The 59359-nt window shown below is 35.1% G+C and overlaps 5 protein-coding genes, 1 long non-coding RNA gene and 2 other non-coding genes across 10 annotated transcripts; 2 read left to right on the plus strand and 6 right to left on the minus strand.

Moving 5' to 3' along the window:
• Positions 1–5523: 5523 nt before the first annotated feature.
• On the minus strand, positions 5524–6464 carry LOC117237559. The gene is made up of 3 exons (XR_004494028.1): positions 6334–6464; positions 5941–6190; positions 5524–5786 (listed from the first exon to the last, which is right to left on the minus strand). It is a non-coding gene; the product is annotated as an uncharacterized LOC117237559 (long non-coding RNA).
• A 5249-nt stretch (positions 6465–11713) lies between these two features.
• LOC117237568 lies at positions 11714–13381 on the minus strand. The gene is made up of 2 exons (XM_033501665.1): positions 12106–13381; positions 11714–12000 (listed from the first exon to the last, which is right to left on the minus strand). Exons 1-2 carry the CDS (start codon positions 13126–13128, stop codon positions 11737–11739), a joined length of 1287 nt encoding a protein of 428 aa, XP_033357556.1. The 5' UTR covers positions 13129–13381; the 3' UTR covers positions 11714–11736.
• A 16223-nt stretch (positions 13382–29604) lies between these two features.
• LOC117237551 (mediator of RNA polymerase II transcription subunit 15-like) lies at positions 29605–38581 on the minus strand. Its single transcript, XM_033501623.1, has 12 exons — positions 38420–38581; positions 38140–38227; positions 37957–38008; positions 37679–37873; positions 31463–31722; positions 31222–31380; positions 31038–31156; positions 30872–30954; positions 30623–30784; positions 30251–30536; positions 30071–30173; positions 29605–30000 (listed from the first exon to the last, which is right to left on the minus strand). Exons 1-12 carry the CDS (start codon positions 38479–38481, stop codon positions 29671–29673), a joined length of 1899 nt encoding a protein of 632 aa, XP_033357514.1. The 5' UTR covers positions 38482–38581; the 3' UTR covers positions 29605–29670.
• A 330-nt stretch (positions 38582–38911) lies between these two features.
• LOC117237527 (deubiquitinase OTUD6B) lies at positions 38912–40943 on the plus strand. Its single transcript, XM_033501577.1, has 4 exons — positions 38912–39115; positions 39321–39735; positions 39830–40049; positions 40121–40943. Exons 1-4 carry the CDS (start codon positions 39046–39048, stop codon positions 40304–40306), a joined length of 891 nt encoding a protein of 296 aa, XP_033357468.1. The 5' UTR covers positions 38912–39045; the 3' UTR covers positions 40307–40943.
• LOC117237526 (lysine--tRNA ligase) lies at positions 40598–43808 on the minus strand. Of its 3 annotated transcripts, XM_033501575.1 has the most exons (9): positions 43708–43792; positions 43311–43395; positions 43085–43229; positions 42538–42987; positions 42215–42460; positions 41709–42131; positions 41449–41642; positions 41202–41364; positions 40598–41124 (listed from the first exon to the last, which is right to left on the minus strand). In XM_033501575.1, exons 1-9 carry the CDS (start codon positions 43727–43729, stop codon positions 41017–41019), a joined length of 1836 nt encoding a protein of 611 aa, XP_033357466.1. In that variant the 5' UTR covers positions 43730–43792; the 3' UTR covers positions 40598–41016. The 3 variants fall into 3 exon arrangements, with proteins under 3 accessions (XP_033357466.1, XP_033357467.1, XP_033357465.1); XM_033501576.1 differs by lacking the exon at positions 43311–43395 and having other exon boundaries at positions 43708–43808; XM_033501574.1 differs by lacking the exon at positions 43708–43792 and having other exon boundaries at positions 43311–43598.
• Positions 43809–43955: 147 nt separating this feature from the next.
• On the plus strand, positions 43956–47149 carry LOC117237528 (protein PIH1D3). Its single transcript, XM_033501578.1, has 4 exons — positions 43956–44216; positions 44705–44907; positions 45969–46096; positions 46236–47149. Exons 1-4 carry the CDS (start codon positions 44102–44104, stop codon positions 46363–46365), a joined length of 576 nt encoding a protein of 191 aa, XP_033357469.1. The 5' UTR covers positions 43956–44101; the 3' UTR covers positions 46366–47149.
• A 7183-nt stretch (positions 47150–54332) lies between these two features.
• Positions 54333–54405, minus strand: Trnat-ugu. Its single transcript has one exon. It is a non-coding gene; the product is annotated as a tRNA-Thr (tRNA).
• Positions 54406–59082: 4677 nt separating this feature from the next.
• Trnat-ugu lies at positions 59083–59155 on the minus strand. The gene has a single exon. It is a non-coding gene; the product is annotated as a tRNA-Thr (tRNA).
• Between the last annotated feature and the right edge of the window lie 204 nt (positions 59156–59359).

Raw genomic sequence — 59359 nt, forward strand, 5'->3', positions numbered from 1 at the left:
ACACGTGAAACATTTTGAAGTTACGTCGACGCGAGAGTAATTGGTTCCCTTAAATTACTCAATTTCCATTTCTTTCGCCATGTATATTCGAGTATTGCATTTGAATTGCAGAGCAGTCGAAAGTAGAGGAGCACCTCGCCGATATATCGACAGGAACATGAATTTTTTTTCATAGGGCGAATATTTTTTCCATTGAATTATTAAACCGAGTCAAATTTTCAAACTCAACCACTTAATTTAATCGTTTTACATAAAACATTTCAATCTGTTTTCTTCTAAATACTTTACCTATATTTCATCTGGCATTTCTTGTATTTTTATGAGGAATTTAGCCTTTTTACACCACGAGAGCCTCAACGTTTTCATTTTAAACGCTCGTTAAACACGTTCTAATGAGACCATGTGCTGACATTGCGAGTTTTATTATTTTCGCACAATAATTTATCATTTTAGATTTCAAATATTACATTCATACATTTTTCGTTGTAAATTTCTTTCTCTATTTAAACAATTTACCATTGTTGCTACAATAAATCAATTAATTAAATTAATTGATCAGTTTAAACTTAAAATATCATTTCATAAGTTTTCGTCACTTGAATCTAAAAACAACAGAAAACGGTATACCCGCATCATACATAGAAAGGAGATTAAAACGCTAGAGTGATCATATTCAACGATCACAAAACGATAATAGGACATTGTGTTTCTTCTGAAGGGCATGAAATTGTCAGGAGATTATGCCATAAATGAAATTGGAAGCTGGCTGGTCAAAGGGATTAAACTCGGTTAAACTCAATTGTGCTATATTGCACAAAGACTTGAGAACTGCTACCAAATATCTACTAGCTTAAAGGTGTGCTGATTACACCTTACAAATTGTAATTATATTTCAAATACAATCTCCCAAGTAATAAGTAAATTAAATTAATACTTTACCTAGAATCTGTGATACATTAATATAACAAAAATACATTTCTTAAATTATTCATTAATTTGCAATGTAATTAGAATATTATCTTTATTTTCTGGTGTCTTTATTATTCTTAAAAGATACGCTGCTTGTTTGCAAATTTAACACTACGTATGCTATTAATAAATCATTTTATATTTAATTTTGCAACCTTCAATCATTGTTAAAATTGATTGATAATACCGTTGGTTAATAGAAATTTGAAAATGCTCTCGTTTCCACTCGATTAAAAGGTAATTGCACAAACTGTCACAGTGTTGACTACAAATCACGTGTGTCGTTCTATTAAATTTATACACAATAGTATTTATTCTCGTTTTAATTTAAAATGAAATATGTTATTGTATGAATAGCAGAATGTTCAAATAATTGAAACAACTTTTTGTCCTCTAATTAATGATTCTCATTTAAAAAAATTTAAGAATTTTAATCAAGAAGATTTTGAAGTCTCGATCTAAAATGACCAAGGATTGAAACAGAGAATATTTTGATGCCGACAAATACATATTCTTCAGATATGAAACAAATGTGATAATAAAAATCGGTGTACATGAATGAATGTTGAAATATTGGAAAATTGTATAATTATATCCATTCTCTGTTGCGTTTAGATGTTTCAATTAATGTTTCATCAGAATTTTTATCGAATATTTTAGAGGTACTGGCTGTAAGGATTTTTTTTAAATTAAAATTAAAATTAAATGTAAGAACAGATTCAAAGTATAACATTTAAAAATTTGTGGTTATAAAATTTACTTGTATGTCATAATTATGTAAGTGAATTAATCTCATAATTAATTAAATGAATTTATTCTATGTGAGTAAATTATATTTATCTATAATAAGTCTTAACTTATTATTATCAGCTAACACTGCATAATACTAAGTAAAGTAACTGAAAATTCTCGACGTGAGAATTAATTATAATTTCAACAAGAAAATAAAAAAGAAAAGAAAAGAAAAGAAAAGAAAAAAAAATTCTATGTAAGTGATTGTTCTATGTAAGTAATTCTATGTAAGTAATTCTATGTAAGTGATTTGGGGCTCGGCCAGTACCTTGCCCTTCTTTGGGATATTCCGAATAATCTGTCCTCTCCGAGCTGCAAATCTGATATCTCAGATGTTAGGGAAACCCCCTGGCCGGTAAGGCACGATAGACAGATGAGACTAAACGGCTGGTGGAGAGGGCAATCATCAACAGAGGGTCACACCGTGCGGATACAATACTGGGGTCTCAATAAAATCTTACAACCGTGGTGTTCAGAACATCAAACTCTGTTTGCATACACCCGGTGCACATAAAGTGTCAAATTACACTAACACTGGATTTATTGAACCTCTTTCACCTTGACCAGTGGCTCTTTAGTTTATGATTTGCAACAGAATCCCTGCATCAACGCAGGTTCACGAAACATACAACTTCACGCACCAAATATCGATTACAGTCAATCGACACTAACAATCAATAATTTGTCTGCGAGATGCTCCTCTGGAAGTTTTAACTATATATATTCCGGTTTTAACTATATATATTTAACTATATATATTAACTATATATTTCCCTAGGAACAGTAAGATTTTAACGATACAACTTTATCAAGAGATCTTAATGTCATAAACGGTATCGAAACTTCGTAATTAATATTGTTAAGGAAGAAAATATTGGTAATCTCCTCTAACGACGAGCGCTTGATATTCACAACTAGAACTCGATATCTTAGCTTCTTATAATATCCTAATAAAATGTTATTTATCGATTACAATTGTCCTGTCGTATTTTATTGTATTTGCTTTATAAATGTGAACTTTATTCAAAAAGAGTTCATCGATATAACGGTATTGAAGAGAACTACTCGAGAAACTATATCTAGTCCTTGGATGGAGGGATTGCTTGGTTCTTACAATCGAATAATTGGAGTGTAACTAGAAACACGAACGGTAGTTTAGCAATGGAGAAGAACTTTAGAACGACAGCAATTTTCTTCTTGTTTCTTTGAGAAAGGCACCGTTCATTTTATGTTTGACGAGAATGGGGTTGTTGGACGAATTTGATTAAAAAGGAAAGATCTTTAACAAATATTCTTCCCATTGATACATTCCTATATTTTTGATTTAATTATTTGAAAATGCAATTTTGCATATACCTATGTGCAATTATATACTATAATCGCAGGCGTTTCTTTAAAATGATGTACTATTGAAACAAGGCAAAATATCGTCAAATTCTTCGAGATTCAATTTCTCAAAAGAATGGCTCTATTGATTAACCAAACATAGTTCCCATAAGCATATACGTACTTCTCAGAAAAGATAGTTATATCTAGATCAATATTACTCCCCACAGTGACCTATATGTCAAAGAAAAAAAAGACACATCAAGTATTAAATCATACTACTATTACGTCCACTATCTCTACAAATCCTCCACTCTTGGAAAAATCTATCTTATTCAAACGTAACGTAACTCAAATTAAATCTTTTCCATCATCATAAATACGAAACATTTATAAAATTATCATCTTCGATTATTTACTCAACATCTAGCTAACAAAATCTTCTCCATCGCCGTACCCCTTAATCCTGACCGCGTACAATTAACGTATGAATAGTTAATTTATTGAAATTTAAACGACCATTTTACGCTACTTGTACTCGAATGATTTTAGGATCTTGCTGTATCTCTTGCACAGTGTTATACTGACAGGCGAGAAACATAGAAACGTAACTTCCGATCCACTGATTTACCCTAAACACACGATGATAGGTTATACGGTGGACGCAATACAGAAGCGTTTCCGATGCAATTCGAAGGTGCGTTGTTACAATGGAGTTCATCGATCCATAGTGACTATTTCCCCGCCAACTACAGCCTGTAATAACGGAATAGCCAATAAAGTATATCCTGTCGATTTAATCGTTACCCCCACGGTGCACCGCGCGCACGGAGATCGGATCGGTGATTTTCACGTGATGTTTCGCAAATCGTGAGGCGCTCGCGTGATTCGCGCGTTTTAAGCGTTCCCGCTCTTCCCGTCCGATAGAAAGAGAAAGGGAACAGGGGGTGGAAGGAAGAGGGAAGATACGTGATGCGGGTTCAACCTGCCGCGGGAACCTTTAAAGAAGGTCGGTGCAACGGGAGAGATGTAATTTTAATAAATTGGAGAACAAGTCATTGTAAAAGATTGATATTCAGATGTTGGAGATGCAGCAGATTTACAACTCGCTGGAATTAAGTTAGTTAAGGTGTTGAAAACCTAACGTCTTTTCAAAGGCGTTTGCCGCGTTTCTTTTCAAATCAAAATACATACATACGATACGTACAATGTATGCGCCTAAAGTTTTAAAGTTAATTTCTATTCAAGGAATGGACTGTTTTATTATAGGTTTAGGAAATTGAAAAGAAGCAATTGCTTGTTTCTAAGAAAGAATCGCAAGAAGTACAGTTAGAAACTGTATTGTGAATCACTTTTCCTGGTTTCCGTAACGAGGAAGTGAAAAAAAAACGCAGACAAGTCAGCGTTTACCGCAGCTAAATGGAAGATACGCAGGTACGAGTCGTTACAGTTTTGTCGTTGCAACGATTCCCGCTGCGTAATTTGATAATGAACAGTTGAAAAATAGCAGCGTTGTGTCCGTACTCTTTAATATCCCATTATATGGAAGTTAACGACCGGAAAATACACCGCTCGACTACTTGAAGGAAGTAGCTCATGAGCAAGTCTTTTGTATCCTCACAATGGTATAATTCCTGTAACGTCTCGTTCTCGGAGGATTTATTTCGTTGATTTGTACTTGTTTATTGCTTTTATGTTTTCATGAATGGAGCATGTCGCATGCGAATCGTAATATGGTTTTAATGGCGTTTCGACTTCAATGATATCAGCGGCTGATTGCGCTTCCCGTAAGAAGCTTCCAATCATTATGTATTTTAGGAACAACAAATAAGGATATTTAGAGAACGAATTAATTATTCAATTGTTCGCGCAAGAAATACTCAGTACCTGTCTCTTTTTCGAAAGTTATAAATGCTGTTTTCAAAGAGTTCCTTAGCTCACCATAAACCAGATAAGAATCTTTGGTTCCATCTAGAAAAAGAAACCTTCAGATCAAACCGAAAGGGGTTCGGATTATATTTTCTAATCGTATTTGTATATTTCTTTTTACGGTCAGCTTGTCATCCACGTACAATCGAACAGAGAGTCCATTAATTATTTCCCTTCGACTTGTTTCAGGGGGAGCATCTCGGAAGCCATGCCGGCTGACGAGTTCGCTGGAAATCGAAACAGAAGCAAACCAAGACTGCAACCACCTTAACGAACCGCTATTATCACTGGCAAGGTCATCGGGCAGACCGGATCTAATCATGCTCACGCCGACCATGCTTCCTGTGCACTCGTTCCTCTTTCTTAACGACGTCAACCAGAAGATCGGGTGCCAAAAAATTCGAAATCGAGTTGATTGAAAATCTTAAGGAATATTAAAAAAAAAAATACGGATAAACAATTTGATATAGAAATCATCCATTTTGGGCAAAGAAAAGAAACAATCAGAAAAAGGAATAACCACAGAAGTTCTGAATTTCATTGCTTCCTAATGGTACTTCCTTGGATATTTTTACATTCTGGAGGCGTGAACGAACTCTGAAAAACAGAAACGACTTCTATCGGATGATCGAAAGAACTACGTGGACACTGAGTATAATTATTCACACGTGCGGATGCCATTCCCGGCATGTTTCTCCATGAAGAAGGTCAGCTTCAGTTTTTGCCACTTGTAGATAGAAGTTGAAGTGGCGGACGTCTTAACGAGGTTGCTAGAATGTCAAAGAAATAGATGAGGGAAATATTATGAAGATATATTTATGAATATCTAATTGAGCATTTAATTAAGAACTTAATCGAAAGACCAAAATAAGTTGGTTCTTGAGACCAAGTACCTATCTAAGTATAATAGTCTTTTGTACTTACGGTTTAGTAAGAGGACTCGAGTAAAACGATTACTCGTTAAAAGGAACAATAGAATAATCATGCCTCCGCAGACGGTGGTCTCTGCTTTCATGCCTCATCGCGGAGAATCTCAGCGAAAAAAGTGTCCCGAAGCGTGAGCTGAAAGGTGGCTATGTAGGCTGTCTAGTGAATGCCGTCGCCATGGTGGAGCTGGCGTGTAGCAACTCCCTAAGTCCAGGAACCTAATCCCGCGTCAGAAAGACAAAATTCGCTACGGAGAAAAGTAAACAAAAATATATATATAGGAAAGAAGAGACAAAGATTAAAGGTCGTTAAGAATTAAAGGTAATTTAATGATGAAAGGGAGAAAGAATTGTGTAAAAATTCTACTGGGAAAGAAAAGAAAGAAGAAACCTCCAACGAGAAAGACGTGCTCAGAAGCGAGTCCCGCGTAGCGCCATGTAGAGGAGCAGGAAGAAGCGCAGTCTTCCTCAGGCATTCCAGCGTCGAGTAATGCTGAAGCATATTCTGACGGGGCAACCGTCGTCAGCAGGCACCAGCACAATGACTACCAGGCGAGCTCGGGCTCGTTGCACGGCGGCCACCACCACCACCATCATTCTGGTCACCAACAGGATCAACAGCAACACCATCATTACAACCAAAACAGCAACGTTCGTGGAACGACAGAGGGGAGCCAAGGACGGAGAGTCGACGTTTACGACTCGGTGGTCCATCAAAGAGCCAACGTGCATCAGGCTGCCACCACGCCATCTTCCACTCACAGACACCCTTTGAATCACTCTCAGTTGAGCGTGAACAATCTTTCTCAACGATTGAATCACTCGCACGCTCTTAATCTGTCCACGTCGAAGCATTCTGTGAACAGCGTCAGTCCTGTTGCCGGTGGGAATAACAATAACAATAATAATAATCTGTCGACTACGTTGGGGGTGATATCCCCGGCGCCGCTGCACCAGGACAACAGACCTAAAGCGAATGGAGGCTTTGATATCTCGAGACTGTCCAGATTACCCAGTCAGGCGACACCTTCGCCTGCACCTGCTCTTCAGGGTACGACTACCGGGGGACAGTTAACCGGTCCCGGTTCCACGGCGTACCCCTTGAACGCTTCCTGGTCGTCGTCCCTGTCAAGGAATCACAAGGACCACGAGGTTGGCGCGAAAGAGACGTTGACCAGTTTGGGTTTATCGTGTCTAGTGTCGTTGTTACTGGCGCTACTCTCGTTGATCTTCTTGCTGAAGATCTCACCGTTAACGGTGACGCCGAGTAGCCTGATCAGCCCGGAAGAGTATACGATTGTCTACGAGGTGACGTTAGCGCTGTGCGCACTCGCCCTCTCCCTAAACCTCTGCTGTCTCCTCGTGTGCGCTATACAGTTCCTCTTCACTGTGAAACTCGTCAAGACTTCGTATCAAGGACATTGGTGAGTAGAGTTTTCGTTTTATGCCACGTTGGGTAAATCTGTGATTTATAACGCTTTAAATACCTTTGTACATAATCCGTACTTTACTCAACCCGAAGGTCGAACAAGGTGTGAAAAATATGTACGTTTAAAGTTTGTATCCTTAAGATACTGTTATCTTTGAAAATCCGGAAGTCAAACAAAATACACAAAGAGAAACTTCTAAAAGTGCAAATAAACATTGAGATACAAATATTCTTTAATCCGAACTATACATATGATGGAAAGAGGACTCTCATAGTCATCGACATTTTCCCTCTTAAATGTCAACAGCATCCATATTTACATTGTTGCTGTTGTACATGTAACTTTTCAAACTTACTTAGGTATTGATAAAGAAAAGAAAAACAAGCATTTTCCTGGTAGCTGGGAATTCGCGGGATTCGCGGTCGAACGATGATTACCATTAATTTCTATAATCTGGCGACGCTATTGTCACGTAAAATAACAAAATAAAAAAAGGAATTTGAGGTAAAAAATAAAAAAAGAAAACTTTATTTTTTTCTAACATCAATACACTTTACAATCTACTTCCGAACTCTAGGCGTGACTTTCTAAGACTGACTCTTATGATTTTACTTTCGATCGGATCCGATTACTTTCTTTTGTCATCCCTCAACATCCCCACCGTCCATGCATTTGCTAGGCGTCCGCGATCGTTGCCACGTGCTCTTTCTTCTAGAACCTTCGGTGGAAGGACCGTTGGGATGTTGATGTTTCATTAGGCACTTCAGCGATATACATTGTCGCCGAGTGCCGCCACATCTTTATCTCTATCGTCAGTCCGTCGGATTTGAAGTATGCCGGTCGTGACATACCCCCCTGGTTAGATTGATCTTGGTCTTCTAAGATCGTAGTAGAATGGAATTATTTAAATGTAGATCAAAGGATATGTTTACGCTTTTTTTTTCAGGGATCGCTATGAATTGATTTTCTGCATGTGATGGTACAAAAGTTATTTCGTTAATCTTAAATATAGCAATTTTACAATATTTGTTAGTGTTCGAGAAGCTAATAATTTCAGAGGCGTAATCATGTTGTAGTTTTCGATCGTGAATTGGTTGGGTTTGTATACAAAGCGTAATTCCTATCCCGTGAATTTAAGGCAACTAATTAAGGGTATTGTTACTAGTGCTAGGGTCAGCATTATCCTGAAAAAAGTACGCTTTCAATCGGTTACCATGTATCTTTTTCTTAGCATTGTCGATAGAAATAATGTAATAAGGAGTTTTCACATCGTTAATCCTGTAAGGTCCTAACCATTCAATGTCCAACTTATCTTTTTTATGGTCGTTGTGAATTAAAACAAAGTCTCCTTTCCTAAACACAGTCTGAGTTTTAACAGTCTTTCTTTCTTGGTCTCGCTTGTATCGTTGCTTATTCTGAATAAGTGTTTTGTGAGCTGTTTCCCAATATTTATTCAACTGTTTTTGCCAAAGTGAGTACATATCATCATAGGTAAGTGTGGTAAATTTGGATATTGCGGAAGGTAAGTTAGCTTTTCGCCCAAAGGTCAATTCAAAGGGAGAGAATCCTGTTCCTTCATGTTTCGCGGTGTTGTACCCTAAACAAATGAAATTAAGTACTTCATCCCATTCTTTGTCATTGTCGTGTAATGCAGTACGAATTAAATCTTTAACTGAGGCATGCGTTCTATCGAGGGATCCGTTACTTTGTGGGTGAAATGAAGTTGTTTTGATGTGTTTGATTTTAAAAGCTTCTTCAAATTTCGTCATTAAATCACTAACAAAATTTTGTCCCTGATCTGTTAGGATCGTTTTTGGTGCCGAAAATATGTAAATATAGTGTTCAATGAGCGCGTTAATTATGGATTCAGTTCGTTGCGTTTTAAGGGGAACTAGTATCAGATATTTCGTAAGTTCATCGTGTATTGAAAGTATGTATTGGTTTCCGCGTTTGGTTTTCGTCATCGGTCCTATGATGTCCATAGCGATTTTGTCGTTAGAGTTAAGTGGCGTGTCTGAGATTTGTGGGGATTCTTTGGGTCTGATACGTGTTAGTTTCTCCTTTCGACACGTGTCGCATGTTTTCACAAAGTTTTCTACTCTTTCTAAAAGTCCGGAAATTTTGAATTTATCCTTGATCCGTTGATACGTTTTCTGTATCCCTAAATGTCCTACGGTGTCGTTATGGTTTTCCTTTATTGCTTGTATTATTTCGTTTTCGTCTAGTTTTAAGATGGGATTAGGTGCATAAGTAATTTTCTTGTACGTGTCGTTAAAATATATTAGCATGAGTTTAATCTGTGTTTTCTCTAATTCAGTGAAGTCGTTACTTCCTATGCCGATTTTTGTTGTATCTTTAAGAATTTTGTAAAGTCTTCTGATCCAAAGTGTCTCGTCGTATTCTCCTAAGTCGTTTCGAGTTAATTGGTAAAATGTTTGGTCATTTGGTTTCATTTCTAAGAGTTTCGGATTCTCGTTGTTGTCTTTCCATGCGTTGAATGAATTAGTGTGATCAATTACTAGGTCGAGGTTAACTACTTCGTCGCGAGTTACTGCGTGAACTCTAGATAAAGCGTCTGCAGCTGTGTTATCTTTACCCTTTGTATATTCGATTTCATAGTCATATTCTTCGAGTCTAAGTCTCCAACGAATCAGTCTGCTAGAAGGGTCTTTGCAATTGCGTAGCCACTTAAGAGCTTGGTGGTCGGTTCGAATAATGAAGCGTCGTCCTAACAAATATTGTCTTAATCTTTTCACGGCCCATACGATGGCTAAGAGTTCCTTTTCTGTCGTGGTATATTTTCGTTCGGGTGGATTCAGTGTTCTTGAAATGTAACAACAAGGATGACCGTCTTGCGACAGTATTGCTCCTAGTCCTTCGTTACTTGCGTCGGTAGTTAAGGTAAAGGTTTTGTTAAAGTCTGGATAAGCTAATATTGGGAAATTACAGAGTTTGTCTTTTAAAGTATCAAAGCTAATCTGGCGTTTGTCAGTCCAATGGAATGGTGTGTCCTTTTTTGTTAAGTCTGTAAGGCTTTTCGCGATTTTGGAAAAGTTTCGAATAAATTTGCGATAATAACCTGCTAAACCTAAGAATGATTTCACGTCCATGGCATTGCGGGGTAATCGAAAGTTTTTACAGCGTCTAATTTCTTGGGGTTTGGTTTGACTCCTTCGGATGGCCTAAGTATTCTAATTCCGGTTTTACGAATTCACATTTGTCCGGTTACAATTTAAGTCCTAATTCTCTGAGTCTCTGAAATATTATCGCGAGGTTTTCGTTATGTTCTTGAATCGTTTTTCCGAATATCACTATGTCATCCAAATAAACAAAGCAGTATTTTCCTACAAGTCCAGCTAAGGCTCTGTCCATTAATCTTTGAAAGGTAGCGGGTGCGTTTTTAAGTCCGAATGGCATTCGATTGAAATGAAAATGCCCTTGCGGTGTCGAAAAAGCGGTATATTTTTTAGATTTCTCGTTCATTGGAATTTGATGGAATCCTGAGGATAAATCAAGCGCCGAAAAGAATTTTGCGTTTCCTAGTTGTGTTAAAATGTCGTCTATATCAGGTAAAGGGTAAGCGTCTTGTTCTGTGAGTTCATTTAGTTTCCTGAAATCGATAACTATCCTCCATTTCTGTTTTCCTGAGACGTCTAATTTTTTCGGAACTACCCATACCGGAGAGTTATAAGGGGATTCGGATTCTTCTATAATATTTTTCTTCAACATGTCTCCTATTTGTCGCGAAATCTCGTCACGGTGACATTCCGGTGGTCTATACGATCGTGTGTTAATAATTTTGTCTTTGGTTAACGAAATTGTGTGCTGAGTTAAATTAGTACAGGGTAAAAGATCGGTTTCTAAATTAAAGATGTCAATATAATGAAGGATAATCTTTTCGATGGATTCACGGATTGGTTTTTCAATGTGATCTGTTCTCACTAGGCTTTTTAGTTTTGATACGTTGGAAAAGTCATGAGAATTTTGAATATTGCTAGAAATTTCAACGTTTTGCTCACCAGTGTTGATAAAACATACTTTAGTTGGTTTGCCTTCCAAATAGATTGTTTGAACTCTGTTTTCTCCAGGAGTCAAATGTATTGGTTTCTGAAATAAAATGGTTTTGTCGTTTAATCGGATTTTGTCATTGGATATTGAATAGTTATACTTCTCTAAACATGGTAGCCCAATGATTCCGTCTTCGATAATAGGGAAATTGTTCGGTACTATGTGAAAAATGTGATTTTGTCCAAAAATTCGTTTCGTTACGTATTCGTTAGTTTCGTATTTGTCTCGTCCCATAGAAAATTTTTGTTTAGGCCCTATTTGTATCGCGTTGACAGTTTTGTTACGTTTCACCAGGTTTATCCCTGCTCCTGTGTCGACCAGAAATACTCGCTCTTCGGTTCGGGTTGACAAAGGTATTGCGAGTAATCTTCCCGTGGCGATGTTGACTCGTATGTCTCGTACGGTTCGTCCATCTCCTGGTTCGATGTTGTTTCTTGTATTTCGTCCCATTCCTGGACTGCCTGAATCCTTGCGGGTGGTCGATCGCGCTGGCTCGGTGGTAGAAAATTTTGACACTTGTTGGCAATGTGTCCCAGCTTTCCGCACTTGAAGCACTTCATCTGCGCGCGTTTAGCAGGTGATCTATTTTCTACTTGGTTAAATGTAGCAGGTTTCTGAGCTACTGGCGTGTTAGGCGATCTTGATGGTACATTAGATCGTCTTACCTGCATATGCTGGTTGTCGGGGCGATTACTAACCGAAGGTAAGCGATTACATGACCAATTAGGTTGTCGCTCTTCTCGCAAGTAGCGTTCTACATCGGCTGCCTTTTTTTCAGCTTCCGGAAGATTCAAGGGTTCACTGCTTAATAGTATTCGCCCTATGTCGCGTCTGAGTCCCTTTAGGTACACACGAACAGTCTTCTTCGTGATTTCTTCAGTCATAATTTTACGTGTTAGTGGTTGTGGGTACTCATTGGTTACTGCGTACAGCAAACGGTTGAGTATTCTTCTAAACCGAATATTAAAACTTTGCACTGATTCTTCGCGTCCCTGTCTCAACTCTCGTAATTGTTCTTGGTACTCATCCGAAGTCACTTGTGCTGCTAAGTTATTTCTCAGTGCGTCGTACAGATCACCGTAACACTCAATAGGAATGTTGCGAACACTTTGGGCTGCTTTCCCCACGATTTTTTCCACTTTTATTGCTTTTAGCAATAGATCTTGCTCCATACAGCGATCCTTCATACTTCTCACTTCTTTGATGAAGTCTTCAACTCCTACATCATCATCTCCGTTGAGCGTTGGGATGTAGCGTATTGCATCCTTAGCTCGTAGAGTGGGAGGAGCGGGCGGAAAATAACCTCTTTCTTCCACCTCGGGTTGTTCGATGTCGAGGTGGACAGGTGGGGTGTCTGGAGCTGCTAACCCTGACAATTTGCGTGCTTTTGCCATATTCACGGTGCGATTGATTGCTGTCGACGCACTTTCATTGTCTTCGGTGATAATGGAAGCAAATTCATCGGTCGCAGGGGATCCGAACCCAGTCCGTAGCGCTGCGACGGTTTTCCCGAGATTCTCGATTTCTGCTGCCCTGTGTCTGTTCTCTTCGTCATTTTGCATAGACAAACGTAACATTTCCTCTCGTAAAAGGGCAATGTTCTCGTTCTGTTTTTGAATACTGTCCCATATTGCTCGCAACATTGGGTCAGTTGAGGTTGAAGTTTGAGATTCGTTTGCCTTAGACATTATTGCGCTGATTTATAATTTTCAGACGAAGACGAGTCTTGGCTACTGAAGCTAAATTTTCTTTCACGGTAACGTACAAAGGAATTCAGTTTACCTTTTATTGTTACTTCACTTGGTTCGTGATAGTTACTTTGTTGTTGCGGATGACCGTAGTCCCAAATAATTCGATCTTCCGTAGATGATGAATGTCTTTTGGTTTCCGAACAAACACTTTTCACTATCCTGGCAGGATCGCCAAAATGTCACGTAAAATAACAAAATAAAAAAAGGAATTTGAGGTAAAAAATAAAAAAAGAAAACTTTATTTTTTTCTAACATCAATACACTTTACAATCTACTTCCGAACTCTAGGCGTGACTTTCTAAGACTGACTCTTATGATTTTACTTTCGATCGGATCCGATTACTTTCTTTTGTCATCCCTCAACATCCCCACCGTCCATGCATTTGCTAGGCGTCCGCGATCGTTGCCACGTGCTCTTTCTTCTAGAACCTTCGGTGGAAGGACCGTTGGGATGTTGATGGTTCATTAGGCACTTCAGCGATATACATTGTCGCCGAGTGCCGCCACATCTTTATCTCTATCGTCAGTCCGTCGGATTTGAAGTATGCCGGTCGTGACACTATCCTCAATCAATGTTGATTGATTGTTGAAGGATAATGTTATCCTTGTGCCGGAATATAAGTTCTCATTCGTCCATGCGTGGCCTATCTGTGCGCGTCTGGAACAATGGCAGTGTCCCGTATCCCGTGCGATATATCAGAGGCCTGTCTAGTGTTTCTTCTCACGCGGCCTGGAGGACGAAACGCAAAAATTCACGTCCTGTACTTGACGTGCAAGCGTTCACCGACCGCGTGTCCCGTTTTTACCGATCAAACACGTGTCTGCAATCACAATACGATACTGTATGTTGAGATGTATCCGCAAATGCGTATGTTTCGTGACGCGAACCTTGAAAATGAAAATTACACTTTCGTTTATTCCTCGAGCGTCGTGCACGCAGGAAATCGTATAATAATTTTATTAGTAAGATTTTTTTTATATAGACTACTGTTACGCCACGAGGCTTACCACGGGCTGTATTTTCTAACCGTCGCTCGCGGTCCTACAACGTCGCAGACGGATCGTCGCGGCTGCCCGGCAAACAAACATTGTAGTGGCAAGCGCGTGGTTCATTAAGCAGGGCGACTTCCAGAAACGTCGACTCGTGGCCCGTATTTTACCTCGCGTAAAAGAATGTGGCGTGATCCGAACGTAGTGGGGGTCGCCTTCCAGAAAAAACGAAAAAAATCGAAAGGCGTTCAGAACTTTTCGAGAAGTCAAACCGTCAACACATCTGATACGTCGCGCATTACTTATCAATCAAAACGCAGTTACATTTTTTTTGTTCCTTTTATATCTTTCTAGTTAATAAGTTGTTGAAATAAACATTAATTTATTTGTGTTAATTCTGTGGAATTTCATTGAACTACCCTTATTATCATAATCGAAATAAGGGGATCGATCAGTTCGTGGCGTCGATTATTTAATCGTAACGGGAACTTACAACTTTCGTTGACGTGCTATCTCGCGATCGCGTCTCTCCGCGAACGGTCGAAACGCCTATTTTTTAATGAACGACGTCTCCCACTAGAGACTTTCTCTCGAGAGCGGCTAGCATCCTTTTCTAACCACCGATATACAAATTGACCAATTAGCAGCAATGCCAATTTCCCTTACTTTCTGAACGAAGGTTGTCCTCGACGAATCCGATTTTTCCTCTGCAATATTTTTAAAGCTACACATTTCGAATTTTCCAATTATGCCGAAACAATTGCGTGAACCACTCTATATATTCCATACAATAAACTATTTTTTGCGTTTTAAAGTAGTTGAATATTTTATTAAAATACTCTGAGCAATTCTCAGGTTTCTGTGAAAACAAGATAACCCAAATGTAGTTGTGTTTCCTTCAGAATTATGCAGATTTTATTTGAAATATGTGAGGTGTAAGTGACCCCGACGTGATCGAGCTAATGAGATTTCAATTATCGTGATTCCGGGTGCGCCTACGATATGTCAAACAAGAATAAAACAGTTACGACCAGTGAAGAAGATAGTGCTATGGTTCTCCTTACTAGAGAGATAGCTCGCGGCGGCGAGCATCGCGGGCGATGAAGAAAAATCTACCGCTCTCCAAGGGTGTCTAGAACCTGAGTACTTAGAGCGAATCGAGGACATAGCGTTGAATCCCCCGGCCACCACAATATGATAAACTCAAGGACGAAACACTTCTCTCTCCTTTTCCTTTATTTGTCGGCTCTACATCCATCCCCCTTGCTTACTCAAGTTGTTGTTTGTCTATATACGATTCAGCAGCTATGGAACCACATATGGGCAAGATGGATTGACAGAAAGGAAGCGGAGGATTTTCGCGACGGAGGATGTAATTGAAGGATGAGCGTTGTAATGAATTGGTTTTGGTTTATAAATATATTTGTTATGATCTTGCAGCACTTCTTCTTTGCATTCTCAAGTCCCTTGGACGGCCTTTAGGAGAGAACAAAGACACAAATGATAATTGTAGCTGCTGGCTGTAGATGTCGCTGCTAGGGTACTGCTGTATTTTCTTTTCATTTAAGAATCGTGGAAGAAAAATCGGACTACGGTCGCCGGGATTTAAGAACCCAGATCCCGAACGTTCGTAACTTGAGGCGCTAACCACTGCGCTGCCGTTGTCTGGTATTAGTTAGTGTCGAGTTGTCGTATTTGTGCTGTCGAGTGCCGCCACATATGTATGCATTTATGAAATGAGTGGTTTACAAGTAATTACAATCGATATACATTACAAGTAATTACAATTTATTACAAATGACTCGCTGTGCATATTACTATAACAGTCAGTACTAATTCTATAGATCAGCAGCATTATAACTTTCCAATAAACAACCGAAAATCACGTCGTTGAATAATAAATGCATTCACTGTAGAATGAAATTATTATTACGAATATAAGAGAAACGATTTAAAAACCATGTATTTTTTCAATTAAATTATTTGCATTTGCAAAGGGAGATACAAAATTTTAACAACGTTGCAAATTACAAAGACACAAATTACAGTTTCGTGTTTAAGTTATTGTTCAGAGTTTGTTGGAATACAACGATATTAATCGCATACAGATGAGGTGATTGATCGAACGGATTCTTTCCTTCGTTGTTCAGCGATATCCTCATTAGCGTGCGTTCGTGAGATGTACCACGGCGGCTAGCACGTGCATGCTCTTTCGAGAATTCGGCGGAAGAAGCGTAGGAATATGGATGGAACATTCCCGATGGGCACGTCGAGAAGCTACTAGAAGGTTCTGCGGCACATGTGACGCCACACAGACACCCACACAGGTCACACTCATTACTGCATAGAGAGTGGGGTTCAAAACCTTTTCAAGGGCCATGGGTCACTAAGCCAGTCAGTCTGTGTCTGTGTCTGTGCCAGTCAGTCAACTGTCTACATTCCAGAACACACACACTTATAATTTCTGTAACAATTGTTTAATAAATATCACATTATATTGTTTCAACACAAACATTGTGTCTTCCACAGATTATTAATCTTAATTCCAAGATTAAATTCTAACAGAGCTTCCTAATAATTATGGTACAATTGGTAAAATGATGATTTTACATGAAAAAAGTAAAAAATATATTAGATAATTGAAATAACGCGATATAAATATAATTGAAATAACATCAGTAAGAACGGATGTTTTAAGCTTTCGATTTTGAGAAAACAGGGTATGAATATGTTTAGTTAAAAAGCAATCCGTGTTTATTCGAGCATTCGCGGAGAGACGCGATCGCGAGAAAGCACGTCAACGGGAGTAGTAAATTCCCGTTGCAATTAGATAACCGACGCCACGAACTGATCGATCCCCTGATTTCTGTTACGATAATAGGGGTGGTTCAATGAATTTAACACTGTATTAACAGGTTAATATAGCTTGTATATTTAAAAATAATGAATGTAATAATAAAAACGTCACAAATTATTTAGCGATAAATACAGTTGATATGTTATAGGAATTCGACCCGACTTTGCGATATCTCTCAATGAATTCGTTAGACTAAGCAGTTTATAACGTTTGACTCTTCAGAAGGGACCGATTACTCTTCGATCCTTTTCGTTGTCTTCTCTGGAAGACGACCCCCACTACGCTCGGATCACGCCACCGTTCGCGCCTATGATCACGTATACCAGCTTCTTTATGCGGATAAAATAACGCACCGAAGGCGAATAAATGTTTCTGGAACTCGCTGCTTGACGACAACTATGCGTTTATCGCTACTTTGTGTATATCTCGACGGTCATGTAAGACGATCTGTTTGCGACGGTTAGGAACATGGCCTATAATAAGCCTTGGGGCGTAATAAACGGAGAGAATAGAATAATCTACAGAATTATCAACGGTGAAGTATATAAATATACTAACGACTCAGAAAACATAATTGAAGTGAGTTGCTTAGATATGAAATTATTGTTAATAACTAAAAGAATAATAGTACAAGTTAGATTAGCAGAGAGACAAACGTGATTGTGCAGTGAGTCTAGGAAACAGGATAAAATATAAAACAAATAAAAATGGAATATGCAATACGTCCTATCCAAGAAGATTGGATACCAACTAATGCATAATAAAAGAATGTCCGCAATATTTGGAATTAAGAACAAAATTCTTAAAATAAACAACCACCATCTTTATGAACAGAGAAAATTGATTATTGAGACTAAAGAATTTTATTAAGAAACAACATGACGCTCAGAGCATAATAACTGAAGTTATAATAACCTGAGCACAACTCAAAAACTTAGCTATGACCCTTTTGTAATAACTAACAAACAAACATTTCAAACTTAATTAATTATAAACAAGCTACAGATAATTTGAAGTTAGATATGAACAAGCTTAATAACAAAATTACATAAATAGAATTTTTCTTATTTAAATGCGACAGTTCGTAGTACAAAACAAATTTTGTTCAGGAATAAGGTTTTCTGAAAATTTCCAGCGAAAATTTTTGCAAAAATTTCCTAAAGGAATTATAATCTATGAGATAAATGAAATAAAAATACAAAAACCAACTGATATTAAAAGAAGAATGATTATTTTACAAGATAATATGAAACTGTGTAAGGGATTACATATGTAACATATTGTCCCGATGTACACATATTTGCGAAGCGACTTACTACCCTGTATATTCCAGAAACTTCTTAGTTTGCCCCAGCCTTAGCAATTTGAAACTATTTTATTAAAATTAAGAATTTTCCACATTAGATCGAACGCACTTCTAATAGGTACCAAACAGTATATATATATAGCAAGATTTCACATATCTCTAAATTATTCACAGAAAATTAATACGGCACATAAATTAGACTTCGGATTGTAAATATTAAGAATAAATAACCGATATAGTCTCACAAAAATAGAAGGGTAAAGATAGAGATAAGGGATCAAAAACAACAGTTATTTTTCAAATTTGTATGAAAAGCTCTTAAGAAAATAAGTTCCTCCTTAAATTGAAAACAGTTATATGTATAGAAATCAAACTTGCGATAAAAGTAAAAAAGATAGAAAATAAGAAAATTGTATTTGTTTTTATGACTCACTTTTACATGTAGTATAATTTCCACCGCTATTTTAGCATAGAACGCTATTTTCAAACACGAACTGTTCCAACTCGATAGTCCCTTGCTTTATTGTAAACGGAAAATTCTTTCGTGTTCTCAACCAAATTTATCAAATTCCAGCAATGACACATGCTATGTGATTGTCAGTAGAACATGGAGAAATGTTTCCAGTAAAGTTTCGAGCGACTTATCGCCGATTTTCAGGAGACACTGCGACGATATCGCGTGTACAGTGCTTCTATCGGTGTTGATGCGCTTTAATACATAGTGCAAGAGAACACTAATAAGATTTCCCAGTGGGCCTGTAAATCCTTATAGATCACTCAAAAATATATCATATTGTTTGTTTCAACTACTAGCAATTTAAAACGTCGTCTACATATATTTAGAAAGTTAGCAAAGACATATATTTGTTCCTGAGCATGATTTCTATCAGTTGAGCGTTGTAGCAAAATGTCCGATACAATTTAATGTTGAATTTGTCTTTTTTTTAGGCTAGCTTGATTGGATTACAGGTAGATTTAAACGATCCGTGTGTTGCATCTCCAAGGCATCTTCGACTCATCGATACGCAGTGATACCCGGCAAACTTCTAGTGGACAAGCGACGTTGCTTGCAGGCAGTTTATATACATGTTTTGGCATGTGTTGTCGGCAGGCAATGTCTACAGACGCCTGTAGTCTGCCCGTACGCGCCTTAAGTTTCACTGACAGACATTGTCCGCCGATTACTACGACATCTGTCTGTGGACAATAGGCCGTCAGTGTGGAGTTATCTTTACCCGAATAATTTAAGAAATATAAAATAAACTTCAACGAAAAGTTGCTAGCTTCGATATCTTACTAATACAATGTTATCGAAATTGAATAAACCTCGTTACTGTATTTAAAAGGAAATTGCATTTATATTTCGAGTTTATAGAGACAACAACAACAACCAAACAAAGAATCGCAACGAAGAAATAAACGGATACAACAAACAGAACACTGGATCGAAGATAGAACAATAAACAAGATAGAACCAAGAAAACAACAGTAACGAAGAACCGGGGCGCAGAAAAAAGCACGAAGCGTGCGAGCTGGAGAGGAATCCTGTGACCGTCGGTGCAAGCGGTAAGCATACAAAATGGTTGTCGAGCAGAAATAATCGGCTGGAGAGCCAACCTGCTGGGACCGAGCTATATGGTGGCAGGTATCGCGTGGCGCCAGCTAAGCGAGCTGCCGCCCGAAAGGGTAGGTTTAACTTGTCCAATGATCCGCAAGGAGAGGGCAAGTCGCGCGCCGACCATCTATGCGCGCCATTCCCAAGTCGAACGCGAACATCTAAATGCGAAGCCAGTATGCGTTTTTACTGCAGGTATGGCGCGGTCGACCAAAAGGTCGGGCCCTCAAACGCACACATTACTTGTACAATTCGAGTGCTGCAGATACGGAAAAGCAATTTATAATTTATCGTAATTTATCGTAATGCGAATTTTGGCGCGTCGTCATAAATAGATTTTTATTTAAAACGAAATTGTTAAATATCCTTTTGTATCAATTCACATAACGTTAATAAATCAATATTAGACATATTACTCATAAATTGTACATATCTTTGTGCATATACGCATAGTTTTCGTGCATATATCAATATTTGTATATTTTATGTGTATAACTTTCATATGCTTTTCGCAAATTTTACATTCATAAACATCTGCAATCTACACGTTACGTTTTTCGTTGTATTTACAAGTACGGACATTAGATATTCTATTACATTCTTTTATTATAATCTTTTGATATATTTCCCATATATTTGAATATATTTGATATATATCCCATAAGTTCGTGCCGTTTTTCGAGAGGTTATATATGTTAAGATCGTTTACATACCTTTCAGTTTCATGAAAAAATGTAATCCCCCTCTCGTTGTACAACTTCTTCCCATTTTTCTGGTAGGTTCCGTCTCGATAAAAGTTCTCTTGTTTTCTTTAAAATAATTTTCTATGCTATTTTTGAGAGTGTCAATATTTTCAAATTTTTTAGCTACTAAAAAGTGTTGTAATGCTCTGAACAGGTGGTAATCAGATGAGGCAATGTCTGGGGAATATGGGGGATGTGGTAAAATTTTTCAATTAAATTCAGACAATTTTTTGTAACGCTTTTCGCGACATGCGGTTTAGCATTGTCGTGATGGAAGATAACGTTGTTCCTATTCACTAAACCTGGCCGTTTTTCAGCTAGTGCTTCCCTTAATTTTTCCAACTGAGCGCAATATTTGTCTGAATTAATGGTATCACCACTAGATAAAAGTTCAAAATAGAGTATTCCTTTATAATCCCACCATACACACAAAAGAACTTTACGTGGATGTAACCCTGGTTTTGCACAGCGTTCAGGTGGCTGATTTCGTTGGGATCAGCTACGTTTCCGTTCAGGGTTTTCGAAAAGTATCCACTTTTCATCACCAGTTACCAGGGGCGTTTAAGGAATGGTTCACGTTTATTACGTGCAATTAATGACATGCACGCTGTCATTCGTTCAAGACGGTTCCGTTCCGTAAGTTCATGGGGCACCCAAACGTTCAACTTTGACACCATCCCCATTTTTTTAAACACCTATGAATCGTTGTCTTAGGTATTTTCAGGACATTTGACATCTCTTGAACTGTCAAACTTGGTGATTTTTCAACAAGATCCCGAATTTTATCTCCGTCTGTCTGAGGAGGACGCCCGGAGCGTACCTCCTCTTCTAAACAGAAATTCCCAGCTCTAAAACGTTGGAACCACTTCCTACAGGTGCGAGATGAAAGCGCATTTTCTCCGTAAACAGCACATATGTTTTTCCTGGCAATTGTTACCGAACTTTCTTTCCGAAATTCATATAACATGAGATGTCGAAAATGGATACGCATTTCACTCGTGATTTTTTACTGTTAGAAGTCACTGTGTTCACTATATTACGATCTTATGCCCACGAAGATCTACTCTAGCCTGTTCTCGATCAGCTAAGCTCAAGTGCATTGGTCCCTTATCGCCGTATGTTTAGAAATCGACACATGAAATATATACACAAAAGTGTATAAATATATGCACAAAAACTTATGAGATCACCTAATATGTAAACGATTTTGAACTATTTAATTTAATAAAGACCTTAGATCGACGGATTTTAATTGCTGTCACATAATCGTTAATTCATTACTTTTCCTCCAACTGTCACGAATTTTCACAAAGTGTGTATTTCGGATCGTTAATCTCATACGGATGTAAACTTCATTTTCTTAATAATCTTGGTCAATCATGTATCACATTTTCTATAAAATCTATAAGATCAGCAAGTGCTCTAATACTTGTGAATAATCATATATCTTAACTCGTGCCTTTTGTATTAATACAGAAGCTTCATGCGAGAAAGAATTTTCGATATAAATGTTCTCAATGTTGTAAATCGAGTTCTGCCAGAGCAACCGAGCTAAACGGACGTGTAAAACAGTGCTTCAGAAAAAGTGCGGCAAGTGGGGAAGAGAAAGTTACGAACGGCAACGCCCATAGCTAAATGGTGGAAACTCGTGTCTTCTACTAAGAAGACTACAAACAAAACTAAAATGAAAAAGCACATCCCACCGATAAAAATAATTAACAAAGACGAACAATACTACATAAATAAAACAACAAACATATCAAAACCAAGCCAACCAATAAACGAAGAACAGGAATGCTCAGCTACAAACGAAGCTGATATGGAAACAATACCAAACAATGAAGAGAATATTACCAATAACGAATTAACCCAACAGGATGAAAGCTGGAAGGTGGCAAGTTATAACAAGAAACGAAAAATAACAGGAAATTCAGATACAGAAAAGCAGCGATGGCTGCAAGAATTACCATTAAGAAACTCCTTCAGCTCACTTACGGAAGAAATAGACGACCCAACAACCAAAAACACAACTAAATCAACGCAAACTACAAAACCACCACCAATATTTGTCGACGCCCAGATAATAGACCCGCTTATTGATCGACTAAACGATATAGTTGGGAAGGAAAACTACACAATAAAACAAACAAAATTAGAACAAGTAAAAATTCAAATAAACACCCCAGAAAATTATAGGAAAGTGATAAAGGAATTAAAAGAAAAAACGCTGTGTACCACACATACCAGCTGAAAACGGAAAGGAGCTACGAAATAGTTATAAGAGGACTACATTCAAAAACTAACACAAAAAAATTAAGTGACGAATTAGCAAAAATTGGTCACCAAACAAGAGCAATAAACAATATGACAAGATACGATACGAAGCATTTAACAACACACTGTCCATACGTAGGGAAAATAAATGAAGTAAATGTTAAGGAAATTCGAGGATTTGGGAATACAAATTATTGACTATATTTCCCACACAACAGTTATACATCTATATTACTCTCTGAAAACGTCTTGCACGCACGCTGGTCGCTAACCGACTATCCTAGATTCTTCTAACATCTGGCAACAGTCTTTTGTCTCCACTAAGACCTTGACGCCCTCTAACCCTTACACACACACTCTCATGTACAGTGTAAATGTATCACTTCCCTAACACGCCTCCTTACATTTATACTGTACACTTAATTTTATTTACATACTTGTCGAATTAACAAAATATTTAACATTTATCGCTTTATTTACATTTCTCTTATTTTACATTCATCCATGACCTAAACCTTTCAAATTTCTCTCTACACAGTGCCTTCGTAAAAATATCCGCAGTGTTTTCTTCTGTACTTACTTTTATTATGTTTATCTTATTTTCCTTTACGTACTCGTGAACGTAGTGGTAATGAACTTCGATGTGTTTAGAATTTTTTGTAAAAGTTCCGTATTTTGCTATACTCATTACTCCAGAGTTATCCTCATAGATTTTTACCGGGTTATCGTCTACATTTACATCGAAGATTTTCATTAGTTCTCTGATAGTCATTACTTCGCTCACCGCTTCCGATAGAGCAACATACTCTGCATACGTCGAGGCTTTTGTCACACACCTTTGTTTTTTAGACTTTCATCCAATTACATTTCCATACCATCTAATTACATACCCAGAAGTCGATTTCCTATCTATATGATCTCCTGCCCAATCAGCGTCCACATAACAATCTATCGTTTCACACTTTTCATTCCTTTTCTAATGTAACCTTAAATCTTTAATATTAGATATTTCAATATTTCGGTACAAATATTTCAATATTCGCAAAGCATATTTAAAATGTGTCTCGCTACAACAATCTTGAAATCTACTTAAGATAATTCACACTATAACTTATATTGGGTCTGGTATTTGTACTAATATACAGCATGTTTTGTTACCTTTTTTTGTTTTTACTACAGATTAACAAATCGTCTACATATATCAGCAAATAAACAACATTTTCCCCCTTTCCATGAGTATATAGGCACAACTCTATGTTATTCTTCTTAAAACCCAATCTCGTCACATACCTATCAAAACACTCATACCAGTTCCTCGGACTTTCTTTTAACCCATAAGGCGCTTTCGATAATTTACAAACTCTATTCGTTCCGTCTGCATATCCCTTTGGTTGATTTACATATACCTCCGAACTTATTTCACCATTTAAAAAGGCAGTTTTTACATCCATTTGCTCAATGATTAATGCATTTTGACAACAATATGATAGCAATATTTTAAAGGTCTGATTACTCGCTACTGGAGAATATATGTCATCGGCTACGTTTCTTTGTTGAAATCCCCTTACCACTAATCTAGCCTTATACCTGTCCTCTAATTTTTTCGTGTAAACCCATTTTACATCTAATACTTCTTTGCCTTTTACCCTTTCTACCAATTTCCAAGTTTTATTCTTATAGAGACATTCTATTTCCTTATCCATAGCCTGTTTCCAAACTTCATTATTTTCACAACAAATCGCCTCCTCAAATGTACGAGGGATATCTACTTTACAATAATTTGCATGCATCTCGCAAATATTTTCCTTTTCTGGATACCTTACTGGAGTTTTCTTAATACGTGTAGATCTCCTAGGAGTGTTTGAGCTTTCAATACTACTATTATTTTCATCTTTCCTACCTTCTAACTCTTCCTTATCCATACCAACCAATGAATAGTTATCTTCGCTATCATTTCTATCTGCCTCTGATGAATTTTCCTCAAAACCGATACATTTAGTGTCTGTCTCTATGACCTCTACATGTCTAGCTATTGTTATTTTCCCACCTAATAAGACTCTGTATCCTACTTCACTATATCCTAATAGAATTCCCATATCTGCCTTCTTGTCCCATTTAGAACTCTTTTTTGTTCTGGCCTTCTTACAAAAACTTTACTTCCATATAGATGTAGATTTTTAACACTTGGTTTTTTCCCGAAGAATATTTCAAAAGGTGTCTTTCTTTCTATAGTATTCGCTAATATTCGATTTTTCAAGTATGCCGCTGTACAAACTATTTCCGGCCAGTACCTTTTATGTGCTTTCGCTTCCGCTAACAAGCAACGCGCCATGTCCATCACTGTTCTATTATACCTTTCCGCTGTCCCGTTTAATTCATGTACGTATGTTGGGCAATTATTTATTCTTATACCTTTATCCCTAGCAAATTTATAAATTCGATTATTTAAATATTCTTTACCATTATCGCATCTTAATATTTTTAACCTCTTGCCCGTTAAATTTTCGGCTTCATTTACGAACTGTACGAAAGAATCAAAGACCTCATCTTTTGATTTTATACAATAGATCCTAGCTATTTTACTATAATCATCGATAAATGAAATGAAATATTTTTCTCCATTGAATCCGGTAGTCTTAAAGGGACCACATACGTCCGTATGAATAATTTCCATTATTTCCCTAGCCTTAGTTCGATTATTTTTGAAAGGTAAGTTATGCATTTTGCTTTCTATACACACCCTACATTTCAAAAGTTCCTTTTCAAATTCATTCGGTATGCCAGTCACTAGCTGCTCTTTACCCAAAATCTCTAAATATTTAAAATTTACGTGTCCTAGCATCCTATGCCATCTTTCCTTTTTACTCATACCACTACGTTCGGCGCTGTTTACTAAGTGCTTCTTCCCTTTCAATATACTTTTTATTCTATATGTCCCATTCTCTTTGAACGCTACAGCTGTAAGTTTATTATCCTCATCTATTACTTTCGCAATATTTCCTTTGGAAATAACCGTATTCTTATTGTCTGTTAGTTTACCTAAACTAATCAAATTTGCGGACATTTCTTTCGCGTAAAATACTTTCCTCATATTTATTTCATTTTGTTTTCCGAATGCTTCAAAATAACTTATAACATTCCCAACTTTTGTCGCTTTTATCGGTCTATTATCGCCTAAATATATATTTACCGGTTCTTTTAGGTCGATAGATTTATCGAAATAATTTATATTATTAATTATGTGATCGGTACAACCGCTATCTAATAACCACACTATTTCGTTCTTACTTATTTCATTCGTCTCACTGCTGTTTGCTGCGTGCGCCGTTGCTGTCCATATGCCTGCTCTTGAGTTTCCATGCTCGCCCGTGCCGGTTGTTGATTGACCATGAAAGTTTCCACGTCCTCTGCTCGTGTTGCCTTTGTTCCCTCTTCCTCTGTTTCGACCACGTATTGGCCCATGCCAATAGCCGTTACTGCTTCCCGCTTGGATGCCATTTTGACACTCTCTCGCAAAGTGTCCTAATCTTCCACATCTGAAGCATCCTTCCTTTTTTGCAGAAAAGGCGTTGGTTTGCCTTTCTCCTCGATTGGATTTATTTTTCTTCTCTGCTATCTCTATTTTATTTTTTACATACGCTACCGTTTGATCCTCTTCTTTCAATGCGTCTATTATGTCCGCTATGTAGCTGTATTCTTCGGGTAACGTATTCAGCATGTAATTCAGCTTTTCCCTCTCACTTACTTGTGCGCCCGCACTTTTTAATTCATTGATTAATTTTTCAAAGTCGTTAAAGAATGATGCTGAATCACTGTAGTTCTCCAGTCTTATGTTTTCCAATCTCCTTCTGCATACGATCTGCAGTGCCGTCGACTCTTTCAAGTACATTTCATCGAACCTTTTTATTATATCATACGCCGTTTTTCCTTCCCTAACATACTCCAATTGTCTGTTCGATATTGCACTATAAATTATATTAATTGCCTTCAAGTCCTTCTTGTCCCAGTCTTCATCGTCTCTTTCGTTCTTCATTCTAGTTGTAACAACCTCGCATTCCTTATATTTGAGAAACATCGTGATTCTTTGCTTCCACATTCCATAATCCTCACCATCGAATATAGGTATCATGATTTCCGATCTCTCCATTTTAATTGATTCTTCTTTTTTTCTTTTCTTACTCAAGCGTTCCTACGTGCTCGAAGTATATTTCTTTTTTTTTTCTCTGAAAGTTTTTTTCTTTACTGAAAACTCACTCGCAAGATCGTAACCACGCACTAAATATCTTGCAAAACTAGTAACCACGCTCTGCTACCATGTTAAGGAAATTCGAGGATTTGGGAATACAAATAATTGACTATATTTCCCACACAACAGTTATACAACTATATTACTCTCTGAAGAACGTCTTGCACGCACGCTGGTCGCCAACCGACTATCCTCGATTCTTCTAACATCTGGCAACAGTCTTTTGTCTCCACTAAGACCTTGACGCCCTCTAACCCTTACACACACACTCTCATGTACAGTATAAATGTATCACTTCCCTAACATAAGCATTAACTTATTATAAATAAACAGCCATTGTTACGCCGGGCGACTCTCTGCCTGGCCCAGGTCACACGCCGCGGGCCAGACGGACACCAGATGTCCGCTCTTCCGTACGGCGTACCTTCAATAGCCTTAAGCACCCGTCATAAACCCAAGTCACTTGCCTGCTAAGGTCCTTCAGACCCAACAAATGTCTTTTCTAAATCAGTTTCCAAAGACTATTGTTTACTACGGCTTGACACGGGAAAGTTAGTTTTTCTCACGTACGATGCTTCCTACTAGCAACTTTCTATCGAGGGCGGTTAAGACCCTTCCTAGTCCACCAACCTTCGTTTGTCCAATCCGAGGCAATGTATACTGCCCTCACTTCCTGACCTAAAATGGCATGAACAAATCCGATGATCCCGTGCGCTAGACACACCCATCACTAGCTTTCCTCCGACACAGCATCGTCACTCAACTTCACTTCTTCTACATCGTTGGAAAAGTCAACTACGAAGTCTAACGCTAATGCCTATCGGGGCAGTCTAAGCATAACGCGAGAGTCGGTCGCGGTATTGTCGAGCATACATTTCCTCTCCTAAATATGTTATAGTGCTACGTCCACTAATACATTAAATCCAATTATAAGAGCCCTGCTCTAACGTACATATCTATCTTATCTTCGTGCGATAAGTGATTATCTATCTATCTATGCTCATCAGTGTGATCTAAGTGTTGGAAATATATAATTAATAATTCTGTGAATCACAGTGTTATACAAACTCAATCACCCCTATTATCTCAACGGAAATCAGGGGATCGATCAAGTCGTGGTGTCGATTGTTATAATCGTAACGGGAATTTACGACTCCCGTTGACGTCTCTCCTAGCGATTACGTCTCCCCGCGATTGGTCGAACAAACAGCCATGTCACTGCGCCACGCCAGAAAAATTACTGAAAATTCTCAACGCGAGAATTGATTGTAATTTCAACAAATAAATAAATAAAAATAAATCTTAAGACTTATAACGGGCCCTCGGGCTAGCTGAACATGTACTGCGGAGACGCATCGACATCTGGCAATCATCTTACTCGAAGAATAGGGTCTGCGTGTGGCGAGCTACGGGACAGAGACCGTTGGAATGTTTACTGTCGAATGTTACAACTATTTCCTTTTTAAGGAGAACTATAGAATAACTCCATGCCTTTGTTAGACAAGGCGTTCATCCCGTGACCGCAGCTACGTTCGGCGACTGGCTGTCGCCTCGAGCCCAAGCTCATTATCACAACTCTCGAACAATTACAATGTTGCGGGATTATCCAAAATTCCAAAGGCTCCGGTGTTCTTTCATCTCCGACATATATATACAGGGTCATTGGTAACTGGTGGTACAAGCGGAAAGGGGGTAATTCTACGCGAAAAAAGAAGTCGAAAATATAGAATAAAAAAATTTTTTTTTTTAATTTTTCTAGAAATCTACAATGTGATCCGTTATAACGAGATGTGATAAGTACACGCGTGCCGAGCGAAAATTCAAAGTCGATTTTCTCGAAAACAAAGCCTCAAACGAAAAATTTTTAATTCTATATTTTCGACTTCTTTTTTCGCGTAGAATCACCGCCTTTCCGCTTGTACCACCAGTTACCAATGACCCTGTATATCTCTTTTTAAAAAATTTGAAATTAATCCCATGTTTGGTTTCCTACTATTGTGACTTTTAATTTATCTATATTATATTATTATCTATATTATCTTATGTATATTATATTACTATGTTATTTGAAAGCTAATAAATACTTTTAAGGGCGATAGAATTGATATTAAATCTTCCGAATAAAAATATAATAGATTCGATAAAAATGTATAAGAAATTACAAATTTACTACTAAAATATACCAATTATTATTTGTATAAAATATTAATCCCATTTTATAATTGACGAATTATGTACAAAATAAATTATATACAATTAGTAACAACATCAGCATTGATTTAAACCAAAGTGTACAAGAATAATGTATAAGTATATGTATGTACTTGGAAGGAAAAAATTAAATGAGGGACACGAGACATGTCATAATAATAAAGTCATATGTAATCAACAATTAAGTCATAGTAATAATTTTATATTTATAAAATATTTCGTATACGTAAAAACATATTACAAACCCATTAGTACAGTACTGGCAGTAACGGGAATTTGTGAAGGCGCGCTAGCTTGTCTTACACTCATTTCCCAAGTATCTAATAATTGAGACACAGAAAAACGTCGAGGAAGTTTCGTTATGCGCGCATTTAAAGCTTTCTGAACTGCACAAAGAAATGTTGTGGCATATTCATGGGGTGCCATTACGCAACGTGGTGGCGTTAAAGGATAATCGGCGGGAACAGTTACTGATACAGGAGGAACACATGGAAGATGACGATCATCCAGCCAGCATATTAATTGAATACATTTTGATCCAGTTTGTTGTGCAGGATCAAGACTGACCTATATATTATACACATATATGATTACTTACATATAAAAATGTAATGAGATTTTAAAATGAATGGATTACCTTAAACCGTTGATCTAATCGAGCTATTTCTCCTTGTAGTACGTCTGGTATTTCATTAGGAGACTCTTCTATCTTTTGTTTTTTTAATGGTTGTGGTAAATTTCTAGTTATAGAAGTAAAGTTCTGTTAAATTATGCCTTATAACACAATCACTCACAAATTAGTGCATTTATTTCTTACTTTATCTCTGGACCAAATAAAGCTTCTAGACACGGACCAAAAGTACGTTGTAGTGTATGATTTACAACTGGACTTTGGAGATGAGTGCTTACTGCTTCTAAAAGTGGACTGAAGAAATGATGTTCCTTTAAAGTCGTAACTGGAGGCCCAACACTAGCATCATTTCGTTTAAAATCTAATTTTTCAAGAACTACCTCACATTTTAGTAAAGTATCTAAAGGCATTCGTTTGCTAGGATTTGATAAAATTTCTAAAAGTTTCTTCATTTTGCTTAGTTTATCAACATCTGCAATTTAAAAGATTATACAAATGACTACATGCATGCACATAAAGGCACTGGTGGAAATGAATGTTAATACTAAAGTTACATACTTCCTTCATTTCCCATTTTAGCAATCATTCTTCGTAAAGGTTCTACATATTTACTTAATTGTCTAACTTTATCCCTATATGCTTGATCTTCTTGTTGTGGACTTGGGGTAGCTCCTACCCCTCCTGGAGTATTTAAAGAACTGCTAGGAGATGGTGCCATGCCTAATTTAATATAATTTTATTGTCTTTATTTCTATTCATGCTAGATTAAAATTAATGATTTTTATATTAAAAGTAATTTTGACATACCAACAGATCGTTGTGGTCCTGCCATCATAGGATGTTGTGGACTAGGTGAAGGAACTAATGCTGGTGATGCAACCATTTGATTGCTGAAAAAATAATAAAATGTAATTTTAATTTTTAATATAATTTTAAAAAATTTTAGTTTCTATCTATTTAGTTTGTATCTAACCTTGATGGTGCACCTAAACCAGCAGGACTTGGAGCAGATGGTGATGGACTCTGACCCAGAAATTGATTTGGTGTAACATTTCGAGGGCCAGGAAAACCAGCATTTATCATTTCTCCTTGCTAAGAACAACAGCATTCATGAAAATCTTGAAATAATGGCTCATATTATTTCATTGTTTGTGTACCTTCCTTTGCATATGACTTAATTGTTGCTGCATTTGACTAGGACCTATTTGCCCTGGAGTAATTTGATTCATTTGCTGTGGCATTGTTGTTTGAATGCCATTTAGAGAACCACTAATTTGATTTCCTATTTGATTGGATAGTTGATTTTGCATTTGGGTCTGAAATATACCACTTATTATTTATGCCCCCCTTTGTTCAAAAAGAAGAAATGCATGTTTTCTTGCAATAATAAATACATACTTGCATGTTTTGTTGCATTTGACCTGTTGTAATTTGTGCCATTTGGTTGGGAACCATTTGAGTCATTTGCTGAGGTATATTTCCTTGACCCATTGAATTCATTTGCGTTAACATTGAGTTGGTTTGCATGCTTTGAATTGGACCCATATGATTCATTGGACCGTTGGTTTGAGTAGGCATCATACCCATTCCTGGTATTTTACTTTGCATACCTTGCATGGCCATAGGTTGTCCAGGGCGCTGATTTAAGCTTTGTAATACTAAAACAATTATTAATATTACAATAATTAATAGTATAAAATATAGTATAGAATAATTGTCAATTAAGGTCAAGCATGACCTTTTTCTTCCTACTACTTGTTAAATCTTAACAATCTTCGTGACTTGAATGTCTGCGAGTAGTGCGAGGAGAGATGTAAAAGTATTTAGAATGAATTGTTGCAAGCAAATTAAGGGTCTTCTGATCAAAGAGTTAGTAGCAAATGATCTTCTGTGAGGGTGAGGTATATAGGGAAAACTAGTAATGGGTGCTGCCCGTCCTCCATCAACAGTCGCTCGTTGGTAGAAGTAACCTTCGAATCCGCTTATCCCGTATTTTACCGTAATGAGCAACCCAAGGAATGTCTCAACTTGAAGGATATATAGTAGCAATTAAGGACCTTGACAGTAAAGGAAAAGATGCGTAATCTTATGACAGCAATTAATGGTTCCTTAGGATTATTGTGGGTCCGAGTAAATATGTTTAAACAGCTGGTGACCATCTTGGCCGAAGGATGGATTAGAATGTGTTTAGGTCACAAGACATAACATCCTCCCCCTGTTAAGAGGGTACTGATCAAAAATTCTAAGTGATTGCAGTTAGGTGTGTGTGTGTGTATGCGCGCGCGCGCGCGCGTGTGTGTGTGTTAGCGAAACTAACAGGTGCTGAAACTAGTTGGATCTTCTATCGAACTCCTTCTCGAAAGCTGGCTGTCTAGACTCATCTGGATCAGGTTGGCTCGGTAGTGGCACTAGCCGTTTAACGCTTCGAACCAAGACGCTCCATGTAGTTTAAGCAGTGGCTGTTCGGATGATACCGCCGGTGCCGGGATAGACCTTGATGACTCAACCCAAGGACCATTGCATTGAAGGCACGTTGTCTCCCTCGTAATCCGCATCAGAGTCGTAGTCCGGATCGCAGTCGTCCCCTTCGTTGCCAATAAATTCCCAACTGGAGTCCACGGCCGAGAAAGTGTCTTTGAACACCTTGGTCCTAATCTTTGGTGGTTGTACTAGGTTGGCACGTGGAATCTTCTTCGTCTCTTTGGTGCCGAGTCACCAGATGGTCATATGATCCACGGAAGACGAAATCAGAGACGTCTTATCTTCCGTTTCTTCCGATTCATCCCAGTCGACTGGATGCATTTGATTAGAATTTGTAACTGTTGTCGTTTGTAGCCATCCTGAGAATGATGCTTGCGAGAAATGTAGAAATGTTTTGAGCGAAGAGTTGTTAGCAAGTAATGTTTTGATCGACGAATTGTTAGCAAATACTGTTTTAAGCGAAGAGTTGTTAGCAAATAAAGTTCAGTGATGGTGATGTCTAGCCCTTTGCGGACGAATGTCGGCAAATAGCCGCCCAGATCTTTTTCCCGTTGCGGACACGTGTCAGCACATAGCCGCCCGAATCTGTTCACAATTGCGGACGCTTATTATGAAGTGGCTATCGTACGTCTATTTTTCTGAGCGATAATCTTATACGTATTTACAGATAAGTATAGTAAACTAAACAGTATTACGTTTTTGATGAAATAAAATTAGAGATCTTTAGCGATGAAGTTTTATCTTCCGTTTAACGTAAACTCGCCATGTAGGATGATGGTCGATTCAGAACGAATTTCAGTTTTTCAATGGCATTACCAGATGAATCAGCAAGCTTTTCATATATTTTATGTATTTTTTTATAATATCTTATACACGATTCCTAAAAGATCCAGAAAGGATATGTTCGATAGAAGATCAGACCAATATAAAGCTACATATTGTTTATGCGGAAGTCCCAAAAATGGTGGTGAAATTATTTTCTTGGGGCTTGGAAATATTAACCATCAATTCTTACCTATTATATAGGGCAAACCAGAAGAAACAGAAAAAAACGAAATAACGCAGTTGCAATACGTACGTCGCTTAATGAATCAATTAGTAGGAGATTTTCGTGATACTGACACCAAGAATATTCCACAAACTTTTGGACAGCAGAAAGGCTGAACGGCCTTTTATAGATTATTCGGTGAGATGATACAGCAAATTATTAGCAAATTTAAAACCTACATTTAATATATTTTTTTTATTTTTAATTTGTGTTTTACAATTTTTCCAGCTGGACATTTGGTAAATATTTATGTACACATATATTATTTAATCCCTTATTTAATATGTTTCATATAATGTATAAGAAATGTATAACAGTGCAGTATTTAAAATTTTTTAGAGGTAGTTAAGAGAGTACAGAGTATACATAAAGAAATATGTGTGAGAGTACAGGAAGCTTCAGAAAGCTTCATTATAATCAAGGCAATACCAAAGTCTAAAAACAATCTCAAAGTTAAAGAAATTATTAATAAATTTATTATAAATTAACAATTTAGATCTTAGATTATATCTTCTTTTTGTTAATAAGAAAAAAAAAACATAACCTAATTACTGACGTCCCAAAAATTTTTTGAGTTTTGAATTAAATGAAAAAATACTGACAAATATGTCAAAATTAACTAACATGTATTATTCACAATATGATAGTTCCATAGAAAGTGAAACTGCTTATGATTCTGACAACTCAGATGTACGTAAATTGTTAAGAACATCACCATCTCATGCTAAATTTTATGAATATATTGATCGTAGAAATGATGAAGAAGTTTTACATGAAAAGTGGAAGTATAAATTACGTGAACAAACAACCCTTGCAAAAGAGATCAAAGAACAATGTGGTATGGCAGTTAACCTAACAGATAATCGAGTATGTTATTTTTATAAACCTGTTGTGCAGCATATACCGGGCATGAAATTTAAAATAACATTTGATTATGTTAAACTATTGCGCAAATGGTATATTAGTTTGGGCCACAGTCGTTTGCCCCATGAGATTACACTTAATGACAAAGTAAAAGATGGTACTTATGATCCTATTTCCAGAAGAATTCTCAAAATGATATATGAAATAAAAGATTTGTTGGATACTTTTATACAAAAATTGGAATATATATGTACAATGGTTGACAATATGAAAGAAGTTTACAAAGACATAGAATTTCAAGTAAATGAATCTTTAACCAAAATCAAAATAATACTGAAAGAAAAAAGCTGGCCTAAAGGTATACAAAAGACAAGTACAAAAGATATTATTATTCTAGACATAGTACTAGATAATAACCTTAAAGCTGATAATCTTTCATACGAGTATGAACACAATAAGGATACATCAGCACAACAAAAAAGAATGTGCATATTTAAATTAGAAGAAAAGATAAAAATATTTTTTGATCTTCCTTTAGTAGAAGCATTTAATGTATTTATGGAATAACATTTTTTCTAGTGATGAAGTATTACCATCTTAATTATATATTACATTTCATTTAAAATAAATCCTATAACTACATGAAACATATTTCTTCATATTATGTTTATATTTAAATATACAATTGTTACTTTCTATTTGAATGTAATAAGATCCTAAATATTTTATTAAGTACGATTTTTTGTGTGGTTCTGTATTATATTTTTCAAATTTACTTTTGGTTACATATATCTTTAATAAAACCATTATCTGTTAATACATTAACATCAGATTATTTTTTAAATTAAAATGTACTAACTGTCTGCCCATTTTGGTACTTTGGTATGTTAGGATTTACAATGAAACAGTTAGTTAACACTAATCCTACCAGCGGCGGTCAAATTGACCGATCTCGAACTTCTACACAAATTTAACCATATTTAAATTTTATCATATCGCTTCATAATTTCTGATTTTTCCTAAAACATGCATACAATATATTTTTCAGTATTTACTTTTAGTTTGCTCTTTTATTTTCTGAGAAAGATTTGTATTCTGGCTTGCCTACCGTGAGCGGTCATTTTGACAGACCGACAAAATATTTTAGTTATTCTTAAAATAAATGAAATCAGTACAAAGAACAGGCTATCTCAAAACAAAATCAGTGATAACAAATAATAACAGTTGTTACACCCGTAATCTTGTCATAAAACATTATGCATCCCTTGATCAAGATGACCACCAGCTGTCAAGACATATCAACCCACACCTATAATAATCCTAAGGAACCGCCATAAAATTTAGCATTTTTTACAGTCCATTGTTACAAACATTTTAAAAGTCGAGAAGTTTCTTAGGGTTATTGCTCATTGCGATAAAACACGGGAAAAGTTTTCCCAACTCCACTCTCAAGTAACCGTTGGTGGAGAATGGTCAATACTCATCAATATTTTTGTATAAATATCGCCGTCACAGACCATATTCTTACTTACAATTGTCCTTTCCACTAGAATACATCTCAGTTTGTTAGTAAATTAGTTGACATCTAAACTTGTTATCTCTAAAACTCAGACAGAAAGCATCTCAGAGCGTTTTGTGTAAAGTTGTTATAAAAGCAAAAGTAAAGCATATCAAATTTGACAATAATTTTGTATTCCATACATAGTATTATTCTGTGATAAATATTTACCCTAGAAATGTCAAGACTTCTAAAAAAAGTTATAAAAAAAAAATAACGGACATAGAAAAAGAGTGTATCTTGTTCAATGTGCGATGAACAAGAAACTTCAGCAATTGAAAATGGCATGGAAACACATGAAAAGCTATTTACAACCGAATCAGAGTTGAATATTATAAATAAGCGTTCACATCCAGGACAAAAAGGAAAGAAATTATCATTGACAGCAAAGGGTGAGACTGATGTAGAGAATCAACGTATCGAAACTAGACCCGTTGGGACACTTTGGAGAGAAATAGGTGTAAGTCCCAAACCTGGCAGGACATCAGTTCATAATATTTTTAGGGATATACTAAACAGCATATAATGAAAAGACAAATAAAGATGGCATTTTATCTTATCATTGATCACCGTATAAGGGATCACATAATAAAATGTATGGAAGAAGAAGCATTTAGAGTATTGGGGACTAAGAGGGAGCTAGATGCAATAAAACTAGATGCATTTATTGCTCTGCTATATGTCCAGAGTGCATATCAGGCAAAAAATTTAGATATCTCATATTTGTGGAATAAAATTTGGAGAACTGCATTTTTTTCAAAAACAATGAGCTGGAATGACTTTGCTGAAATCATGAGGTTTATACGACTTGATAAGAAAAGTGAAAGAAGCCAACGTTTACAAACCAATAAATTTGCAATGGTATCTACAATATAGGACCAACTTATAGAGAATTCACAAAATTGTTATAAACCTGGTGCATACATTACTTTTGTATGAAGAACCGCGAGAAAAAAGCCATACAATATAACTATTAACAGGTTCAGATTCATTACTACAAAAATGCTTGTCAAGTAAAAAATTGTAAAGGTTACAAAATTACGAAAATTTGTTTAAGATGTGGGTAATATGTATGTGGCAAATGTACATTTGATAATAAAATAATTTGTAAAAAATGCAACGAAGTTGAATAAGATATACCTCTATATAAGTAAAAGCATAATTCTATTTAAGTCTATAATTGAAATTAAACGAAAGTAAATTTGGACAAAATTTTATGAAAGTTCATCATTTTATATAGATTTAGCAATAAATTAACCATTATCTAAATTAAATCATAAAAACTATTACTTTTTTAATCACTGGTCATTTTGACTGCACACGATAGGACTAGGTATACACAAAATGTCGTTAGTTTTGGTGTTAATAAAGAGCTAAATGAGATATCTTGTTACTCGTCAACTAGAATATTTTAGTATAAAACAATATACCTTATTTCCCAATATCATTATGTTAAAATAGATATGGAAACTAAATATGTATTGTGAATTAAATAAATATGTAATATAAATTAAAAATGTAAAAAATATATATTTGTAAATATTGTAAAAGGTAATATTATTTTATCTATATAATTACTTTAGCTTGTATTTTTAAAGAATCTGTTACTTGTTAAAAAATGTATTATCAATTTCTACATTTAATGACCAAAATATATACTTACAATTGGTAGCAGTATTTGTTGGTGGTTGTGGGATTATTCCTTGAGGATTAGATCCTGGTCCATTCATATTCATCATTTGATTGTTTCCAGTTCCTTGACGTGCCAATGTTTGTAATGCCCCAATTGGATCAGGCATACCCTGATTTCCAGAACCACCTGTACCTGGTGCATTACCTCCTGTGCCCTTTTTAGAATCTGGAAGAAGTATAATATATTATAAAGTGTTAATTATTTATCTATAATTTATATAAAAATAAATATATATATGAATATATTACTTAATTCTCTGACATGTAGAATTAATCTGGCCACAAAACCTAGATATTCTTCCTAAAAATAAATGAACTTGTTATTAATTGAAATAATTAGCAATTTATCACTTGGAATATTTAATATATTATTTATTTCTTATACAGATAATCTAATGGTAATAAACAAAAACGAAAAGAATAACAACACACCTTAGTTTTTGCTTTTTGGAAAACATGATTTTCCATTTCAATACTGTTTTTTGCAGTAGGCATTCCAGACATTTGCACAGCTTCATCTCTATGATAAAAATATTTAATAAGTATAAAAATACGCATTTCTTCTATTTATTCAAATATATAAATTTATTTGTTACATTTCTTTTTTATACAAATATTATAGAACTTTTTCCTTTTTAATAATTTATATTATTTAAATGATGTTAATAGGAACATTTTACCGTTTATAACCTTTTGACATAAATTGACTTACATTTTTGCTATTACACTTTGTCGGAAACTTTGTGTTCTCCAAGAATTCTCATCAGTTGCCATTTTTAATGTTTAATAATTAAGTCAACAATCGAAGTAGTTACACAACTTTCTTCTATCACAGTAACTGTATGACTAAACAACCATATAGCTAACTGAAAGCCTGCTCTTTGAGGTATAGTTTGGAATATAACGATATAGTAAATAGCCTCCTTATTCATGTTTCTATGAAAACGATGATTACTTTATTACACTATATAAGTAACTATCTTTTATTCGCTGCTTTTAAATTATAAATTTTTAAATTATAAATTTAAAACATTCAAAACATTTATGAAATTATAGGTAAAAATTAGAAATGTTTAGTAAATTTTAAAGTAATTAATTTTTTTATCTAATAACAGATTTTGAAATTTTTCTCAAAAATATATAGATTCAATCATTCAATATTCAACAATTTTTAGATATTTAGCTTAAGCCAAAAATATGAAATTTAAGGCTTACCTAATATCATGTCAAAAGTGAAAATTGATTCATGAAAATGCTATGATGCATCATTCGTTTATCATGTCGGTACTTTATTCCTTAACCTTAAAAAAAGTTTCTAAGTAACCTCTAAATTAAAAAATGGCAGAATTAGAATTAACAGAAGAAGAATTAACATTAAAACATAAAAAAGAACGGAAAGAATTACAAGGTAATAAAATTATATAATTGTAGTTTATAGGATATTTTTTCTTTATTAATGATAGTAGGTTCTTTAACGTAAGATGATTTACAATATTGTGCTTACGTAAACGATTTGTTAATAGAATTTTATTATATTGTAAATATTTAATATTATATTTTTAATAACATTTTTCAAATGTATGACCTTTTAGTTACTATATATTAAATTTTAGCACAAATACAAACGCTAAAAAAGTCAATTTGTAAGGGTGATAAGAAGAAGAAGAAAGAAGTAACTGAGGAAATCAATCGCTTAGAAGAAGCTTTAGATAAAAGACAAGAAGAAGAGTTTACTACATGGAAAGTTACACATCTTAATATCAATAATGTGGAAAATGAAGATACAGATAATAGTAATGACAAAAGCACAAAAGACAACAAACAATATGAACAACCAACACATAGAATTTCAAAAGCACAGAAGAGAAGAGACAAGAAAGCAAATGCAGAAAGGGAACGCAATCAGAGAATTATAGAACAAGAAGCATTAAATGTTTTTGGGAAAAGAAATGTAGAATTGCAAACTATTAAGAAAATACTCTGTGAACGTGGTTTGATGATTTATGAGATTCCAAGTGATGGCCATTGGTGAGTTACTTGTTTCGATTGTTTAAAATAATTTGGGGCATAAAGTACGAATTTTTTTACTTTATTTACACTGCTACCAAATTAATTTTTGCAGTTTATATAATGCTGTTGCACATCAACTAAAAATTATAGGAGAAACTCCATTGAATTTTCATGAACTTAGAACAAAAACTGCTATATATTTGAGAGAAAATATGAATCAATTTTTACCATTTATTTCCAATCCAGATTCTGATGATGTTCTTTCACCAGAACAATATGAAAAATATTGTGATGATGTAGCAGATACAAGTGCCTGGGGTGGAGCTATTGAGGCAAGTTTAAATAAACTATGGAAATACATGTATTGTTCTAAAATTTATAAAATCATTTTTGTTTAAAATAGCTACAAGTTCTTTCGCATGTGTTGAAATGTCCAATAGAAGTCATTCAGGCATCAGGAGCACCATATGTTATTGGTGAAGACTATAGCAATGAAAAAAAAATGATATTGACTTATCACCGGCATATGTATGAACTAGGAGCTCATTATAATTCTGTTACAGAATATGTTATAGAAGAAGAAAGCTGATAGAAATGGATCTTGTATCTGACTAATATTTACGAAAGAGAAATTAAGCATGTTTCATAATACTTTTTACTATGATAAAATATATGAACTATTGAAAGCTGCCACAATATAAGTGTCCAGGAAACATATCAATTTTAAATTAATAGTTCGACGTTTCTCTGGCAATTTTAACTAATATATACCTAAAAGGCTGTAACTTCTGTTAAATAGTAAATTTAGTCGAAGGTAACAAAATAACAAATTAATAGGTTTTCCTTTGTGGATTTTTGTAAAATAATTATTGCACTATTATTATGTGAGAGAAAATTTTATTTATTTATTACTTAAATATTTGACAATATAAAGAAGCTGCCAGCAAATTGCAAGTACACATTTACTGTTCAGTGCTTGCTTCTTCCCAAGTTTTAATGTAAATACCTATTTAAATATGATTTACATTTTTTGTAACAAAAATTTAATTTGTGATGAAAATGAAGCAAATATTAAATCGATATTATTGCAGTAGAAATATTAAGATTGTGTATGCGTGAATAATATATGCTAATACTTTTGTCATGTGTTCTTATAGTTTTGTACTATTTTGATGGTGAGTAACACATATAAAATGTGAAATAAAAATGACGAAATATTAAAATCATTAGTTTTTGGAAGTATATCTTGTTTATTCTTCAGTTTGCGACAGAAGATCACGGGAAAATTAAATTAAACTTTCAGTTTTGTACATGATTTACATTATCATTTGATGTTTTATCATCTTCAGATATTCCTTGGTTTTTATTTGGATCATCCGGTTTCATTTGTGGGAACAGCAGTACTTCCTAACGATACATCATCATTATATTTTTTTTTTTATCATATTCTGTTGTTTATATATTTTTATCATTTAAAAACTTACTTTGATATTATTTGCATCTGTAAGTAACATTGTAAAACGATCAATACCCATTCCCCAACCAGCAGTTGGTGGTAAACCATATTCCAATGCAGTGCAGAAGTTTTCATCAACAAGTTGAGCTTCCTCATCTCCAGCTGCTTTATCTTTTGCTTGTTGCTCGAATCTATATATTCATAATATTGAATAAATTTTTTAAATCAAACTGTAATTGGAATTTATGAAAGGTTTTTGTTTAATTAACATTTACCTTTCTCTTTGTTCTATAGGATCGTTCAATTCTGTGTATGCATTACAGACTTCTTTTTTCATAATGAATAATTCAAATCGTTCTGTTAATCCTGGTTCAGAACGGTGCCATTTTGCTAATGGAGACATAATTTGTGGGTGATCCAAAATAAATGTAGGATTGATACAAGTTTCTTCTATAAATTCCCCAACAAGCTGTTAAAAATTTGTTGATAAATATATGTAACTATAAAAGTTCCTTAAATTTAAAATTCATATTACCTTATCCAGTAATCTAGCTGTTGTTCTTGGTGGAGGACATTCAATCTCATGTTTGGTACACAGATCAGTAAGTATTTGATTTGTTTCTGGGGTATTTAATTTATCCGGTAGAGGCAACTTAAATTTTAAAATTTCTTCTAAAGTTTTTATCATTGAAACCCGTTTAAATGGTGGAGTAAAGTCAATTTCAATTGCTTCACCCTCTGGCCCATCTGGATGGTATGTTATTTTATAACTGCCATGAATAGCTTTTACCATTCCTGATACCATATCTTCCGTAATAGACATCAAATCATTATAATCTGCATAAGCCATATAAAATTCACAAGTAGTGAATTCCGGATTATGCGTCAAATCTATCCCTTCGTTTCTAAACTGTCTTCCAATTTCATATACTCTATCCAGTCCACCTACTACCAACATCTACAATTATGCACACACGACAATGTATTAATATATAATTTACAAACAATATTTAATTGTGAGTATAACGAAATACCTCTTACTTTATGATATAATTCTGGAGCAATGCGCATGTATAAGTCCATATTTAATTCATTATGATGTGTAACAAAAGGTTTAGCTGTTGCACCACCAGCAATCATATTCATCATTGGTGTTTCAACTTCTAAAAATCCAAGTTCATCAAGAAATTTGCGGATATATGCAACTATTTTTGCTCGTACATGAAACGTTTTTCTTATTTTATCATTTAATATAAGATCTAAATAACGCTGACGAAATCTTGTCTCCTAAGTTATTAAAAATAATACAAGGGTTATTAGCTTAAACAGATATATATCAAGAGAGGAGTTTCATCATTTTGTACCTTATCTTTTAATCCAAAATAGAGATTTGGCATCATATGCAGGCAAGGACTTAAAAGAGTAATACTATGTGGTATAATGGAGAATTCGCCCTTCTTAGTTTTTCCAGGATTTCCAACTACACCAATAATATCACCTCTTCTTATCTTAGAAGTATCAGTGGCAAATTTTTCCCCATCTTTATACTGTCTTGCATTTGCCATTACTTGAATTTTAACACCTTCTCCTCTAAGGTCGTAAAAAATCAGTTTAGCACCTGATTCTCTAATTGCATGTACACGACCAGCTACGCTATATACTTCATTGTCTAATATTTCTCCAGGTTTTAAATTATTACTGAATTTTTCAATGAAATTTTCCAATGAAATTGATACATGAAACTTATGTGGGTATGGATTATCATTCGCATCTTTGAGGTTCTTGATTGCTTGAGTCCTAAGTTTAATGTATTCCTAAAAATCATTACATATCTAATGTAAATACAATCATAACATAGCGTTTATTTAATTAAAAAGATCCTTAACATTATCATGTTATATATATACTCACATTTGGAGCAATATCTTCTTCTTGAACTTCTTTTTTCTCCTGAGTTTTGGTTCGGTCTTCCACTATCGCTTGAGTAACTGTTTTTGCTTCTTTTTCTGCTTTTTCTTTCAGTTTTTGCTCTGCTTTCAAACGCCTTTTTATTTCACTGTAAGCAAATTTGGAACACAACGAACATTGGTTATATTACGCATATAAATAGACATGATTTTGATTAAGACATACGCACTTTATGTAAAAATGGCGTATAGATATCTGATGCAATTTTGTTGATTTTGCTTGATAAAATACCGGCGATACCACATCAACAAAAGCTTTGGTTATGTTGCACAACATAATTAATTAAAATTATCGTTGCTATAATACTTAACGTATATACATATACATACACAATAAATATATTTGTTCAAAAATATTTACAAAATATTGCTATTTAGTGCTTGAAAAAGACACATCAATGTAATTAGTTATTCATATAACAACGTGGGTAGGTAAAATATGGCACCGATCGCTGTTCTATGTAGGTTATGTCAAAATTACTAATATAGGTAATAAAAAATTCTTCATAGATGCAAGATAGGAAATTTGGAAATCTAATTTTCTATTAGTATTATTATTTTACTCACTTTTTTGATAACACTGGTACATTCATATTGTCAGCCATGTTGGTACACTTCCGTAGAAAAGATTTTCACTTTGTGGTTGGTGATCCTGAAAGGTGCCCATTTGCCGAAGTAATCGTTTTATTTTTCAGTTCACATATGGTTTTAATTTTAAATACATTTTCTTTTTACTTAAAATTATTTATGTTGAAGACTATATTTCATTGTTCTAAGTATATATTTCAAATAAATAAAAATGTGTATAGAAATTATAATTCTTTTCTATCTTATTGTCACTTTTACTAGTACGATATTTGAAGTATGTTACTTTGACAACGACGTTTGTTGATTGGCGCGTTCAGCATTAGTCGTTTGTGTCTAATGTCAATCTGAAGGATATTTTCACTCGATTAGAAAAATGGATGGTTGTTTTGGTTATCACGAATTGAAAGCATTGCAGGAATTAATTAATCCTCTTAAAAATGATTCAGATTCTGAGGATGATTTACCACAGGCTGGCGCTCGGAAACTTGGTAAGATTTAACAAGTTTACAGGATATAATTGTTTCTTCTTTACACTCGTTTAATATTTGATATTTACAATACAAAGATTTCTTTTTCCTATAATAATTACTTAAAATGGTTTAAAGTTGAAGCTATTATTCTTATGATGATAATTAGTATATTTTTGTTTGAAAATTACATTTTACTTAAACAAAATGGTGTGCGTGTGTGCAAAGTAGAATTTATAAAATTATTCAAAATAAATTGCACTGTATTATATTCATATTAAAACATATGAAATTATATATATTATGAATAATATAAACATATGAACAATATGTATTGCTGGCAATAATATTGATTATTTTGGATATTGTAAATATTCGTGTATATTATCTACATTTAGTGTATTTTTGTACATTTACATCTCCTATAAGTGAATAAATATTCGCCATTTAATAAGAAAATTTTAGTTTTTGCGACAGTATACGCGATGTATAAAATAGATATTTTTAAGGACCTGGCGATATCGGTACTCGAAATGGAAAGTTTCAAGACCGTTCGGGCCCACATGCACCGCTGAAAGCGGAAGCTGATGATATTTGGCATCCGTCTGAAGCAGTTGCTTCGCAGAGTACGGAAGCCTACGATCCAAGAAAGGTGCCGGATTATGAGATGAAATTTAAGCAGGCGGTGACGGCGGAAGACGTCTTTTTGGGCGTTAGTATCGCATCAACATGTGTACAGCAAATAGATCGCTTTTAAACTCGGCTAGTTTGCACACATTTTCAATAGAAGTTTCCTAATTAATTCCTTGTTACAGGTTGCGAATTGTTGGTGTTAAATGCAAATAGTCGCTGTGATAGAATTTTATTTCATTCAAAGTTTATTATGATATATTATATTATACTTTATTATATTTCATTGTTCTATGTCAAGTATTAACTCGTCACACGAATTGCTAATATTTTAGTAATGATTTATTTATTCAAGGGTTCTTTTTCCTGTTACATAATTTACATTAAAATGTATATTATATTTTTACTTTACAAGAATTGAGATCGATTTAATTAAAATTAGTTCTCTTCTTTTAGTGTTAATTTTGTTTCTCGTGTAATATTCTGTGCACCATGTATTATATTTCATTATAGCATGAAACAGCTCGTGTTTTATATGTTATTTTGTACCCGAGACATTTTCAGTAGTTTTTTCCTCTTATCTTTCATATTACACGTAATTCCCTCGAGATTATTAATAACGAGTGCTTCTCATTGAATTAAATGACTCATAATACAACCTTGCTTCCAGTGAATCGTAGTTTTCCTGGTACCAATCATTTTCCTATATTATTTGCAATTAAGTAGTGATCACTTCATGAAATTCCCGTTATTATCTTGTTGTTTATCTTGCAAGAAATATGTCACATTAAAGTATTTATTTCGAATAATTATGTACTAAAACCATAAAAATACGTTCTTTATAACATAGGATCATTTTCATTTTTATTTATGTGTGTTACGTCGCAATTAATTATTTAAAATAGTTAAATTTTCATGATTGTATTTCTTTCGTATTTTGAAGAACTGTTTTCATTCTGTATATTAAAAAAGCTTTCAATTCCAAAGAAACCGTAGCAAAATGATTAATCGTGGCTACTTAATCACGTAAAGTGGATTTAAGTGTTAATTACGTAAAAGTTGAACCTAAACTAAACTTAGTATATATATGGTATATACTTCTATTATAATAAAGAACTAAGTCACATTTTCTTGCTAAATCAGATGGGCTTCAAAACGCCAGGGACCGCATCCTGCGAGTGGTTGTCCGTATTGGTGAAGATGCCGCAGGAAGTGCGCGAGAAAATCGAGCTGTCCGTGGAAACCGAAGCGATCGACGTGCGGAGCCCAAGGTGAGACAGGAACCCAACGATTTATCAGGCAATCCCTTACGAACTTTCGTTGCTTTGACTCCAGTTGGGCCGGAATTTCTTTGACAATTTTACGAGTCCGTAAATCTGCCAGAGCGTAAAACCAGTCACAATTTTCCAGATATCGACTGCATCTCGAGACGCCACATCCGGTTGATCCTAACGCTTCATCGGCCAAATGGCATAGTGATATTTCTACCTTAGAGGTCACCCTCAGACTTGTACGCGAGTTGGACGGTGTAAATTTTTAATCAACGTTACGGTAGGCTTTTAATCTCGACTCTTATAAAAACTTGAGGGACTTCTGTATCGATCGCGATTAGTATCTTCGCATCTGTGTACATTACTGTTCCTAAAATTAGTCATGTTAAATCATGTTAAGGGCTGATCCTTGATATTCGAACTTTGTTATTTTTTAAAATCTTTTAACCGATGAATGTCTTCAATTATTGAAAAGTAATATTTGTAAAATTTAATATTAATATTACTTTATATGTAACAATACCTATTTAATTTTATTTTACCTATTTGATTTAACTATACTTATATAACTAAATTCTCTAATATCTTGTGGTAACAGTAACATTTTGTTAATTTCTGTAGTTGATTTCTTCCTTTCTTTTGCGTTATATCTGTGATTTCAAATTTACGAATGGTAGTACATATTTAGTTTCTCTTTTAATCTTCTCTCTCTCCAGTAATGAAATTGCCATGCCCTTACAGAAACGATTCTTTTACAGAATCCAGATCTCTATTTTTATTTTAATTGTTTGACGGATCGAAAAAGAGATTCGTTAGTAATATAAGAAGTATAACATGTGAGATGCAATATATGGATCGTAATATTGTACATGAGATGTTTGCTTGAATGTACAGGAAAAAGCATTATTTGTTTATAATATTTCTCTTCGTATCGGATTAAAGATCGACGTATTGTATTCTCTTGTATTGTATTCTTGCTGTTAAGGCAAATGATATTCATATTGAGAGTTGCGTTTTAGAATATGAAATAAATACCTGCTGGGTACATATTATACTAACAATATATATAACAAATTTACTTGTAAATGTTGATTAATATTAATTTATGATAAAATAACTTTTTATGAAAACTAGGTTTTGATAAAAATACTTTGATTCAAGGTATAAGTAAAATAAAATGAATTGTGTATCCTACAATAATGTAATAAGTAATGATTACTTTCATAAAACATAGAAAATTCAAGCATACTATTTCATATGTTTTAAAATCAATATTAATAATATCATTTTGACACAAAATTCAGTAGAACCTTATTTATGCAAATAAAGGTATAAATATAGCATTATTTACCTTCTTAACATGAGTTTGTATATTTAAAAATATGGTATAAATAAAGGATAACATAAGAGCTTAGATCACAGAATCATATTTTGTTTGGTTACTTTGGTATTTTCAAACAAGCTATAATAAAAATATTTCAATTTTACTTTGTTGGCTTCATTAAATTTTTCTGGTCGACAGAATCATTTATTTTAATTAAAATTTTTCTTGAAAAATGATTTTCCCTTGAAATAATATAAAAGCATGTTTTTATAGAATTTCATGCAAACAATATTATATTGATACTAAACTAATATACATAAGATAGTATATTAGCAATATTGTAATATCGGATGAAACATATTATTTTACCACACTAATAATTTAAATTCATTGAACGGCTATCGATACGATATTCACGAGAGAGAGATAAAATATTCAAAAGAAATGAAACAAACGAAATAACCAATCAAACAATGAGAATTTTTATAACAAATGTTCCACGTCTATTTGCTGAGAGTGTTCATCTAGTTTTAAACGATCGATTATTTGCGAAATTCTCAATGCATCCTGTCACGTGTCTCAGACAAGACTCTCTTAAATAATCATTTCCATAATCTCAGAAACCACTCGTGTCTCTTGATGCGAATACAGAAATTACTCAGACCTTATTATACATAGATGATCGTTTCGTGCTATGAAATCTAAAGTGACCCGCCTCTTTTCTAAGATGCATCTATTACATGCCAGAAAAGGGATGAAAAATCACGATAATGAATGCAAAACCATTGAAAGAATCGAAAGTGTATTCATGCTTTCGGTATATATTTGATTCTTGAGTCGAGTCGTTCATGTCTGATAAAGAATGGCTAGAATAGGTCCTTAGCTGTGTCGAGTGATTTATTTTCGTAGATTATCACTTTTCAATCATCTATGTATAAATTAATATCCTTTTTAATTTCACAGACTATTTAATGATTTATTTTCGCGGTTTAATTAGTACTTTTACTCTTATTTTATTTTGTATTAACTCTGCAGCATTCTTTTAAATTTTTTTTTAGTTCTTTAAATAGAGGATGAAAATTGGAATACCTATATTTATTAATATTATGTATTTTTACCATCTTATTTAAACATGTACATTTAAAAGAGTGAAACATTAGAAATTCTAGATTTAGAACGTTCCTCGAGAATCTGCTGCACGATTATACGCAGAATTTCTAAAACCATCTTGCCAAAGAACTTACGAGTGGACGTTGATTATTTTTCTTGCCTGCTTGTTATGCATTTTGTCGTTTCGGGTCGTTTAGTCACTATAGCTAAGGCTCATTTCACGTAAAGCAAGTTTCTCGCGGAAAAGTCTGCATATTTTTATTTTTCTTATTTTCAGTCGTTAGTCGCACATCATTTTCATTAAAAATTATTTTATTAGAAATTAGTACCTTGATAAGAAATATAAATTAGATAACGAATAAGATAATAATTAGAAGTTATTTTGACCAGAAATTAATATTTTGTGGAGCCACAACATGCCTTATTCCATGGTAACCTTGAAAGAATCGCGGATATCTTTGTAAATTCGATAGCGCAAATGCTTTCATCAATTTCAGGGAAATTAAGATTTCACCGGATCGTGTATCTATCCGTGGATTTATTTCCAACTGTTCGAAGAAGTACGAATGTAAAAGTTTCGCCGCTGTTAAACGCGATCGCAGATCTGTCTGTGAACTTTCGAAAGAACTTCTTTTCACGGCATCCATCTCCCGTTTTTCGTTATTAGTTAAAGCAACCAATTAAAGAAATTGTGTTTCGGTCGGATTGTATGTACACAAGGTATCTCAGGATTTCTTAATTAATTACGCATATATATCTACCGCCAATTGAGCGTGTTATTTCGATTATAAGTAAGAGATAAGATAGATCTATTACTTTTAGAAACAATTTTTACAGGTCTATTTATTGTTCCCACGATTTGAGACATATCGTCCCGTTATTCATATTAAGCGTTAACTAAACACAATTCTTCTGCGACATAATCGTAGATAATGTACACAACAATTGTGTAGTGTAACGGATACTTTTAGTTCAGAGAGTGTTCGTATTGTATTTGTGTATTGTATGTGTATTTGTTCGAATACTTTGCACCAGTTCGGTAGATGAATCTGATATTAGATAAAGAACAAGGGATTAAATTCTATGGAGAAAATATAATTATTATTCACGCGACGGTATGTTCATTCCGTAGAGCCAATTTGTCGAGAAGTTCGAACGCTTTAGAAACTTCGAGACGGTGTTCCTTTGGCGTGTTGACCCGTATGACCTGACTGTGACATATTGCGTAATGCAGTGCAGCAACACATTGTGATGCATGAAGAGAGATGCACAACGCTGCGCGGCGGGTGAAACGCTGACGCCCCCGGTAAAGGGAGGACGCGATTCTTCCCCGTGAATCGATTACTGGGACCGCAGTCGATAATACGAATTCCCGCTATTACTGTCACCTACGTGTTCCGTTCTTCTCCTTTATATTAGACTTCTGTATGCATTGAATACGTTTCTGTTTCTGATATGAGAATGATATCCTTTCAAAATGATAATTTTTGGAATTTGTAGTAGCAGTTTACGGGAAGTTGAGTGGAAGTTGTATTCCATCAAAAATGAGCAAGTACTATTCAGCGATAATATTACATAGCATGTAACAAAAGTATATGGTTCATCGATGGTTTACGCGATAGCGCGAATTTTCTCTTAAAATCCATAAAATATTACACGCATTCGGAAAATATAAAATTCTTATGGAAGAAGGTGTATTTAGTATTATTAGTTGATAAATTAATTATTGTGCAAAATTATTGTATTAATAATTAATTATTTACTACGATATTTTGTTGACAAATGAAATTTCACTTATTCATCAAATACTTATTCATACAGACACTCTTCGCTTGTATTCCTTGAAGAGCATGTTTGCGCCGTAATTCTCTGATTATATTCTTGTAATTACGAACAAATTTGGCTGGGTTTGAATCGTCCACCTCGCCTGTTACATACCTTGTAGACTTTTCAATTTCGTTCATGCCGAGTGTTCCACACTCGGTCTAGATATAGCGTCGGAAACGGGACGAGGCATATATAGCCGTAGACATTTTCCGAGGTTGCATTTCAGCGGCCATTATGGTTTTCCCATTTCCTGAATGTGATATCCAGGTGAAAGGTAGTCGGGAATGGATACAAGGACACGTGTGGTCCACGACCAGCCGCAAGGGTGAGGGCAGAGGGATACGGACGGATAGCGGTCATAGCTGGCAGAGATACGAAAATAATTGGGCAGAAAGCTAGCGGTTTCTCAGGCGAGACTCTCTCGGATACGTGGGATGATATTCGCTGGTTGTGTCGTATAATTTACACGGTCAGATGAAAATAGCGGAAAGAGATGAAGGGAACGTGAAATCTTCCTTATTTGTTCAGTAGTGTACCGAGAGTTAACGAAAATCAGTCACGATCTGATTGGAATTGAACTCGTTAGAGGCCGGGTTGCTGGGAGGTTTATGCGAATTTGCATAAACTCCCGCCTTTTCGTGAGAGGATTTCCTTCTTTTATTGCGGTTTTGTTCCTCGTAGGTCTTTTTACGTCCTCGAGTTCTTTGTGAGCGAAAGAAGCTTATTTTACAGATCGAGGGAAACCGGATTCCATGTATTCAGATAGTTTTACGATGGTTTAATTGGAATATGATGGTTTTAAAGATTCGAATTGAGACGTAGTTTTAAAGATAGAAAATTGTTTCATTACGTCTTGAATATGGTTTTCTTTCGAAGAAAAGACTATGCCACGCTATTGAACGTGCTCGAATCGAAGTTTCCCTTTGTGCCTTCATTCCCATTTGTAAACGTTGGGATGTCCCGTTGATAGTTTGCTCGATAACGTATTCGATTACACGATATCGCATACTGTCGATCTTTATCGACAATATTTGGTTGACTATCACGCGCGATGTGTACCAATGATGTGTAACGATGAGCGGCATTCAGGTAATTATAAGACCTGTTACGGAGCTGCAAATTGTTCATGGATCTTGATATAACAGGCGAAGTCGCGACAGCGAACTTAACAGGTTGTTGCCAGAGACAGGGTAATTTGTCTTTGGTAAATTAATAACATCGCGGTACCTTCCGTAAGAAGTTTTCAACGCGGCTTGCCATCCGCTTTCATTAAAATTCGATGATTTATCTTTTTGCGCGCCACTCGCGTGCAAATTATAATTAACTGCATTGCAAGAATTTGCAACAGAGATATGAAAAATGAGAGAGGAAAGCGGAGTTGCATTGGGCAACATCGAATTCGATCAATTACTCAAGTAAATTTTTGTCGTTGAACATTTGGAAATAAATTAAAATATAAATTGATGTGTGAAATGAAATTTTATTACGAAGTTCTGGAGAATTTAGGAAGGAGAATATTCTTTCAACCTAACTCACATATTCACCGCGATTAAGCGTATCGTAATTGTTGTTTTAACGCCGAACTTGTCGCGAACGTTGAATTAGATCGGTGAAAGATAAATCATCGGTAGGCATGATCAATTTACCAAGAGATTCGGAACATTTCGATAAATTGTCGGACAGTCTCGCATGGGATATTGTGAAATTGCTTTGACACATTTCCTATCGTTTGCCTGAAGGCTGCTATGCAACGGAAATCGATAATTTAACCAATAGATAATACACACGGTCAGATGGAACGTGTCTGCTTGTGTGTCGTTCGTAAGCTCTATTCGTTGCTTTTGGCCAGTAATTCATGGGTCTTAATTCTCTTCCTATTTCATGTTACTTACACTGATATTACGTTCCTCTGTTTCACAAATGTATTCCTTTCTTGTTGTTTCATTTGGAGGTCCTGTATTTGCAATATTTTGATAACTTTCACTTCTTGTACTTTTTAATGTTTGCCGAGGGAAAGCTGAGACGCGAGATGATGAATTTTCTTATAAAATCACGAAGTGATAAATTTCAATGATCTGTTCAAAAATTGACCAATACCGCAGTAATAATTTATGATCTAAAAATGCATTCTTATACCGACAATTAACTTCTTTCCCTTTCCAATTCCCTCAATAATATTTTGGTCATTCATTTCTCGAACAGACGAACGTATTCTTCTTTATATTTGTAGACTCGAAATTGAGAAAATGGGAAGAAGTTAACTTCTACAACGAGGAACTTCTTTATTCCTGCAGATGTGAAAAAACAAAGTTGACTCGAAAATCATCCTCAGATGCATAAATCCGTTTGCCCGGAGGACAGAGAGTAAATTTTAACGAGGCAGGAGGTCTTTTGTTTTCCATTCGGCCGGCTTCAGTTTTCCATAAATTAATATTTACCAGAAACGGGAAGTAAAGCGAGCTACTTTTCAACTCGCTGGTCCCTCGAACCTATTTAGATCAAAGCAGTTGCTAAAGCAAACAGGCCAGCCTCTCTCTCCCTCTCTCTCTCTCTCCCTCTCCCTCTGTGCTGTGTCTTCGGCTGACGGGGACGAAATTCTCATTACTCTTGCTTGATAGTTTAAACAAGCATCGTTTGTTATCGACGAAACGAAACGCGTGGATATCGTGTTTTCTATTATTCTATTTCTAAGCATTCTTCTTCGAAGGACTCTTTTTCTCCAACTAGACTCGGGACGAAGACGTACGAGTAGAGGTTCAAGAGTTCACCGAGTCAATGCACTTCTATAAATCTAAATGAACGACGACAGGAAAGTAGAACGCTTAAATGCAACGAAACTGACGCGTAACGTCGTCGAGTTTCAATTTCGCGTTGTCGCGAATTGTTTCAACAAGGACGTGATATTATCGAATCATGAAAGTACTATTTGTACAATGACACGACGTTGTTGGTTTAATAAAAATTATCTTTTAATAAAAATCGCAAATTATGAATGTGAAAAAGAAATAAGAGCGACGTTAATTATGGTCAAACAAAGCAAGTCATTTGTGGTCGTTGAAAAATTATAATAACGAACGAAGTGGCAGTTTTACGATTTCATTTCGATTATGTAATTTTATTTCTGTTTGTCGGTTTTCATCCCATCGTTGTCCTAGAAATGTTTTAGGTAAAAAAATTTATTTTATATAATAAGAAAAGCTGATAAAGAAACAAAAATCACTCCAAATTCAAAAGTATTCAATTACATATTAATATTATTTTACGATTTCAATAAAAACTATATTTATTACGCTTCAAACGATTATTAGATCCCTTTACTCATTCTTGAATTATGAAGAAACGATTCATAAGGTGTAATGGTCTCCAGTTGAACGAAGACACAATTTTTACCACACGTCCAATAAGTTCGTATAGGAAAGTAATAGACAGCGGCGGGAAATATTTCGTCCACATGTGGATTGCACACGTTTTATCATCGTGATCGATAGTGAAGCACCAGTGGTTTAGGATGAAGAGTTCCTACGAGGACAGTGAGAAATTCATTGAACCGTTACAAATATTTGCACGTGCGATTGTTCTTATTCAGAAAAACATTAATATTGTATATAAACTCCTGACTTAAATTTCTATAAATTTCGTTTAATTTCGAGCTAGTAACACGTCGTTGTAACGATTTTCTGTGACAATTCTATAAAGCTAACTGTATGTATTAATGCGCGAATTTATATTACTCGTTTTATTTAGTGTTTCGATGGCAATAAACTATATCGTAAAATATATAATCATGTATTTATTCGATTTTATAAATATGGTATAGACAATAGAAATGTTTTTTTGCTTGTTTGGTTGTTATTATTGCAGAAAAATATTTTTTATATATAGAATTATAAATTCATAATCTTTTTTTATGTTGCAAATATGTTTTATTTATTTAATAATGTTTTAAATTGATATTAAAGAAGAAAAAAAATGACATGCCCCCAGAGAGATTTGAACTCTCGACCCCTGGTTTACAAGACCAGTGCTCTAACCCCTGAGCTATGGAGGCTTATACTCCTCCAACTTTTGGCATCATAGAAAAATGTTGCGTTTCATGAAATATTTACGGTTAGAAGTTAAATAACTATGAATATTCTTATTTTACTTCCACGTATGCTTGAAACATAATTCTGTGCAGAACTGGAAAGAAATCTTTTGAAAAGAATGTAAGTCTAGTTTACAAATGATTAATATTGTCGCGTAATAGCCATTGAAATTAATTACGTAATGGGAACGTAACGAATAATTCAGCCTTATTCTTAACACCTTGTCTGATATGCTTATCTATTTTCTATTTATAGTTCCCTATTCGATTAGGCTGCAGTTCTTATTTCATTTATCTTTTATTATCATTAATCTTTTTATTTTATTAATCTTGATATGTATTTGTATATTTTAAGGTCACTTGTCCTATTATATAAATCAATTTATTATTTATTATATATTATATAAAGTAAAAAATATTTAAAAATTTTATGAAATAAAAAATGATTAATCTTCGCCTGTAATCTTGATAGATAGACATAGAAGTAGTTTTTAATTACATCTACATTTCATTCAAACTTATTCATAAGATAAGAATATCAGCATGAATTTCTGCCATCATGCGATTCTTATCTACCTACATACATTACGCTAACCTTATGTACATGGTTCCGTATCTGATCAAACTGTTATTTTTATTTGTATGAAGTAGTTATCGAGACAATAGTATTTCAGAGTTAATTTCCTCGTTAATAATATAAAATAAAAGATTGTCGATTAAATCAGGCATAATTAGTATTCATGTGTATTCCTGATTGACAAACACACAATTTCTAACAATTAAAATTGTAAGTGGACTGATGGCGAATGCATCGAGCAAATTGTACATCGATTTTGTTAGCGATTATCTAATTACATGGTTATATGGTAACTGTGGCATTCATTGGTAATAGTGTTATTTAAGCGAATTCCAACGCGCGGTCGTGATTTATTATGCATACGCCATGCGTCATCCATAACATGCCACTCTTTCGAGTGAAAACAGATTCTACAAGTAAAAGGATTTTTCGAAATTTTCATTTATTTTTCTTAACCATTTGAAACCTCGATGGAGATTTATTTCAGTTTACATGAGTGAAAATTCGTAACGAAAGTTAAGAAAGACTCAAATATCTCGCCTATGTCGTACGGTGGTCCAAATCTTAGATAAGCTGGTCAAAACGTAATTTTTCGAAGCAAAGTAATATAATACATAGTTTGTTTAAAACACTAACAGTAAGTTTTATTGAAAAGGTCAAGATACTTGTATGATATTCTGACGTTTATCCACGCTAACGACTGTACAAGGAATGTAAAAGTATCCTAGGTATCGCAATCGCAAAACCATTGGGGCCTGCTAAGCCACGACGCAGTACGAGAGAGGGTTTAATTTATGGCACCCTCAAGTGGCTTTCTCTTTCTAGAACCGAGGGTGACGAAACCCTCCAAGCCTTTGAAGCTTCAGGTTTTCTTACAAGGGATGATTAAAAAGTTGCTGAATCGTGTTTCTAATTCTATTTTTGTTAATTAAAGTGATTTGAAGTATCAATAACAATTTGTCTGTTAAACGTGTTAAGCGTTAAATCTGTATGTATCTCTCTACATTTTAAAAAACATTTTTTGTCATTATTGGATGATTAAAAAAAGAAATGTCAATATTGGTATTACTCTTGTAATCTCACTTGAGCAAAGTTCACATTCAAACTGTTTAAAAAGAGGAAGACCATGACGACGACGAAGAAGAAGAAAGTAAGCGTCATTCCAACGATGTACCGTGAATGTTTAATTTGATAAACGTGGTAACGTGTTCCTCGAAACAAGTCGCAGTTTCTGTCCAAATAGCCGACATATGGTTCGTGCTCTGCACAATGTCTGCAAGTATTCAAAGCGTGTACCTGTGCTCCATTTTTGTGTTTAATCGGTGCATTCCCGTGTATACACGTAGCAACGAACACACAGGTGTAAACATAAACGGCGTTGCTGTTGTTGCACAATAGGGAAAGAGAGGAAGGAAGGAAGGAAAGGGAACAGGGTTGCTGGGCTCGGAAGGAAAAATGGGAGCGAACGGATCTGTAGAGAGCCATAGCTTGGGGAAACCAAATGTTTGCGGACAAATCGTCGTCGTTTTCGACGGGGAAAAATCAACAAACGTTTCTGGCTTGGCCCTAATGCACCGTCCGATGGAAATCGTTCCGCACGCGAGGACACGCTCTCTACATTCGACCGCTGAATTCCGGATCTATGAATATGTCTAGATACGGCCAAGGGTACGACGTGTATCCGCTTCCATCGTAGGTCGTCGCGTTTCACAGGTTTTTATCGTTTGATAAGGGGAAGGTTTTGTAACACGCAATACGCGAATTTATGCGATTTCCTTTGCAAAGTTTGGAGCATGTAGAAAAATGAAATCTAGGGAGAGGTATATTAACGATTATAATTTTATGATTTTGAGATTGTAAGATTTAAGAAGGTAAGTGTTAACGATTGTGAGATAGTAACGGTGCCGGTTGATTTGTTAAGGCTGTAAAGTCGTTCGTTTGATTGTTTGATGATTTGTTAAGGATATAGACTCTATCCGTATCTTACAACACGAAAATTTGAGCAATCTCTCTCCCTCTCTCACTCTCTCTTTTTCTATCAAACCAGTTTAATTTTCGTCCTTCGCACAGATCCAGCAAAATCTAACTAAAATGAAAAAAATAAACGAAAGTGGAAAATACTTCCAAACATGAGTGAACTCCACTCGTCAAAATCACGATTCATCCAGTAACTACGACTTGATCAGTCACGTAACCCCGAACTCTTTGATGAGTTTTTCGTTCGGTCGGGCATACATGCGGTTTTAATTTGGCTCGCACGAAATTTGGGAATTCAAATTAAGCGGTTTACCGAGAATCGTGACTCCCTTTATTTTCTCTGGACTTCGTCACTGAGAATACTCCGAGTGCTTTTGCTTTTGCTTCTACTGCCGGTCTGACTACAGCTTCGTTAGACTAATATCAGCCGGATGGTGCGAGGGAATCTTTCGTTTCCGACCGCGTGGAAGGGAAGCTAACGCGAATTTCGCTTTAATTTCTAACCACGTATCAGGGGCCACGGTATGCGGGCATCGGGTCGACTGGAAAACTGGGGCTGGCTCTCTCTCTCTCTCTCTCTCTCTGCATTCTCCAGAAACTGCGTTACGTACTTCCTATTAAATTAACTCTTACCGTTTTCGAATTTATCCCATCTATTACGATAAACGAGTTCCGAAATGTTTTTGAACGTCACACCATCCTCGATATTCATTATTCTCCGCCTCTCCATGTTTCAATTTCGTCGATGCGATTCAATTATATTTTGATGATCGGTTTCGCGAGTTTGATACGTTTTTCCTTTTGCTCGTGAGATTATTTCCGTGCAGTTTTTCCTGATACGTATTAATTGATAATTGAATTGAAAGCTGCGATATGGCTCAAAAGGTAATTGCATTTTTCATTTCGAGTTGAGGTTTGCTTCGGGACAATTACGAAAAGAAACTATAGATCTAAACTCGCCCTATTCCCTATGTTGTTACTCCACAATCTTTGAAAACCTTTTAATTACAATCTATCAAGCTCAATGGAGGAAAGAGAGGGATCAGTTAAGGAACCATCGTCCTTTTTCTTGGACTTTCAGCAAGCATTCGAAATTTCTTCTGGGCTTTTATTCGGCGGCAAAACAATGACCCTTTATAGCTCGTAAATTAATGGTGGCTTTTTGCCGACTTTTTCGACGTTCGAACGATATCGAACAGGTATCGGGGTAAGAAATCGATAAATTCGCGCAACAAAGACCGCGGAGGGGTGAATTGTAAGTCAGCCCCGTGCACAAAGTGCTTTAGCATTGTTGGAAGAGAGAGAATGCTCCGTGTCCCGAGCCCGGTTTGCTCGGTAATATAAAGGCATCGTATATTCAACGATACGTGGTAGAAATTATAGGGAATTTCGAAATACATCGTTCCCGTTCACGTTAGAACAGGGTCGTTCGTAGCAGTACGCCCACTGTTATTGCTATCTTGTAAATTTACCAAGGAATGATATATCCGTTTCCCACTTATGTCCAGAGTTTCGAACGATACATCTTTCCCTTTGACTATCCTATTTAAATGTTGCCCACCTCGTATAATGTGACGTAAATTATTCAGATATCTCGATAGACAGCTTTGCTTTCGAAATAATGTGGTGTAAAATAAAATAGCCAAGTTTGTCGACATGCGGTGTATTTTGTAGAAAATGTAGCAAATAATTAGACACGATATTTGAGATGGTTCTAATACTTAAACACCTAAACTAACAATCTGTCACATGCATATACTACCAATCGTAAATATCCGAACATTTTTACATTCTCTTTATTATAATATCGTTTTTTCTCTCTGTCGTTCCTTACATGTCTAATTTCCTTTTTATGATTTCTATTTTATTTTTTTCTACCCCTTAATTTCCTAATTTGTTCTCTTTCAGCTTGCAAAAGAAAAATACATTTTTAAAAATTAATCATTCAATGAATTTTTGTTACCACGTGATACCTCTTATTCCGCATTTGTGTACAGTTTTAGTATATATGAGTTTCTTAACGCGAACTTTACTTGACCGATACCATCGGCAAAAGTATGAAAGGGCGGAGTAGTCGTGCAAAATTTTGCCTCCAGAGAGATTTGAACTCTCGACCCCTGGTTTACAAGACCAGTGCTCTAACCCCTGAGCTATGGAGGCTGTTGAAGTTTTTTTTTCTTCTGCACATCTGGCTATATCCACCTTAAATTGCTTAATATTTTAACAAATTTTTCGAGTCTTGTCATTATTACAACATATGAGCGGTATTTTATTACTTCGTCGTATTCATCAGGATGATATTTCGTCAAAACACGCATCCAATACAACCACATCTCATTCAATTAATAGCCGATAGGGAATCGC

This window comes from Bombus vosnesenskii, unplaced genomic scaffold (genome assembly GCF_011952255.1).
Source record: "Bombus vosnesenskii isolate JDL3184/JDL3185 unplaced genomic scaffold, Bvos_JDL3184-5_v1.1 scf7180000013379, whole genome shotgun sequence".
Lineage (NCBI taxonomy): Eukaryota > Metazoa > Arthropoda > Insecta > Hymenoptera > Apidae > Bombus > Bombus vosnesenskii.

Excerpts from the sequence above, each read along its gene's own strand:
- LOC117237568 (XM_033501665.1), bottom strand. The coding sequence starts at position 13,128 with ATGTCTAAGGCAAACGAATCTCAAACTTCAACCTCAACTGACCCAATG. Across the intron at positions 12,001-12,105 it reads CCGACAACCAGCATATGCAG|ATGAAGTGCTTCAAGTGCGG; the intron begins GTAAGACGATCT and ends AAACGCGCGCAG.
- LOC117237551 (XM_033501623.1), bottom strand. The coding sequence starts at position 38,481 with ATGGCAACTGATGAGAATTCTTGGAGAACACAAAGTTTCCGACAAAGT. Across the intron at positions 38,009-38,139 it reads TCCAAAAAGCAAAAACTAAG|GAAGAATATCTAGGTTTTGT; the intron begins GTGTGTTGTTAT and ends ATTTATTTTTAG. Across the intron at positions 30,174-30,250 it reads TTATTTGGTCCAGAGATAAA|AAATTTACCACAACCATTAA; the intron begins GTAAGAAATAAA and ends TTCTATAACTAG.
- LOC117237527 (XM_033501577.1), top strand. The coding sequence starts at position 39,046 with ATGGCAGAATTAGAATTAACAGAAGAAGAATTAACATTAAAACATAAA. Across the intron at positions 39,116-39,320 it reads AGAACGGAAAGAATTACAAG|CACAAATACAAACGCTAAAA; the intron begins GTAATAAAATTA and ends ATTAAATTTTAG. Across the intron at positions 40,050-40,120 it reads CCTGGGGTGGAGCTATTGAG|CTACAAGTTCTTTCGCATGT; the intron begins GCAAGTTTAAAT and ends TGTTTAAAATAG.
- LOC117237526 (XM_033501575.1), bottom strand. The coding sequence starts at position 43,729 with ATGTACCAGTGTTATCAAAAAA. Across the intron at positions 43,230-43,310 it reads ATACGCCATTTTTACATAAA|TGAAATAAAAAGGCGTTTGA; the intron begins GTGCGTATGTCT and ends ATTTGCTTACAG. Across the intron at positions 42,461-42,537 it reads ATTTTGGATTAAAAGATAAG|GAGACAAGATTTCGTCAGCG; the intron begins GTACAAAATGAT and ends TTAATAACTTAG.
- LOC117237528 (XM_033501578.1), top strand. The coding sequence starts at position 44,102 with ATGGATGGTTGTTTTGGTTATCACGAATTGAAAGCATTGCAGGAATTA. Across the intron at positions 44,217-44,704 it reads GGCTGGCGCTCGGAAACTTG|GACCTGGCGATATCGGTACT; the intron begins GTAAGATTTAAC and ends GATATTTTTAAG. Across the intron at positions 46,097-46,235 it reads ATCGACGTGCGGAGCCCAAG|ATATCGACTGCATCTCGAGA; the intron begins GTGAGACAGGAA and ends ACAATTTTCCAG.